The sequence below is a fragment of the Hemicordylus capensis genome, chromosome 2 (genome assembly GCF_027244095.1).
Source record: "Hemicordylus capensis ecotype Gifberg chromosome 2, rHemCap1.1.pri, whole genome shotgun sequence".
Lineage (NCBI taxonomy): Eukaryota > Metazoa > Chordata > Lepidosauria > Squamata > Cordylidae > Hemicordylus > Hemicordylus capensis.
This window is the reverse complement of record NC_069658.1, coordinates 428,215,687-428,286,957: the sequence shown is the minus strand read 5'-3', so window position 1 is coordinate 428,286,957 and position 71,271 is coordinate 428,215,687. Positions and strand designations below refer to the sequence as shown.

The following is a 71,271-nucleotide window of genomic DNA, read 5'->3' as shown; positions in this document are numbered from 1 at the left end:
GTGCTATATGTTGCTGGACAACTGAGGTGTGGACTTCATGGTTCAATAGGGTTTTGTGAATAAATAGACTAAACTTAGTTAAGGATTTTTTAAAAATATATAAATTAGTTGAAAAGTGGCCCTGCTAGTTTTAGTCAATGGGATCTTCTTATCACAGAAGTCAAGTGAAGTTTTCCTGTCAGCATTCTGAGAATGGGGGATGGGCAGGAGGACACTGAGGTAATTTTGAGAGCTGAGGTTGTTACCCGCTGCCTGACAGAAGAGAGAGGATGGGTGGCGGAGGGGAAGAAAAGGGTGCTGCAGTCCTGTGCAGGCTTACTCAGAAATGAGCCCTTGTGAACAGAGATGGACGTGTGTGTGTGTGTGTCTTTGCATTGTGCACGCTTCTTGTTTGTATATTGTGTTCTTATGTGTGTGCGTGCACATGTGAGTATATGTCTGTGTTGTATAAGTGTATGTTTGCTTATGTGTGTGTATGCTTGTGTCTGGGTTGCCTGTATGAATGTGTTTGTGTGTGTGTGTGTGTGTGTGTAAATTTGGTTTGTTTGCATGTGTGTGTGCTTGTGCATGGGTGCATGTGTTTGGGTTGTGTACTTGTGCATGGGTTTTCTATTATGGTGTTTTTGGATAATCTATTCCTTCATCCAGGCCAGCTTTATTCCAATCCGGGAGTAAAGGCAGGGCTAAAAAACCAGCCAGCAGCAAGAGGACTGAAAGCAGACTATTTGTCTCTCTGTAAATGGCATCTTTTTCATTAAATCATTAACATCCATGGTTCTACTCCACTGTCTTGTCCTTACATAACACAACACTCTCCTCTGGATTCTACAGGTATGTGTGTGTTCATGCATTTGTATTATATATGTGTGTTGGTGTGTGCATGTTTCTGTGGTGTTTGTGGTTCATGTGTGTTTCTCTTTGTGTGTGTTTGCAAGCAGATTTGTGTGTGCTGCATGCATGTTGTGTTATCCAAGCCTGAACATTATACATCAGTCATTTTCACCAAATTTGTAGAGAGAGACAACAAAAAACACCAGATAAAGTTTGAGCAAAAACAGATGAATTTGTCAATTTTCAGCACTTTAAAACTTTCTGTACCTGTGGCAATTTTCACTGAATCACTTTTAAATCATCAGATCTGTAGACTTGTTTAGTAGATCAGGCATGCCAAGTTTCAAGTTACTAACTACTTCGTTATATTTATAAGCAATACAAACTTTGAGGCTTATAATGGCAGATTTTTATTTTATTTTATTTATTTTTTTATTTTTTGCTGCTGGCCTTATCTGATGGGGCATTCTTCTGCCCCTCTGGAATCTGGTCTGGAATCTGGTCTGGAATCTGGTTTGTGGAAACCAGAACTTATGCATACTAGGAATTCTAAGAAAAGAGGCATAGGATTTAGTGCTGTAAGTAATGGAGGAGAGAAAACAGTTCTGTAAGTTTCTAATTCTGTCCTTGACAGCAGTCACTTTTCCACTACCTGTTATTCAGCCCAGTTACTCTGTCTTTAGCTGGAGGACCACCCTCATGCCACTTAATCAAGCAAAAGAGGAAAGCTGCAGAGCTGCTATGGTACCTCAGACTGTCTGAGAAGGATTCTATGCCATACTTGGATGGAGTATAACCTCCAGAGAAGTTTGCCAATCTTCCCGCCACACTGCTGATGTTGACTATCCTCCCTCTGGCTCTTCTCACCAGGGCCAGCATGTGCAGCGTCACATTGATCGTCCCAAGCAGGTTGACATTTATTACCTTTGCAAAGTCATCCTTTGTCAGCCATTCAGTGGGGGCCCATGGAAAACCTATACCTGCATTGTTTACCAAGCCCCAGAGCCTTGTGTGAGGAGAGAATATACATATTAAAAACTATCCATATCATTTCAACACTTTAACTATCTTAAAAATGGGATATAATCATCTATTGTAGATTTCATGTGGTTGTTGCACTTTATATAAATGTTGATACATCTTCTAGAATTTTTTAAAAAACCAACCTTTTTATTCAGCTCAAAGTTGAGTCACACATTCACTGATGTACCAAAAAGCATGGAGATTGTAAGGTACCCAACCTTAACCTCTATACTGTATAAGCAGTAAACAAGTTCCTCTACATTCTCATATATTGTTCTCACCTAATGCACCCACTCCTTAATTTCCTTAATGACCTTAACTTCAAATGCTAGCAAAATAATACTCAGGATAATCCAACACAGTTTAGAGGCCTACGTGAAAAGGGAAATGCCAGATGTTCAAGATGGTTTCAGAAAAGGCCAAGGAACAAGAGACGTCATTGCTGATGAATGCTGGATAATGGAGAAAGCCAAAGAATACCAGAAAGAAGTCAATATGTGCTGTATTGACTACAGAAAGGCCTTCGATTGTGTCGACCATGTCAAGTTGTGGAATATCCTTAGGGAAATGGGCATCTCAGAAAATCTCATTGTTCTCATGAGAAACCTATACACAGGAAAGCCCCAGGCTAGATGGAACATGATGAAACAGACTGGTTCCAGATTGGCAAAGGATTGAGACAAGGCTGCATACTTTCTCCTTGTTTAGTCAGCTTATATGGTGTAGGGATGTGCACAAAACCGGTTTGCCCGGTTTGGTTCAAATTCAAACCAGGTTTGAACCAGGAGGGGGTTGTTTGGTTTTGAACCGGTTCAAACCAGTTTAAACCGGTTCAGACACCCAAAAATTGGTAGGATGGTAGCTGGCACCCAGGGGTACCTGCCACCCAAACCCCAAAGCAATTGGACACTCGTACGATTTTTTATGAAGTGAAATTTTTTATGAATTTTTTGAAAATTATTTCTATTTTTTCTCATAGGATATAATTGGACTCCAAACAGCCCATTATTCCTTATTGTGGAGCACCCATGGGTGCCAACAACCATGCAAACCCCAAAGCAATCAGACACCCCTATGGCTTTTTATGAATATTTTAAATATTTTTAATTATTTTTCTCATAGGGTATAATAGGATCCGAACCAGTCCATATCCCCTATTGTGGAGCACCAAGGGGTACAAAAGTGGGGTAGGTGGTAGACAACCGGGGTGCCTACTATCCACAAGGCAATCGGACACTCCCCTGATTATTGGTGAATTTTAAAATTATTTTGGAATTCCTCATAGAGAATAATGAGGATTGCAGCAAATGTATAGCTTCACATCGGGGAGAAAGGGGTGTCCTAGAGTGGAGTGTGGTGGGTGGTAGTTCCCAAGGTGGGCAAGGAAGCTATCAGAATTATTTGAAAGGAATTGGGCAAAAGCCTGGTTTTTAAGTGATTTTTGAAGTTTACGCGACTTTAAGGTTTTTCTCCATAAAGAAGCATGGAGGTGTCAACAAATGCATAGCTTCACGTCGGGGGGGAAAGGGGTGTCCAAGAGCAGAGTGTGGTGGGTGGTAGTGCCCAAGGGGGGGGGCAGGTAGAATTATTTGAAAGGAATTGGGCGTGAGGTCTGGTTTTTAAGTGATTTTTGAAGTTTACATGTCTTTAAGGTTAGCAATGAGAGTGGATTCATGGTTTGTCATTGAAAATCTTATATGCTACCAAAGAATCTACACTCAGAATACTTCAGAAACAACAAAGCCCAGTACCCATGGGTTAGCAACCCATGGAGGTGGTTGGCACCCTTGCTCTGGTCCACCCCAGCACCCCCCAAGTGCAGTTATGGGGCTGCTGAAACCTCCATTCTTCCCTATCGACAAAAACCTTAAAGCCACTTGTGGGGTGCTGGGGTGGCCCAGAGCGAGGGGTTGTGTAGTGCACATAGGGTGCCAACCACCCCCATACCCACAAGCCCGTGAGGTACTGGGTTTTGTTGTTTCTGAGGTTTTCAGTGTAAATTATCTGGTAGCATATGCGATTTTCAGTGAAAAACAAGAATCCACTCTCATATGCTACCAGAGAATCTACACTCAGAAAACCACAGAAACAACAGAACCCAGCACCCCATAGGTTAGCAACCCTTCCCCTGGCCAATGTGGGGTCAGTAAAGAGTGGCAAGAAGCAAAAGAGCCAATGGGTAACAATTGTCAGCAGGTCACCCCATGCTTTAGGTCACCGATCAGAAGGCAGGAAGGGCGGGAAATTCAAAGAGATGTCAAACACAAAATGGAGACTGACTCAGAGATCACCACAAAATGGAGGTCCGAAACAACAAAATGTTTTGTAGCCGAAACAGGGATGTTTTGTTTTGTATACAAAACTTTTGGATCTGGAAAAAGGATGTTTTGTTTTGTCTACAAAACACCCAAAACGGGCTGTTTTGGGTACAAAACATTTTGTATCCGAAACGTTTCGCACATCCCTAATAATAACTCCCTTTTGAGTAGATTTCATTGTCATTTTGAGGACGATTTTGTTCCTTTTCCACTGCTGTCTAGACTCTCTAGAGATGCTAGATTAAATTTGAGAGTGTTTAGACTACTAACGATATGCTACCAGCTTGATCTTCATATTCTAAATGGTGCTATAGAGTTGGATCATCCGGCCCATTTTACTCATTGGACCGGCAATAATCCTTCGTTGATTAACTATATGGCCATTTCTCGTAATACGAGAAATGGCTTTTTTCGGCTTTTTTCAGGGTGATTCCTCGCCCTGAAAGTGATCATCTTCCCCTTGAGTGTTGTTTTTGGGTAACTGACCGGACACCCGTGCTAGACTGTGTAAATGCCAGTGGAAAAACTGAAAATTTTGTTCCAGGTAGAAAGTGGACAAAAAGCAGTGCTTTGCAAGTTTCTGCTTTGCTGCACTCTGCGGAGATGTCTGAAAGGCGGGACTGGATTTTAAAATTATCCCCCATTTATCAGATGGAAGACATCCTTGGTTACTATGAAAATATTGTGAATCGTATTCTCCTGGCCATGTCAAAATCTAATATGGAGTCTATGCACCCAAACCGACTCCCATCCAAGCGATGGTATGACAAAGAATGTCGGGCAGCAAAAAAGGAATTGGTGGGAGCTTTCAAAAGCTTTACTATTGACCCTGGTAGCTTTCCTAGAGTGGAGTTTGCAAAAAAGAAAGCACAGTATAAACAACTAATTAAGAGGAAGAAGCAGGTATCAATCAAAGAGGGTTGGAAACTTTTGATAGAGGCAGCTAAGGAGAAAAATCAGATTAGGTTTTGGAAATTGGTGACCCCTGCATTAAATAAATCAACACCTTGTCTCCCGCCACGTATTTCTGTTGAAATCTGGGAAGCCCACTTTCATACGTTGTATCAAAAACCAGCCATCAAAGTCAGTGGTAACACTGACTTTGAACAGCAACTCCAGACTTTGGATACTCCGGTGTGGGCCCCTGTAACACATGCAGAGGCTGAGAGGCTGATTAGTTCAATCCTTCGGGGAAAGCCCCTGGAATTGACAGTATCACTTTAGAGACTCTTAAAGCAAATATCTCCTGGTGGGTCCCACTCCTCTGCTATCTCTTCACGGCTATAGATGTAACAGCGTTAATACCAAATGAGTGGAAAGTAGCTATAGTGGTCCCAATTTATTAAAAAGGACTTAGGAGTGATCCAAAAAACTATCGTCCAATCAGCTTGCTAAGCATAATTAGCAAAATATATGCTAAACATCTGAAAAAGCTAAAAGATTGGCTTGAGGAAAGGGATATCCTGGCTCTAGAGCTGGCGGGCTTTAGAGAGGGAAGATCCACTTTGGATCATGCCCTGGTTCTTCAATTTCTGTAGGCTAAGTATTCAACGAAGCCACATAGAGGACTTTTTGCAGCCTTTGTTGATTTAAAATCAGCGTTCGACCTTATCCCTCGAGAAAGACTCTGGAAAAGACTCTGGGATTTGGGCATCGAGAAAAGACTGCTTTTGTTAATTTTTACTTTATATTCTGGTTCCACTCTAAAGGTACGTTACAACCTCCAAGGGACTTTGACTGCTGCAATCCCCTCAGATAGAGGGGTCCGCCAAGGATGTATACTAGCCCCTATGCTATTTAACCTGTATATCAATTCTATAGTTTCTTTTATTTCCTCCCCTTCCACACATCCTCCCAAGATCGCGAATAGGCATATCTCCATTCTATTATATGTGGATGATATGGCGATTCTTTTGCTAACACCAATTGGCCTAAAGCGTGCTCTCCTTCTGTTAGATAAATAGTGTACACAGGAGAACTTGGAGATCAATTATCAAAAGACAAAAGTCATGGTCTCTGCTAACTGGCCCAGAGGGCATCAGTGGTCAATAAGCTCACACAGGATAGAGCAGGTTAAGTCCTTTAGGTATTTAGGAGTTCTATTTCATTCTTCCTGTTCACGTAAACCTCACCTCAATTCGGCAATTTTAAAGGCCAAACCAGTAGTTAAATCAATACTCTCTTACTATTACACTAAGGGTGCAGAGGGCTGATTTTTAGTGAATTGTTGAAGTTTACACGTCTTTAAGGTTTTTCCTCATAATGGAGCTTTCAGCAGCCCCATAAGTGCACTTGGGGGGTGCTGGGGTGGCCCAGAGCGAGTGGTGGTGTAGTGCACATCGGGTGCCAACCACCCCCATGGGTTGCGAACCCATGGGGTACAGGGTTCTGTTGTTTCTGAGGTGTTCTGAGTGTAGTTTCTATGATAGCAAATTAGAGTGGATTCATGGTGTCTCATTGAAAATCTCATTTGCTATCATAGAATCCACACTCAGAATACCTCAGAAACAAGATAACCCTGTACCCCATGGGTTCGCAACCCATGGGGGTGGTTGGCACCCTATGTGCACTACACCACCACTCACTCTGGGCCACCCCAGCACCCCCCAAGTGCACTTATGGGGCTGCTGAAAGCTCCATTATAACTTCTTATGAGGAAAAACCTTAAAGACACGTAAACTTCAACAATTCCCCCAAAATCAGCCCTCTGCCCAAATCCTTTGAAAAAATTCAGGTAGCTTCCTTGCCCCGACCTGGCACTACCACCAACCCCACACCACTCTAGGCCACCCCTTTCCCCCCCAACGTGAAGCGATACGCCCTCCATTTTACCTAATGGGGGAAAACCTTAAAGACAGTTAAACTTCAGAAATTCACCAAAAATCAGCCCTCTGCCCAATCACTCTGCAATTGGGGTGGTAGCCTACACCCATTAGGAACTACCACCCCACCCCACTCTTTTGGCCCAGATCACACTTTCTGCCCCGATCTTCCCCAAAGACACTAAAACTTCAAAAATTCACCAAAAATTAGCCCTTTGCCCAATCCCCCTGAAATTTGGGTGGTAGCCTCCACCCATTGAGCACTACCACCCCACCCCACTATTTTGTCCCTGGGACCCATTTTTAACCTGAATCAACTCAGATTCAGATTCAGATTAATTCGGATCCGAATCGAATCAGGGGTGATTCGGATGGGCCATATTCGGATACAGAACAGAACAGGGGTGTTTCGGTTCAGATCTGAATCGAAACACCGAAAATCCAAATTGCACACCCATAGTCATTGTGATAAGGGCTGTGTTGAAACAATAGCACATGCCTTTTTTACATTGTAGCTTCTATGATGAAGCCAGAGGAAAGCTACTTTCTCCCCTTCTGATAAATTTTAATAGAAGAGCAGATGATATTTTGAGGTTTTTATTTTCTCTATGTGATGAAGATAAAATTAGAACTGTGGCTAAATACTGCTATATTCTTTGTAAAATACGTGCAAATGTTTAGTTTATGTTTGTATGTCTGTATTTGTAATACTGCTGGTCAAGGACCGAATAAATATTATGTCTGTATGATTCAGACTCTTGTTCTTCAGCTATTCTTTATCGGTTTGATCTGCAGCGATATGCAGATTTTCTTTTCATGCCATGTGAAGCTCCAGTTTCCAGTTTCTTCTGTCAAGCAGTTGTTCAGATCACCAGAAGAACCAGGGTAATATCATCTGGTCAGCTGGTAATCCTGACTGCTACCCAGAACATTGGAAGCTGCATGTCTTGCCTCATCCAGGTACAACATAGATACCTGATGAGAGAAGAAGAGAGAGTCAGTCGCCTTTGTTCCCCACGCATCCTTTCACCCACTCGGTTGCTGCAGCCACACTCTCCATGCTGGTGATATCCAGGATGGTGGTTCTCAGTCGCTCCGAGGTGGCCTTCTGCAGCTGCTCTGCTCCCTTCTCAGTAAAACAAGCTGCCAATACCCTCATGCCCTTCGCATCCAGCTGCCTGGCAAGCAGGTTTCCAAAGCCAGAGTCACAACCAGTGATGAAAATGTGTTTCTCTGTCAGGGTGTCCACAGTCTGTCTCTGCCGGTACCATCGGTGAAGGACGTAAATCCCCATCAGGGCAGCCAGGTACAGCCACATGGCTAAAAGCTTCAAAGAAGGAAGGAACCAAGTGGAATCTCTGGAGTGGTTATGATTTCCTCAAGTCCCCGTTTCTTGTAAGCTGAGCAGAGCAGGATCCAATGACTAAGAACAGTAGCAGATGAAGTCAAGGTAACAGGACCTTTATCGCAGCCTCCTCCCTACTCTCCAAAGCTGCTTGAGAGGCAAAAGAGATGTTGTTTGAAGAACAGCTGACAGACTGGTGAGTCTTGCCTCTGGGGAACTAAGACTCCTAGTGCTGGTTGCTGTGAACATCAGCAACCATGTTCCAGAAGGGATGTTGCCTAAGGCCCAGGGTGTAGCAGCAGGGCAATTGAAGGGTGGAAACAAAGGACGCTAGCAGCCCTGCCCTTACTTTCCACAGCTGCTTTATTAGTTAGTTTACTTTGCCTGGGATACAGTTGACAGCCAGCTTCCTGCCCCTGGGCACTAGGACACCTGGTGCTCATTTTGGTCAACAGGGTACATATGGGACGTCACCTGTGGTCCATGGTATTGAAGCAGGAGCAGCTGGGATAGTTGAAGGGAGGGAAGAACTCCCTTGAAGCTCTGGAGCCATTTTAAAAAGCTCTGCTAGACAAGATTGAATGGAACTGAATGGTGTTGGTGAAGTCAGATCTCTTTGCCACCATCGCTGCCCCAATAGCTTGCATTTAGTCTTATTCACTCCGAGGTTTCTGCCAACAACGCTCAAGCTGCCTGCTTGTCTGTGTCATCTCTTGCAATTCTCCTGTATACCAGGAGGAGAATGATAGGGTTTGGAAGTCAGGCAAGGATGCTTCAGTGCAATCATAACCCAGAGGTGCACCAGTTAATTTTGGAGCCTGGACCTAAAGGCCTTTGGAGCAGTGTTCCCTCTATGGTGTGCATACATGCATGCACTCACAAGTTTTTTAATCCCGCTCAGGTTGAATCAGGAATGCCCCATTCTGAATGTATGTGCACACACACTGCATTGATACTGCCACCCAGGACACAATTCATTCTGCACACAGATGAAAAAATTCACTCTCATATCCTACCAGAGAATCAACTCTCAGAAGAACAACACCTCAGAAACAACAAAACCCAGTGCCCCATGGGCCCCATGGGCTTGTCATTTTGGGGGTCATTGGCACCCTATGTGCACAACACCACAACTCGCTCTGGGCCACTGTGGCTGAAATCCCCATTATTCCCTATGGGGAGAAAGCTTAAAGATGCAAAAACTTCAGGGGGAAAAATTTCACCCCTTTCACTAATTTATTTTAAATCTGGGTGGTAGCAGGCACCCCTTGGGGCTCCACCACCTGACCCACTCGTCTGTCCCCGGAACCCCTCTTCTGCCCATAATTTGCCCCAAAGACATGCCAACTTCAAAAAAAATTGCTGGAAATCACTCCTTTGCCCAATCACTCTGAAATTGGGAAACTACCACCCAACTCACTATGGCACTCCTGTGTCTGTTGCTCCTAGGAGGCACCCACCACAGACAGAAATGGCCACTGTCTGTCACCATTGTCCCATAGGGTGGGTGCAACATACATCAACAAAAGCAACAGAGCTTTGCATAGAGAAAGGTTTCGAAAGGTCACACACACCACATCCACTGTGTCACTCAATACATCCACGTTTTCCCACCACCACCCCCAACAGAAATGCAATTGATCTACACAACAATGCAAAGCAAAAATGAAATGCACTGCTCCACGCATCCCCCACCCAATGCAGGATAACAGCAACAGCCAGCAACAAATGAGTGTGATATTGCAGATGCAGACTAGGGCCAACAGCAACATCAAATGTCCTCCCTCTCCCAAGCATTTCATCAACAAGCAACAGACACAGCTACATCTGTGGCACCCGGCCGTAAGCGGGTTAAGTGAGTTCAGAATGATGCAAAACAGGGCTGGCAGTGGAATAGCAAGGTTGCCCCCCCACCACCACCTACACAAGGTGAAGGGTGATGATGACAACAATGGCACACATTCATTCTTGGGTAGCAGATGCATGCAAGGACATGCCATGCAGATGCACCCAAGGGTGTCATGAGCTGAAGTGCTTAGGGTCTTTGGCCCTGCAAACCAGTGCCTTGTAGTGGGTGCAGGCAGCATGGTTGGGATCACCAGGGCAAAGATCAAAGTGATCCCACACCACACTGTTGGACTGTCCTGTGGCATTGTTGTTGTTGTTTGTTGTTAATTCGATTTCTATACTGCCCTTCTGGCTCCCTGTCCCCAAAGGGCTCACAATCTAAAAAGAAACATAAGATAGACACCAGCAATGGTCACTGGAGGTACTGTGCAGAGGGTGGATAGAGCCAGTTACTCCCCCTCTGCTAAATAAAGAGAATCGCCACATTAGCAAAGAGGTCACATGCCTCTTTGCTAAGCATGTGACCCAGGGGTCAGCATGTGATTCCAGGGGTTAGCATGTGACTGCTTTGGTGGTGGCAAAACTGCTGGATCCTACTGGGGCATTCCACCACCACTCTCAGAGCTGGCCTGGAAGTCCCAGGGACAGGGAAGTCCCAGCACAGGGCCCTGGGCCTCCTCAGATGCAAACTTCGGGGGCCCCACCCCCCACAGGGACCAGTGGGGAGGGTGGTAAGGTGGATCTGCTGGACTGGCAGCCAGCTCCACCTGTACCAGCTCCACATCTGCTACGGGAGCAAGAGGGAGCCATCCACAGCCTGGCAAGGCGTAGTGGTTTGGATGTGTGCAACCTGTCCATTGTGGACTGGAAGCTCATTTTCCAAGCTGGTCTTAGTACTTGAGCCATTCTATGCTGCCACGAACAGCTTGTGTGCCGAGGCAGCTAGGCTGAACCAGGCTTTGGCCACTGGTCTTCTCCTCAAGAAAATCTCTCTCTCTTCTCCCACGAGGCAGAAAGGCAGAATGGTGGCTGCTGCCTCCTTAAGTACATTCAAAAATCCCTCCTTGAACTCCCCTACCCTTGCCCTGTTCTTTGACCTTTACCCTAGCCAATGATGTGTCAGTCAGCAGCGGTAAGACAAGCTATGAGTGAAAAGAGCCGATCGGGAAACGGGGGGGTGGGATTGCCAGTAAATCAGTCCATGTTGTTGTTCACCAATCTGAAGCTTGGGAAGGTGAGAAATTGAAAACAACGTCAAAGAACAAAATGGTGACAGCACAGAGATCGCCACAAAACGGAGGTCTGAATCAACAAAACATTCAGCTCCGAAATTTGGGTGATTTGTTTTGGACCCGAATCTGGTCAGTCTAGCAAAGGGGCAATTTGTTTTGTATACAAATTGCCTGAAACAGGGAGATTTGGGTACAAATAGTTTTGTACCCGAATTGTTTTGCACAACCCTACTATATGATTTTTATGTCTTTTCTGTATATGTTTTTTCAAATATGCATTCCTTTTATCCTGCCATTTGTATCTTAATTTTATTAAAACAATTTTAAAAATTAAAAGAGAATAAATAATAATATAAACTAGCTTAACCCACGCAGAGCATCTACGTGCTAGTACTTGATTGCCCCTCCCCCTTCACCCCCTGCCACAGCCCCCCCCCCACCTCAGAGATCTCTCTACCCTCACCTGAGCCACACTCCTGCTCCTCCTCCTCCATCCAGTTGTTTCCACCCCCCTCACCCCTCTTGGTCACTCCTCCATCCTTTTACTCCACCCCCCTCACCCCTCTTGGTTGTGGATGCAGCATTGCTGGTGCCTATTGTCCAAGCTGCAGCCCCCTATCCCCAGGGGCAGTAGCGGTTGACTGGGCCATTCCTCGCTGCCACCACCACCATGGTTGATCGTTCCCCTCAGGCCACTGACAGGCCTTGGCCCGTTCCTTGCCTGCCTGTCTCCCTCCACCAATGGCCTCAGTAGCCCCAAACAGCAGCAGTGGTTGACTGGGCCCTTCCTTGCTGCTAATAGGCACCGCCATGACCGCTCATTCCTCTCAGGCTGCTGACAGACTTGGGCCCACCCCTCACCCTTCCTCCTTTCTCTCTTCCCCTCCCTTATTTTCCTCTCTTTCTCTTGCCTCCACTCACTCTTCCCCTCTGTCTTCCTTCCCCTCCCTTCTTCTTTTCTTTCTCTCTTTCTCCCCTTCCTGAGTTAACAGATCTTGGTCGTCTTGTTTCCTCATCTAATTCACACAATGGCAGCCTCCTTCTCCTGAAGGGGCTCTTTCCTCCCTCACATTCCCTCTCTTCGCAGACCCCTGTCCACTATCCTTTTATCTATATAGATTCCTCTCCTCTACAGTCAAGAACATCTTGACCAGTAACAGTTGCATTCCAACTGTCAACCATCACAGGCTCCTCCTCTCTATCTGCATATGGAATCTCCACTGCCCAATCACCACGGTGTTTCTGCTTGCAAACTCTCACGAGAGCTGCTACACACAGAATTAGCCACTGGTATGCCTTAAATTTTATATATGGATAATAAAATAAATCCATTAGGATTGGTCAGGATGCCATGTTACCTGATTGCTCGTGTGGCCCTGTGGAGTCTGGAAAAGGGCATGGCATCCCTCCTGTGGGGCTTTCATTCCCTTCAGGGGGTGGTGGGGTAGAGAAGGGTCCAGGCTGGTCAAATCCCAGTGGGGTTGAGAGGGCAAGGCTGGGAGAGCTGCAGGAAACAGCTCCAGGGAGACAGCTAGGTAGGGTAGGGCAGGAAACAGGAAGCAAGGTCAAGAAGGGGACGGGGCTGGAAGTAGGCTTTAAGCCCTGTCAGCTCTGCACTGGAACATTTAAAGACAAGGCAGCTGATGATGAGGTGCTGCTTCTGAATATGGGAGCCAGGAGTTCTCCAGGAGAGGGAATTGGCTGAATGCAGCAAGCCAGGAGGAGGTCTCAGGTGACAAACTAACCTCCTAGGAGCCCACTTCATCCCCTGGGAGTCTGACAGGATCCATAAGCCTCCAGGGCAAACCAACCATAAACCTCCAGGTCAAACCTAATTGGGCCCCTACTATTGCAGAGGTATATTGGATCCACCCTTAGTCTAGTCTTCACAATATAATGATCCATCCCTGAAGGGGAATGTTAAGACCCTCCAAGACTAACAGCTTTGGGGTTCTCAGCACCAATGTGGCCAGATTTGCAGATGATACCAAACTCTTCCGGGTAGTGAAATCTGAAATGGATTGTGAGCAGCTCCAAAAGGATCTCTCCAAACTGGGGGAGTGGGCGACAAAATGGCCAATGCGGTTCAATGTTAGCAAGCGTAAAGTGATGCACATTGGGACAAAAAAACCCAACTTCAAGTATATGCTGATGGGATCCGAGCTGTCGGTGACGGACCAGGAGAGGGATCTTGGGGTTGTGGTGGACAGCTCATTGAAAGTGTTGACTCAATGTGTGGCAGCTGTGAAAAAGGCCAATTCAATGACTTCATGGAGGAGACGTCTATCAATGACTACTAGTTGGAGGGCTGTGGGCCACCTCCAGCCTCAAGGGCAGGGTGCCTCTGAGTACCAGTTGCAGGGGAGTAATGGCAGGAGAGAGGGCATGCCCTCAACTCCTGTCTGTGGCTTCCAGCAGCATCTGGTGGGCCTCTGTGCGAAACAGGATGCTGGACTAGATGGGCCTTGGGCCTGATCCAGCAGGGCTGTTCTTATGTAAGGAACTCAGCAATCCCTTTCCCATATAAAGCACAAGATTTGAGGGTTGTAAAAGCAAATGTAAAAGCCACCTAATGGCGCAGTGGGGAAATGACTCACCTAGCGAGCAAGGGGTTGCCAGTTCGAATCCCTGCTGGTATCTTTCCCAGAATATGGGAAACTGTCACACTTATTCTGGGAAACATATTCCCAAAAACATATTCCCAGAATATGGGAAACACCTATATCGGACAGCAGTGATACAGGAAGGTGCTGAAAGGCATAATCTTACACTATGCAGGAGTAGGCAATGGTAAACATCTCCAGTATTCTACCAAAGAAAACCACATGGTGTGGTCACCAGGAGTCGACACCAACTCAAGGGTACAACTTTAAAAGCAAATAGGAGCACTAAAGCATAGTAGTTCTGAGGTAAAATGAAACGAAATGAAGGAGGAGGCTGCTGTCAGATGCCAGTGGAAGTGTGACTGTTTCTAAGGAACCAAGATCCATGTGTTATAGGAACAGGCCCAATCTGTCTGAAAGACATGAGTTAAACCATTCCAGTGCCATGGTTGCCCTTTGTTTTCAAAGTGTTTTTCCTTCTCTGGAGGGGTGGCAGATTTGACCAGCCCTGGCAGATGTAATTTTCAGTGTTTCCAGGGCAGAAGACAAAAGGAGCAGGGGACACCGAACAGCCACTGTTTGCTCCCTCTCCCTTCTCTGCACAGTTGCTTGCTTTTTTAAAAGGGGAGGGGACCATTACTGTTACTGGGACATCTGTTGGTGTACCAATCACTCCACTGCCCAACAGAATCCCTCACTGAACTGTTGGATTTGGTTGTGGAGTTGGCATTGGAGACACCCAGGCTTATGGTGTGTGTGTTGGGGGGGGGGCATGATTTCACTGTCCACTTTGGGACTGAGTTGTCAGGTGCAGTTCTGGAGTTCATAGCAGCCATGACAGCTATGGGCCTTCCCCAAGTGGTCTCAGGACCAACACATGATGCAGGTCACACAATCAATTTGGTTTTCTGCTCTGATCAGGGAGGTGTTCTGTGGGTGGGGACCTCTATGATTTCCTCATTGTCATGGACGGACCACCACCTGTTGAAGATTCAACTTGCAGCTGTTAATTACTGCTGTAGGAATGAAGGACCTATTAGGATGGTCCACCCAAAGAGGCCATTGGAATCAATAGGATTCCAAGAAACCTTGGTGAGTTTTAAGATTGGCTCTGCCAGCAACCATGTTGATGCCCTGCTGGAGAACTGGAATAATGAGTTCACCTGGATCACGATCGCTCCTAAGCTTCTTCTTCAAGCTGCTTCTAAATTAGATCCAGGGTATACAGAAGAACTGTGGGAGTTGAAGTGGCTAGGTCAGCAACTACAGCACACAGGGGTATAGCTAGGAGAGAGGGGGGTCATGTTCATCCCTCTCCCTGGTGGCCCCTTGGAGCTAAGGAGATAATGAAGAAAATAGGGAGGGGTGGAGCTGGGGGCCCTCAGGAGCTGGGGGACCCGGGTTCTTTTAACCCATCTGTTCAATCATAGCTACACCCCTGAGAGTGCAAGTTGAGAAGGATTTGACTCTAATCTTACAGCACAGAGCACCATTGAAGACCTATGCTCTGGCAATATATCCAGCAAAGAAGCAATTCTTTGCTGCATATGTTGCATCTGCAGGTTTACATCCAATGGAAATGTGGAGGGTGGTAAGAGAACTTATATGGGACCCTTTCTGCTCTGGCTTTGGAACCCTCAGTTAGCCGTTATGAGGTTTTGAATGAGTTTCTTGATAGAAAACACCTCTATATTCAAGCCAACCTGGATACCTCTGATGGTGCAGAGTTTTTTGTGGCAGCATCCAGTAACTCCTCTAGTGTGGTTATATCGGATCAGTTTCAGTTTGTGACTCCTGAGGATGTGAACAAGCTGCTTGGAACAGTGCGTCCTACCACTTGCTCTCTTGACCCTTGTCCAACATGGCTTATACTATATAGCAAGGATATTATTGGAACTGGTCTGGTTGAAATCATAAATATTTCTCTGAGGGAAGGTAGGATGCCTCCTTGTCTTAAGGAGGCAAGTATTAGACCTCTTTTAAAGAAGCCTACATTAGAGCCCTTGGAGTTAGCAATTTTAGGCCTGAATCCAAGCACCCATGGTTGGACAGGGTGATTGAGATTGTGGTGGCCTCCCAGCTCCAGGCAGTCTTGGAGGAAACCAATTATCTAGACTCATTTTAAACTAGCTTTTTGGCAGGCTATGGGATGGAGACTGTCTTGGCCGGCCTGATGGATGATCTCCAGTTAGGAACTGAGAGAGAGAATGTGACTCCATTGGTCTTTTTCGATCTCGCAGCAGCTTTCGATACTATCTACCATGGTATCCTTCTGGACTGTCTGAGGGGGATGGGTGTAGGAGGCATTGTTTTACAGTGATTCTGCTCATAATTCTTGGGCAGACTTCAGAGGCTGTTTCCTGGAGATTGCTGTTCTTCAAAGAAAGGGCTTTTATATGGTGTTCCTGAGGGCTCAATTTTGTCTCCAATTCATTTTGACATCTACATGAAACCGTTGAGAGAGATCATCAGGGGAATTGGTGCAGAGTGTTATCACTACGCTGGTGACACCCAAATCTACTTCTCCATCTCATCTTCTTCAGGCAATGGCATGGCTTCCCTAAATGCCTGCCTTGAGGCAGTAATGTGCTGGATGAGGGATAACAAACTGAGACTGAATCCAAACAGAACACAAGTGCTCATTGTAGGAAGCTGCAGTTCGGGAAATGGGATAGGTCTGCCTATTCTGGATGGGGTTACACTCCCCGAGAAGGAACAGATTCACGGTTTAGGAGTACTTCTGGACCCAACCCTCTCCCTGATACCTCAGATAGAGCTGGTGGCCAGGAGTGCTTTCTATCAGCTTCGACTGGTTCACCAACTGCACCCTTTCCTGTAAGCGAGTGGTGCACATACTGGTAACCTCCAGGCTTGACTACTGAAATGCACTCTTTGTGGGGCTACCTTTGTATGTAGTCCAGAAGCTGCAACAGGTGCAGAATGCTGCTGCCAAATTGGTCTCCGGGTTGTCCCATAGAGACTAGATTACTCTGATTCTAAAAGATCTACACTTGTTACCAATACGTTTCTGGGCAAAATACGAAGTGCTGGCTATTACCAATAAAGCCCTTAACAGCTTGGGCCCACGGTATTTAAGAGAATGCCTTCTTAGTTATGAATACCACCACCTATTAAGGTCTTCAGGGAGGTTCACCTGAGGGTGCCGCCAGTTCGCCTGGTGGCGACTCAAAGGCATGTCTTCTCTGTAGTTGCTCCAGGGCTGTGGAATGTGTTTCCTGCTGAGATTACAGCTGCTCCATTCCTTGTGGCTTTTAGGAAACAACTGAAGACACATCTCTTCAGCCAAGTTTTTTTTAGTTAGTTGGTGTTTTAATGGATATTTTAATCTGGTTTTTGTATGTTTTACCTGTTAAATTTTTGGTTTGTTTTATTCTTGGTTTTATGCTGTAAATTGCCTAGTGACTTTGGTAGTGGGCAGTATATGAAATCAAATCAATCAATCAATCAAACATCTCTATATTGGGAAACATAGGGTTGAAATTAGGAAAATATTTGCAAGCAGGTTTATATAGTGGGAACATGTGGTGATCAGGCTGATTTCTTAACTCTACAGCCAGATCCTAATTTTTCAGTGTAAGCCCCCATTGTAGAGCACTGCCATTGATCTTCCTTTGCAAGCCATTTTGGTGAGTAGTTCATGTTGCCATAAACCCAGAGAGCCTCCAGTCTTTCTTTTTACAAGGAGTGGGGCAAATCCTGTTCTTGTATACATTTTTTATTTCAAAAGAGTTGCAGTGGTACAACTAATATCTGAGTATTTTACCTCTGGGAAGAATGTAATTGCAACCTCTTACAAAAATAGATAGATGGATGACATAGAGCTGGTTCACAAACAGTGCTGGCACTGATGTTCTAAGCATGGGGGGCATGCACAGAAACCCCCTGAAAATTTTAACATAGAAAGCCTGAAATTATTCAGATTTAGTGTCTTGAGCAGAACCCTTAAAATTCACTTTTGAGTTTTATTTTGTGTGAAATTTTGGTGGCAATCCTAGGGATGTGCAGAAATTCACTGAGATATTTATCTTCCCTTTTAGAAACTTGTTTTGCCTGCCATAAATATTCTCAGATGTTTCTCCTAGGAAAGAAACTGACATTCACTTTGAATTTCTGAGGAAAAGTACCCACAGGAGGCTGGAAACTTAGGCAGTTAAACCAGAGGGGAGGAATTGCATGACCCTTTTGCCACTAGCTCTTTGCCTGCTTAAAACTCTGCCCCATCAAAGCTGCTTTCCTATTCAGGACTCTGTGTCTTTTTTTCCACACACGCACACACACACACACAACTTTGGGAGGTCAATTTTGTGTGGATGAACAGTAGAGAAATGGTTAAGCATTCCCTTTCCTCAGCCTCCTCTGGTGATTCTGTACTAAGATACAAGGCGCTTTTCCTGTGGGCGGGGGAGCCCATCATGAAAAAGAATGCAGTGGGAACTTGAGCCAGTGGCCAAGGTCATGGGGTTTAGGGTCCTGCATCACTGTTTGGTTCCCACTCCTTGGCTAAAATGAATTATGCAAATTAAGTGTGGGTTCACACATGGTGCCAGATCTGAGGTTCAGTGGAGTTGCCAGAGCCCTGGGAACTCATGTGTGCCCTACTGCTGGTCTCTGCAATGATATCTCAAAGTTAGGCATGTCTTGTATCCCACCAGTCTTGGCATAATCTACACTACTTCTGGTATGGAACCTGGCATCTGTCCCTCACTTTAGATCTTCTTTATAGATGTTAAGATTGGTGGGTTCATACAACGCATCCAATCTCAGCATATTCTTCCCCAGATCTGAAGTAGGGCATGCATGTGTTCCTGGGACTCTGGCAGCTCTGTCAAACATCAGGTTCGGTGCTATCTGTGAACCTATACTAAGTAAATGATGTAATCAAACCTGGTCAATGTGCATGGATTATAAAGGCTGCAGAATGCTGCTTGACCTTGTAGAAAATGATTTCTTTTTAGCAATGAGCATACACTGCTCTAAATATAGGACCAGGCACTAAGATTCCAGCAATGGCATACGGAAAACATGCTACTTAGCTATTGCTACAAAAAGGCTGCGGGAGGGGGGTATGATTTAGCTAAAACTGAGAGGAATAACTGGTGGGACTTCTGGATTTCATTAAGATCCCCTCACCTGTCTCCCAATAATTTAAGCATTGTTACAATTTAGTATTTCTCCAAAGCCATTAAAACTGGATTGTTGCACACTAGGGATGTGCACAGAACTTGGTTTGTACACTGGTTTGGTGCCAAACTGGTTCAGACGAGGTCTGGACCGGTTTGGTACTATGGGGAGGGGAGCGGCAAGTGGAATCTTTAAAGAAGAGGAGAGCAAGTCCTTACCAGCTCGCCAGCACACACGGGTGCCCATGCATGCATGGACGCCATATGTGTGCTGGTGCCACTTGCAGGTACTTGGGATGAGCACCGTTGCAGCAGGATGCTGCATGCAGTGGTGGAGAGCTGGCAAGGACCTGCTTTCCTCTTTTTTAAAGATCCCACTCACTGATCCTCTCCCCACAGCACCAAACCAGTTTGGACCTTGTCCAAACTGCTTCAGCATTGAACCTGAGGTTCATACACATCCCTATAGCACACAAAGGGCAGGTTTCTCCACAGCAGGCATTTTGTATTGACAAGCTTCAAGGATGTAGGTAGTCGACTTGCTTCTGTGGGGAAGTATAAATATGGCTCAGCTTCTGGTTGTCCTTTTGCTTGTAGATGTGGTTGATATGATTTTCAGGCCAGAACAGCTGCCTCCACCTCCAGAACTATATCCCACAATGCCCCTGCCACTTCCAAAACTTGAACAACCTCCTCCAATGCTATGCCCTCCTCCTCCACGGCTCAGTCCACTTCCTCCTGCCATGCTGCTGTTGCTGAATATAGCTGCAAAAACAAAACACAGAGTCATAACTGTTTTAATTAGCGCATTAGAAAGCAATACGTATGAGACACTGGTTTTAAGCTGTGTAATCTACAACACACTCATGCGGTATACCTTGGGGACTATTCAAAATTTTAGAGGAGGGATGTTGAAAATGGGGCATCAGCCCCCATTTAAAAAGATAAAATAAGTTACGAATGATAAAGAAGTTCATGGTTCTGAGTATTCTACTTGGGGTGTCTGATCTGTGATGGTTTGTTCCTGTATGCAAGTAACAACTTGCTGCTTCTTGCATTAGGGTGTCCAGGTGCAAAGCCCTTGTACAGCAGAATTAATATGCAAAGGGATCTGGGGAGGGATGGCTGGGGAGGCAGATCCCCAGCAGCCGTTTGCATGACAACTTAAGGGCCACCCAATTGGCTCTGCCTCTGAACTACAGCACAGTTGTGCACTTCTGCAAAGGAGTAGCAAGTTTTGTTTTGTTTTTAAGTAAGGGCTTCACATAGAGCCAAGGGGCCACACAGTGCCCACTTTGATGAAGTCAAATCAGCCACGTTTGGGCCTTTCCTTACTACATGAGTTGAAAGTGATGTTCTATCATCCTTTCCAGTATGGAGCCTTAAGAAGCACACTGGCTGACATCTTGAACTGTGTACCACAGGAGGTTCTGTAGAAAGTGTGTATGTAGAAAGTAGTATTAATGAGTTTATTGTTGGAGCCACTGGTTATAACACAACATTAAAAAAGCAAAGGGGAGGAGGAGGGGGAGGAAGAGGAAGCAGAGGAAGAGGAAGAAGAGGAAGGGGGGTTAAACCAAAATCCAGCATACAATAAAATTACCAAATAATGATACAGAATTAGTTAAGCTGCGGCCGGGGGTCAACTTGTGTGTCACAGCACACCGCGGCGACACTCGAGCAATGAAATGAGGTTAACAGAACACTCGGTCTGTTAACTTCATTTAAGGGGAGGGTGGCTTAGGCAGGCTAGCTGCCTTGGGAGGCGAGCCCGGTGGTTCCCACAACCACTGGAAAGCAGGCTAAGCTCCCTTAGCCCACTTTCCAATGATCGTGGGAATAGCTTCCTAGTGTATAATATCCTCCACTTGGCCAAAGTGTATATCCTCCACTTGGGACAAAGGCACTGTTCCACTTGAAGTTTACGAAATCTCCTTTCGAGATATGCTATGGGCATAGTTTGAAAGTGCAAGGTTGTGAAAGCCTTCCCAGTGATACGTGGGTAAGATCAACCAGGTACCGCAAGATGTAAAACAACACTGGTGCTGTTATGCAAGAGTGCTGTTGCTCTAATATTGAAAACTGCACAGTTGTGCTTGAGCAGTCAGTGCTGCAGCCATTATTTCCAATGACATGCATACACAAATGCTCAGTTTTCTGTATTCACATAAGAGCACTCTTTCACAACAATGCCGGCATTGTTTTGCACACCCTCAGCAGAGCAGGTGGTGCAGAAATGCCCATGCTGTGCTGTGAGGCATGATGGCCACTATTACCTGAAAGAACGACTATGTGAACTGCATTTGATGGTGACATAGAATCTACTGCTGCTTGTATATTGTTTGCAAAAAGCTGAAAAACCCCACAGTTTCTATCAGTTCTGGTTTGGAAGTGGAAGATTAGGAATGTTATGTTGCTGCATAAGTTTGCTTGTTACAAAGAGATGTGGGAAGAAAATATTCAAGGAACTGATATATTTTAGAAAAACTGGCAACCATATGTGAATTATTGAAATCAAACAATGCTAAAGGAAGACACAGTATAGGAGATTTTGGCTTTTAGTTAAGTTTTTCTCTATTTATGAAGTCCTCAAATGAGAAAATGAAAGTGTATTATAATGCTGCCCTTTGTAATTAAGAATGTGATTATACATATTTTACAGTTTTTCGTCTTTTTTTCTGTAATTCTCTGCTTTATTTCTTATAGCTGTATGAACAAAACAGACTTACATATGTTTACAGCACTGCCACATTCTCCAGACATCCTGTAGTAGGAAACAAAAAAATGAGCTGAAGGGTAGTGATTGGAAACTCCTCCTCTACTTTTCATGTTAAGTTGTTATTTGTTATTGCATCATGCAACCTTAGATATGATTTCTTTGGGCGAATATACAAGGCCACCATCACAGATGACACCATCTTGAACAGGAATATTGGTGAAGTTCTGAGGCCATACTGAGCAAATAAACCCAATAGGATATACTCAAGATTAGAGATGGGCAAACTGTTGAGAACTTGCCATGGATTGGCTTGATGAGTCATCTGAGTTCCTCCAGATTTTTTTGAGATGAATTTGTATAGTTTCCGGGCTAATCCAAGGTTAGCTCTTAGCATTTCTGATCTTCATTATGTCCACTGATCTATTGGATTTATTTATTCATGCTCAGTATTGGCTCTGAGCACATTCAATAAAAATACTGAGATATATTCCTGATTATTAGCAAAGCAAATTAATACATTTTGAAGACTGTATCTATCATACAGTGGGTGCTTTCAAGAAATACTTTTTTTTGGCCCAGCATTAGATTATACTAGGGCCTGCATCATCATCTAGTGCCTGCATTACTTAATTACTCACTCACTTAAAAGATGCAGTGGTGAAACTGACAAAACATTTGCCCACCTCATCAGCAAGTCTAAAGGATCCTAATGAAATAAGCCTTAACAGTGTGTGTATGTGCACACGTGCATGTGCAAGCTCCAGAATTGACTGAAATTGACAAGTCTTTCCATTCCCCCGCCCCCCGTCCCGCCACTTCTACTCCAGAAAAGCCTATGGAAGCATACAAACTCATCATCTTTACAATTGGCTCCCCACCTCCCCGACTCTTAAATTATGGTTATGATAGGGGACAAGTGGGTGCTGGAACTAGAGAAGGCCAGATAGGCCAGATTATAAACAGTAGTCACCATCAACATCAAAGATGTCTCCTCTAGACCAGATCAGACGATAGCACTACAGTCAGTTTACACCTGAAATGATTGTGCTGGAACTGGAGTGGAAATTTACTAGCCAACATGATGCCAAGTCTAATAGAGCTGTAAGGCTCCATGTAGGGCTGCAGCAAAGCCACAAGATAAGCCCCAACATTTTAAAAATCTGGCAACCATGCTAAGCAGCATTACTGTATTTATCACCATTGTTACAAATGGGGATAAATGCAATAATGCTGCTGCTGCAGTTGCTGAGTTTTCAAAGTGTTGGGGCCTATCTTGCTCTTTTGCTGCAGCCCTGCATGGAATCTTATGGCTCTGTTAGACTGTGCATCATGGCAGGCACTAAAAAGAGTGATAAATAAGCTTTTGAAGAAAATAGGACCGTAATGGGGAAAACATGGGAAGGCAATAGTTTGGGGTATTGTTTGGCTTCTCAGGAATAAATCATGCACAAGTGATGTCAATACCGGAGGAAGAAACAAACAACCAGCTAGTGTGAAAGCACCCATTGTGGACTGCTTTCATTCCCTGCTGGGTTCTGTCACACCCACCTGTATTCCTCTCCTTCCAGGAGTGTCCTATAGGTGGCAATTTCAATATCCAGTGCTAGCTTGATGTTTAAGAGTTCCTGGTAGTCCCGCAGAAGACGTGCCAGCTCCTCCTTTGCTTTCTGTGCAGCATTCTCCAAGTCCATCAGCTTTTCCTTTGCATCCTTGAGGGCAATCTCTCCACGTTCTTCAGCGTCAGCAATAGATGACTGAAGAAGAGTGCACTACCGTGGAAACGCGAAGAACAGAAAGCAATCAACATGGATTTTACATGACAAGGGTGCTGCATGTGTGAAGAAGATGCACCACTGAAAGTGCCACATGTATCTTAAATGCTTCCATGTACTTCTGCATAGTAAAATCCACTGGGAAGGCTCAAGTTCATGTTTTATGTATTTAACTATCAGGTGCAGTTACAGAATAAGAACATGAAGTCTGAATGCAAGGAATCAGAGCAGCTAAAAGGAATGAAAGTATTGATTGAAAAGGCAGCAATCTTATCCACACTTACTCAAGAGTAAGTCTAATTGAAATAACTGGCTGACATTCTGACTAAAGTGGCACATAGGCAGCCAAAAACAGCACACACACAGCAGCGGAGTTCCTAAAGTGCAAGGGCTCACAAAAGCTGTGGGGGGGGGGGTCACTTTTGCCAACCATCTCTTCCCCAGGAAGTGCTATGTGTAGCACAAAAATATGTCCCTGTGGGTGTACAACCCTCAGGGACATATTTTTGGCAGTCACAGTTGGCTTCAGGTGGAAGAGGAACTTGACAAAAATTGTCCCTCCCCTGTAGTGTATGCACAACATCACTACACCAGCACATTGTTAGTTTGGATGTTGGCCACTGCATATATATGCTACTACAAAGTATGACTGCTGTAAGAGTAAATAAAACATTTTAAAAACCTCTATTTAATTCTTAATTAGTTAATGTTCATTTTAAAAAAGATCAGCTCCAAAGGAGTTGTAGTATGAGCTCCTCATAGTAACAAAGCAGTAGAGAATCCATTGAATGTACCCAAAGGATCCTTGTTATTCATCTCTACTAAAGCAATCATGGATATCTTACATGTCTCTTCACATTTTCTGTTTCTGCTCTCAGTCTATGGATCAGCCGGCCCAACTCAGAAATCTCCACTTTGGAGTTTTTCAAGGCATCATTATGCTTCCCAGCTGTGAGCTGAAGTTCCTGAAACTGATAATATATAGAGAAACATAATAAGAGCAAGGAACTGCCAGGTAAAATTAGTGGTGAAATCCAGTTACGTGGATTCACCTGGTCACTGACTGGTCAAAGGTGAAGCAAGCATGTAGAAATTGCTGATGGTACTATCATTTAATCAGGGCTTCTCTCCTGGGAAAAATAGCAGCCACAAAAGAGTGGAGATTCAGACTGAGACCATGACAGCAGCAAAGAGTTAAAGCCCCCCACACACACACAAACACTGGGGTCCTGATCCAGATCATGCTCCTTGTGGCTGCTATTTGGTAAACAAAGGTTACGTTTGTCAGGGCGCATTATTTATTTAACAATAATGTGTCATCTGGACCTTATTAATTAAAACAAACTAGTCTTCAAACAAACTATATGACCATGGTTATATAAACCACTAGAGTTAAAATAAGCCACAGTTCCCCAGGTCCGTATGTAAAAGGAAACTGTGGCTTAGTAAAAAGTGGATGTGAAAGTGTACACTCTTCTTCTCCCACATGCAAAGGGGAGAGGAAGGGGAGAAGCTCGCTGTGGTTTATTCTGTGGCATGAATGTGTAATTTAGCATTATGTCTGAGCTGGTTCATAACGCACCATGGCTTTACATTTAGTCAGGTAACACCATAACCTGAGGCATATTATCAGTGCATATAATGAGAAGCATTAATTTACTTTAACATCTAGTGAGATCCAACACACAAACAAGCTGAAAAAATGTATACAGAACAAAAAGGAATCAGAGGGGAGAGGGATTCTCAGTCAGATTCTCACATGTATAATTTGTATGCTGAAATGCTCAGAGATTTACAGTGGGGGGAGGGGGACCAGATAATTTAAATTGCAAACCCCTAAATTGCAAACTTCTTTTATATTTAAATTCTGAGCATTTCTACTCTTAGAACAGAAAATGCCCCCAGTTGGTAAGTTATATTTTGTAAACTTGTTTTGAACTCTTCTTGATGAGGAAGTACAGTATGTGATTATTTTGACTGCTGAAATGATGTTTAGGAGGAAAATACTCACTCTCATTTGCCACTTTTGAACTTGCTACATTTCAGAGACATTCAAGTGCCACTTTGTTTCAGAGCATTGCTCGAGATTCAGACTCCTAGGCAGGAGCACGCACCTTACTCTGGTACATGGCATCTGCTTCTGCTCTGCTCCTGTTGGCCATATCTTCATACTGGACTTTGACTTCAGCTATGATACTATCTAGGTCCAGGTCCCGATTGTTATCCATTGAGAGGATGATGCTGGTGTCACTTATCTGTCCTTGCAGCTGTTCCAGCTCCTGTGAGTCACAAACAGAATGTCAATGAATGCTTTTTGCTTTATCAGAACCAACTGAGGGCACATCTAATGTCTATCCTTAAACTGAGGTTTTTAACCTTGTAAAACATGACCTGCATGGCTACCTCATTAAGACCAACTTTGGATTGCATTAATGTGAAAGGACCAAGACATGCCAGCACCCTGTTCCTCTGCTTCTCTATCTCATCTGAAATGGACCTCATATATCAGCCCACTTTTGGGTCTTGTGTAAGTTCTGTTTCAGATGGGATGGAGATGTGGAGGAACAGGAACCACAAGGCATGGTGGTGCCAAGAGGCAGGTAGGCTGAAGGAAGAAACAGACCTGGCACTGGACTGAGAAGTAAGACTTTGGGGAACAGTAGATGGAGGAGACAGAAGTCTGGCTTCAAAAATTATTATTATTTTTTTTACATTTATATCCCGCTCTTCCTCCAAGGAGCCCAGAGCGGTGTACTACATACTTGAGTTTCTCTTTCACAACAACCCTGTGAAGTAGGTTAGGCTGAGAGAGAAGTGACTGGCTCAGAGTCACCCAGCTAGTATCATGGCTGAATGGGGATTTGAACTCGGGTCTCCTCGGTCCTAGTCCAGCACTCTAACCACTGCACCATGCTGGCTCTCCAAAAGGATACATGAGGCATGGAACTGAGGAAAGGAGAAGCTATAATGAAAGGGGACTATGAAAAAAAAAATCAGAGGATCCAAGGACAGGAAGTGCAGGCTTGTCTTGGAAGCATGGGTTTCAAATATTCTTGAAATCACATGGTGAAATTTCAAGTGGCCTTTAGGAGAACAAGAAGCACCCTCACCGCCTCATACAGGCATCTCAGGAAGTGGAGTTCATCCGTGAGAGAAGCTACCCTGGCCTCCAGCTCCACCTTGTTCATATAAGCAGCATCCACGTCCTGAAAAAATATTGCAACAGAGACTGTTTATGAAGGTTTAGGAACCTGTTGGATACAATCCAAAGTAAAAGTCTAGCATAGATGTGGAAGGGGAAGAACTTGAAGGGATAGCCATATCATGGCCCATGTGGTGCATCCAGACCATTAAGGCCTTTTCCAGGCCGCAGAATCCTGAACTGGAGTGGGGACAGCATTGGAAACACACCATCCTCTCCTTTCCCAAATGTATGTCCCAGATGGAGTGGCAGGGGGCAGCAAGCAAAATGCACAACTACCTTCCTTCCCAAACCTCGTTCCTACATTCGGGGGAACTGTTTAAATGGTATTGTCATCTGCTAGGTCATAGATTGTGGGTGAAGCACTAGAAACACAATGACCAGAATCCAGGCTATGCTGCTCAAGAGTAGTCCCATTGAAATGAATGGGACAAGTGAGTAATGGCTAATTTGTCCATTAATTTCAACAGGCCTACTCATGAGTAGCTTAGTCTGGATGACAGCCATTGCCCTCTGTCCACTCAAACTAAGTTGAGGTTGAGGATGGAACTGAATTTCTCCAAAATGGAATTTGAAGAGTATATCAGGGAGCTTCCAAGGAGAAACAAAAATTCAAGGAGAATTTCAGATTTCCTCCTAAGGAAAAACTTTGGAAACTTCTCTCAGACTGTTCCACCACATCGTTGTCACATCTTTGGTGCATTGTTCTCCCCATCCTTCAGACTGATTGCCTGCCACTTGTTTGTTTGACACACTGACCATGATAGGAGGAGACAGAATGGTGGGAATTGGCTAGGGATGTGCAAAACGTTTCGGGCACAGATCGATCTGTGCCTGAAACGAGCAATTTCGGGTGATTCGGGGCCAAACCGAATCACCCCCGATGCCCCCTGATATTTTTCGTGCCTGAGCTGAATCACCTCTGATCCGTGCCCAAAAAATTTGGGTGATTCGGGATGACGTCTCTTTGAATTTCCCGCCTTTTTGCCTCCATTGATTTGAATGCAAAAAGGTCTGATGTGACGTCAGCTCGAATTTTGGGTCCCAGGGGCAAAATAGTGGGGTGGGGTAGTAGTGCCTAATGGGTGTAGGCTACCACCCAAATTGCAGGGGAATTGGGCAAAGGGCTGATTTTTGGGGAATTTTTGAAGTTTTCGTGTCTTTGGGGCAGATCGGGGGCATAGCGTGGGATCTGGGCAAAAAGAGTGGGGTGGGGTGGTAGTGCCTAATGGGAGGAGGCTACCAGCCCAATTTCAGAGTGATTGGGTAGAGGGCTGATTTTTGGGGAATTGTTGAAGTTTTTGCGTCTTTAAGGTTTTTCTCCATAAAGAAGCATGGAGGTGTCAGCAAATGTAAAGCTTCACATCAGGGGCAAAGGGCCTAGAGCAGTGTGGGGTTGGTGGTAGTGCCAGGTAGGGGCAAGGAAACTACCTGAATTTTTTCAAAGGATTTGGGCAGAGGGCTGATTTTGGGGGAATTGTTGAAGTTTACGCGTCTTTAAGGTTTTTCTTCATAAGGTATACTAATGGAGCTTTCAGCAGCCCCATAAGTGCACTTGGGGGGTGCTGGGGTGGCCCAGAGCGAGTGGTGGTGTAGTGCACATAGGGTGCCAACCACCCCCATGGGTTGCGAACCCATGGGGTACAGGGTTCTGTTGTTTCTGAGGTATTCTGAGTGTGGATTCTATGATAGCAAATGAGATTTTCAATGAAACACCATGAATCCACTCTAATTTGCTATCATAGAATCCACACTCAGAATACCTCAGAAACAACAGAACCCTGTACCCCATGGGTTAGAAACCCATGGGGGTGGTTGGCACCCTATGTGCACTACACCACCACTCGCTCTGGGCCACCCTAGCACCCTCCAAGTGCACTTATGGGGCTGCTGAAAGCTCCATTATAACTTCTTATGAGGTAAAACCTTAAAAATGTGTAAACTTCAACAATTAGCCAAAAATCAGCCCTCTGCCCAAATCCTTTGAAAAAATTCAGGTAGCTTCCTTGCCCCTACCTGGCACTACCACCAACCCCACACTGCTCTAGGCCACCCCTTTGCCCCTGACGTGAAGCTATACATTTGCTGACACCTCCATGCTTCTTTATGGAGAAAAACCTTAAAGACGCGTAAACTTCAACAATTCCCCCAAAATCAGCCCTCTGCCCAATCACTCTGAAATTGGGGTGGTAGCCTCCACCCATTAGGCACTACCACCCCACCCCACTCTTTTTGCCCAGATCCCACGCTATGCCCCCAAACTGCCCCAAAGACACTAAAACTTCAAAAATTCCCCAAAAATCAGCCCTTTGCCCAATCCCCCTGAAATTTGGGTGGTAGCCTCCACCCATTGGGCACTACCACCCCACCACACTATTCTGCCCCTGGGACCCATTTTTCTAACCCGAATCAATTCGGATTCGGATTTAATCCGAATCTGAACCAAATCAGGGGTGATTCGGGTAGCCCATATTTGGGCACAGAACAGAATGGGGGTGATTCGATTCGGGTCCCAAACCGAATTACTGAAAACCCAAATTGCACACCCCTAGAATTGGCTATTAAATACATAAAGAGGTAATAATACCTCATCTCTCTATTCTTTCACCATTTACATCTATTAGAACTACCACTATGATTTGGAATGCATTTCAGCACTTGCCTTTTTGAGCAGCACAAATTCATTCTCTGCAGCTGTGCGCTTGTTAATTTCATCTTCATATCTTTTGGTCCAAAAAAGGAGAGAAAGGAGTTACAATACTGACCAACATTAGCCAATACTGAGCAGCTACTCCACAGCTACTCATCTCAGAACTCCACTACAATTATATTTAGACATTTTCTAAGACAGACCTAAGATGTCACCCAACTCTATTTTTTCTTCTGCATCAGATTTGGCAGGATCCTACATAAATTACAGCAACAGAGTACATGAAGATGAATAAACTGAAGCTTGATTCAGGCATGACTGGTCTGCTGATGGTTGATGGACTCATTGACCTTGGTATGGGCTATATGTCTTTTCTGGACAGGACTGCACTCCCCATTAAAAGGCAAACACACCGCTTGAGAGTGCTTCTAGACACTCTAATGAATGGGCTCATAACCTTGGATCCCCAGATGCTGTTGGACTACAACTCCCATCATCCTTTTGTTGAGAATCCCTTCTCTAGCAGCAGTCATGATTGGCAGTCCACTTTTCTTTTCTTTTTTAAAGCTTCAACATATATGCCAATTGCATATCTCCCTAGAAACTAAAGATGTGGAATCTCTAATAACCTCTTAAGAGGACTACTGCTGTGATCTGTATGTGGGGCTGTCTTTGGAAACAGTTTGGAAATTTCAGCTGAAGCAGCATGCAGTAGCTTGGCCTTTTTCAGGAGCTGACTGCAGAATTCACATAATACCAATTCTCTTCTAGCTTCACTGTTTGTTTCCTAGCTTAGTTCAAGATGCTGATCTGATGTTTAAAGACCTGAAAAGGTTGAATCCAGCCAGGAAACCATAGTGCCTTCTGACATTTAGCCACCAACTCTCTTGGAAAGCAAACTAAGGTGGACTGGCACAATGTTGCTTCAGGAGCCACCACTATCCGTAGTGTGATTATCTTTTTTTTTTTTAAGGTTGACATCCTAATTAGTGAAGTGGGCATGCCCCAGGAATCAGAAATCCCCCAAAATTGCTTTCCCCCGCTGCATGCACATGTAAGTGCAGAAGCTGTGGGGAAGCCTCAAGCTGTGTTAAGAACAGACTCCCACTGCGAGGATGTATCTCATGTTGTGCCTTCACTCCATGGTTCTGGATACCGGCCATGACTGCTTTTATGCAATTTAATGATTAATATTTCTGAAAGTGGCCCTTTACATCTTCCTGAGAATCTTGCCCCAACCCCACTGAAACGGCATCTCTGACAGAGAGAACTGAGCATTGCCCTTATATTTCCTCCACATACCTATGCCTAAAATCTTCCACTAGATCCTGCATGTTCTTCAGTTCTGATCCCAGCCTTCCCCTTTCACCATGCAGAGAGTCCAGGTGCTTCCTCAAGCTTTGGATGTAGGCCTCAAAGATCGGATCAATTTTGCTTTTCACATGGGAGATAGGCTGCTGTTGCAACAGATTCCATTTGGTCTCCAGGACTTTATTCTGCTGCTCTAGGAATCGAACCTGAGAAGGCAAAATATTTAAAATATTCTTTGCAAGCATCCATTGGAGTACTGGTAAACAGCTTCCATAGGTCAGAGGAATACTCTGAAGGTGCTGCACATAGCAGCCTTGATGAAACTAAGCCGTCTCTGTGACTGGATGGGGGAGTCTGTGTGAGTACCCTACACCCTGTGACTGGTATGTTGCATGAAGCCATGAAGTCACCAAGGGAGTTCTGAATGGCCCACACTGCTGTAGGCATCACACTTCCGTGGCAATACATATACTATTCTTAGTGCTGCAGAAGTGCGACTGAACATTTTAAAGTAGTAGCAGTCCAGTCCAGTTCTGCCACACCATGAGTGTTGCTTTGGACTCCTACAGCAGCAGCACCATGGGTGGTTCAAAACTGCCCACCTTGCCTTGCCCAGCATGTCAGGAGGACTGTCCTTAGGGCACGGCAAGCAGGGCAACTACCCCGGGCCCTGCTCTCTTGACCCCCATTAGAATTAACTGGAAGGGGGCCCTGCACTGGCTGATTTGCCCCAGGCCCCACCCCCCACCAGGCCTTCTCAGCCACTGCCTTGAGGCCCATTACAGGAAGGCAGGATATAATCTAACTTATATAGTTTCCAAGTGTATGTTGTAGGTTCGTTGTTCAGCTACAAAACCCATACTTCCCTTCACCTTCACCTGAAAAACATTTTCATCTCTTTGAGAAGTCAACAGGAAGGAACTTCTCTTGGGGAAATGTTCCATAGCATTAGAACTGTGACAAGAAGGCCCTGCTTCTACAGACAAATTTAGGCTCCTTTGTATTCTGCTGATGGATGTACAGTATGTACATACTGTATATGTGTGAGTATATTTAAAGTCTTTCTGCCTCACTCCTCCAGTACTTTGCTTGCATAATGTTATTGTTTTATCCAACAGGTTAGAAAGGAAAGAAAGAAGGGCAGTTTGTGTTTTGGTTTGGGATGGAAGAGGGTTGCTGGAGGTTGTTTTTCCTATATTGTTTTGTTGTGAAGTAAGTAAGTGACTTACTAAAATGTTTTTTTAAAAATCTTGGGAGAAGCTGCAGTCTCTTGACACTCTATAAGTACTGTGTGAGTCATCTTTAATATATCTGGGCATGATCCAGTGAAAATTAAGTGCTTTAGGTGCCGTGGATTACAAGGGGATATAAATGTGTTTATGTTTGGCCGAATCACACTCTTTGCTTACATTAGGAGTAACTGGACAATTAAGTCATGTAGAAAGCTAGTAGATAATAAGGCTGTTCACACAATCACAAGGGGGTGAACTGGGGGGAAAGCAGGAGCCTACCTGCCTTCCCCCAGATGACCAGAGCCCAATCAAGGCTCTGTTACCTATGCGCCCAAATGAGCAGCATGTTGAGGAGACAAGTGGTGATCGGATGGAAGGAAGCCAGGCCAACAGGGATCCCACAATTCTTTGTGCTCATTCTCCTACCTAAATCCAAGGGAGTTTACTCATGAGTAGGGTGTATACTTAAAATGCCATATTTTGCCACTATCAGTAGCTAGTGAGAGACTACCAAGGGCTATTTACATCCCAGTCCCAGGTAACTGAAATTTAAGTTACTTCATTCATATAGGTGGATGGATGGATGGATGGATAGATATAAATATATATATGATGAAGCTGGATAGATGCAACTAAAGCTAGATAAAAATGCAATCTGTCATTTCAAATATGTAACATAAGATATTTTAATTCAGAACTTTAAAAAATAAAATGATTACTAAATAATTATAGAAAGTGCCAAACCTTCTACTAAATACATCTTCACTTCTAACATTTAACATTTGAATTAGAGTCACATTTAAGGCCTCCTGTTGTGAAGAAGGGGTGTTTATGTATGTGATACATCTAGACAAACAATCACAGATGAGAAATGCAAGTGACTATACTCGGTGCCACATGATAGTAAGAGTGGATTTACATGACCACAACTGTGGTGGAATGTTAACCCAGCCTGACGCTCTCCATTAATTGGCATATGTCCAACTTGTTTCAGTGATTGTTCATCATATACCCTTATTGAGTCCTGAAAATTATTTGAAAAGTACTTTCTTCTCCTATGCGCTGTGCCATGATATTGGTACATATAGTAAAGAGAAGCTCTTTCTCAAAGTGATATGGAGGCCTTGCCCAGAATGCCTTGCTAGAAGTTTCATCAGGAAATTCTTACAAAATAACTACCTGCAGAAGATCACATTTCATAATGGCACCAAATTTCACTAGAAGTTTCTAATTAAATAAATCTGAAAATGATGCATCCTATCCATCTGCCCATCCGTCCATCCATCCATCCTCAGTCTAAGCAGCAAATGAAGGATCAATTTAATGTCTAGTACAACTAAAATGTCCTTGAATTTAGTCTACAAAAAGAGAGAAAGAAAAGAATCCAAGAAATGTAAGCCCCTCTTGACATACTCGGTGCCCAGTTATCATATGATACTAGGCCACATTTAATCCTGGGTTCATCTACTGGTGATACTTAATGAGTCAGAGTGGCACAGCATTTTGTTCACTGAGGGGGGGAAAAGCCAGAGAAATTATACATAATGCAAAATCCACAAGTTAACACACACAAAAAATAAGAATGCACTATAAAGAACATATTTATATGAGCTTTGCTAAATATTTCTTCACAGACCAGTGATTTCCATCATAAAGTAATAGGAGTAGTAGTAGTAGTAGTAGTAATAGTTAGAAGTAGGGGTGTGCATTTTGGAATTTTCTTGTTTTGATTTGTATCCGAATTGAAACATCCCCGTTTTGTTTTGTCCCCAAATTTTCTGAATCCGAATCAGCCCTGTTTTGTTTTGTAGCCAAATTTTCCAAATCCGAATTGATTTGGATTTTTTAAAAGGGCCCCAGGGCAAAAAGAGTGTGTGGTGGTGGTAGTGTCCAATGGGTGGAAGCTAACACCCAAATTTCAAAGGAATTAGGCAAAGGGCTGATTTTTTTTTTTTGGTGATTTTTTTTTAAAGTTTACACATCTTTAAGAATTTTCCCATAGGGAATAATGGGGATTCCAGCAAATGTATCGCTTCAAATCAAGGGGAAAGGGATGACCCAGAGCAGAGTGTGGTGGGTGGTAGTGCCCAATGGGGGCAAGGAAACTTCCAGAATTATTTCAAAGGAATTGGGCAAAGGGCTGATCTTTTGTGATTTGTTGAAGTTTACGTGTCTTTAAGATTTCTCCCATAGGGAATAATGGAGGTTTCAGCAGCCCCATAATTCCACTTGGGGGGGAGGGGTTGTGTAGTGCACATAGGGTGTCAACCACCCACATACCCACAAGCCTGTGGGGTACTGGGTTTTGTTGTTTCTGAGGTGTTCATTGTAGATTCTCTGGTAGCATATGAGATTTTCAGTGAAAAACAAGAATCCACTCTCATATGCTACCAGAGAGTCTACACAGAACACTACAGAAACAGCAGAACCCAGCACCCCATGGGTTAGCAACCCTTCCCCTGGCCAATGTGGGGTCAGTAAAGAGTGGGAAGAAGCAAAAGAGCCAATGGGGAACAAGGAGGGAATTGTCAGCAGGTCAGCCCATTATTTAGGTCACTAATCAGAAGGCTGGAAGGGTGGGAAATTCAAAGAGATGTCAAACACAAAATGGAGACTGACTCAGAGATCACCACAAAATGGAGGTCCGAAACAACAAAACATTTTGTAGCTGAAACAGAGGCGTTTGTATACAAAACTTTTGGTTCTGGAAAATGGGTGTTTTGTCTTGTCTACAAAACACCCGAAACAGGCTGTTTTGGGTACAAAACATTTTGTATCCGAAACGTTTCGCACATCCCTAGTTAGAAGTCCTACCTTGTCAATAAAGGAAGCAAACTTGTTGTTTAGGTTCTTGATCTGCTCTCTTTCTTCTTTGCGCACTTTTTGGATCTCAGGGTCAATTTCTAAGTTAAGTGGTTCCAAGAGGCTCTGATTAATTATCACTTCCTGGATGCTACCCGGTGAACAAGAAAGAAAGCCAGGTCCATTTCTTCCATTGCCAAAGTTGCCGTTGACCCACCCACCACAGCCACCAAATCCACCTCCTCCTCGAACACCTCCAGGAACCACACTCTGGGAAATGCTTTTCGTCCCCCCAAGATTGTAGAGACTTCTACTGCCAAAGCCACAGCTTGCACTTGCTCCTCCCTTGCTCCTCCGGCTTGGTGAATATGTACTGCTCCTGCCCCCTCCAAAAACAACTGCAGAGCCGGCACTAAACCCCCTCCGTCCACCCAAAGCTCTTGCATTCAGCTGCCGACTCATTGTGGTGTGAACAGAAGAGCCAAGCAATGGATGAACAGTGCAAAGTCCCCCCTGGGACGACCTCCTTTATATGACTTTCAGAAGCTGGGCTTGGCTGCATAAGTGAAATGAAAGAAATCTGAACTATTCACAGGCTTGGTTAGTCTGGCACCAGCCCATCCTTTTCATGAAATTTGCTAAATAACTTGCTCACACCTTACAAGACCACATAATAAAAAAGAAATGAATTTCATCGGGATTCTCAAAGGTTCATATTTAGCATCTTGCAAATATTTTACTTCAAGAGTCTACCCCTATATAATTAAGATACTAGTATTTGTGTCTTGAAACTCATATTTCAACATATTTCTCCATTGTTCAGCGCTGACATATGCATTAAATTGTCAACTATATACTTTCAGAAGGCTTTGATTTTTAAAAAAAACAAAAATTAGTTTATTTCTACTATTGTGTGATGTCAAAGAAATCTATTTAAGCCAAACCAGTAATATATGGGAGTGGTTGACGATTCAAGATGCATGTTGCTTTCCCTCCAGAAAGGAAGAAATGTGGATTTCCAAGAAAATGATTTCGATATTTACTAATAGGAAAAGTATCTAACTAGCTACCAAACACCAGGGCCATCCATGCATCCGGGCAGGCAGGCAGTGGGCAGACTGGGGGAAGGCTGAACAAAGCTAACCTCCCCCTGCCCTCGACAATTCATGTACTGTTGCTGGGAGCGCGAACCTCACTCCCAGATTCTCCTCAACTGTGCTAAGCAGTGCAGTGCTTCAGAGGCCAGGACAACGCGTCCTGGCCTCTGGGTATCCCAATGCACTGTGCACAGTGCATTGGGGAACTTCCCCCAGGAGACAGGCGCTCTAAGCACCTGTCTCTATATCTCCACGGGCTAAATGAAGCCCGAGGAGACACACGATCCCAGAGCTTGGGCTAACAGCACTTTTAGCCAGGCTAAAAAGCCAAGGTAGGTGGTGCTGACCTGCCAGGATCTGGTCTGATCCTGGCAGTTCTCACACTCAGTCTAACCCAAGCTGGGCTTTCCTAGCCTGGGTTAGGCTGTACGTGATGTGAGAACAGCCTCACCAAGTTTCTAAAAGTTGCCCATCATAAACAAAAACTAGAAGCAAGGTGGCCCAGATCTTCTGCTTCTTTTTAGTTGTGACATTTTGACCTAAGCATTTCTTCTGCAAAGATACGTTCCAGAGCCCTGCCCTTCATATCCCCAGCAACATACTGGTTTGTTAGGAACCCTAGGCATGGGCCCATCATCACATCTCTTATATGAACTGCCACCACGGCCACTCCTACTTATTCAGATCAGCCAATAGAGTCCTTCTCTAAATAACATCTTTTCAGGGTGTTAAATCACCAAGGACCCTCATAGAAATTGGCTTTTCAGTTATGACACAGTGACCTTAGTAGGGATGTGCAATTTGATTCATGCCAAATTGGAGGTAATTCATGAATTCGACCATGAATCGAATCACCCCTTAAATGAAGTAAGTGATTCGATGTCAAATCAAAATAGCCCCAATTCAGTGTGAATCAATTAATGTGATTGGCATCATGGGTACCATTTTGTCTCCATGTTTTCCCCTTGCTGATTTACTTTCACTGGCTTTTGGTTGACTTGAGAGCTCCTTGCTTCTTGATTGGGTTGTCATTCAGATCAAGTGTTGGCATGGGCAGCTGTGCCCCCATTGGCTAAGGGCAGGGAGCAGGGAGAGGGAAGGCCAAAGGACAGATTTTAAAAATGTATATAAGGGGCTGCTTGAATGCCAACAGAGCCATTGCTTTTTGTGTCTTGGAGAGAGGGATCAGAGATAGACTGCTGCAGCACTGAGAGCAGAGTGCTGGTGGTGGTGGTGGTGGTGGTAACCTGTGCCTGCTTGCCTACCAGGCTCCAAGTGAGTGGAGAGAGAGAGACAGAGAATGTCTGCCTGCTGGGCTTTTATGTCTCTCAGAAATTTTAACCCTTTAATTTGCAGTGCCACACCTGCTCTATTTCTTCTTCTTCTTTTTAATTGTACCAGCAGCATCAGTGGCTTTAACTGGGCAGTGCTTGGAATTTTATTTTCTTATTCTTGTTTGTAGCCAGCCCCACCCCCAGTGGCTTTAATAAGTGAGGTACTGAGCTGATTCCACCACCACCACCACCCCGGTTATTTTAAAATTTACCAGCAGCCCCAATGGCTTAACTGGGTGCTGCTTGGAATTTTATGTTCTTAATTTTGCTTGTAGTCAGTCCCACCCCCAATGTCTTTAATAACTGGGGTTCTGTGCTGGTTTTAAATTCCTTTTGTAGCCTCAAACTGCCTCTCTTCTTTGCTGCTTCACTCTGGACTGAATATTTATTTTATTTACTTATTTTTGCATGCTGGTGTGCGGTAACTTCCCTTTTGTGTGTGGGGGGGTCTTTTTTGTTTTGATTCTTTGGGTGGGTGGGTGATTGACTGGTGCCCACCTTCCCTCCCCCCAGCTGCTGGGCCCTGGTGTCTGCTTGGCCCAAGAGTGATTCCAAGAACAACACCTGGCAGATACCAGCCCAAGATGCTGTTGGAAGTCCCTGCCAAAGATGCCAGAAGGTGAGAGATCCCCCTCTACAGTTCATTAAATAGGGCCCAGTTTGAGGAAGAGAGGGATTAGGTGGCAGGACTGAAAGAGGGGCCTAATCTCTGAGTCATGCCCGCTGATGTGGTTTTGTGCAGGCTTTTCTATCCAGAGGAGCCTGGCCACAAAGAGCAGCTTCCTGTGTCCGTTGAGGTAGAAGTGGGTGGGAGGGGGAGGGAGTTGGTCCTCCCCATCAGGGAAGAAGCTCTTCTTCCCATGGCAGCAGAGGAGGAGGTGTCAACGGCTGCTAGCCCAGCCAGATCTCTCTCTCCATCCTCCCCAATCCCCGTTGGCAGTGCGAGCCCCTCCACTCCCCGGCTGAGACTGAGGAGGAGCAGGCGGAAGTTATTCTGGGTGTTGCTGGACCCTCTCAGCCCTGGACAGAGGGCAGTGGTGGTGGCAGCCTCCAGAATGACCCAGAAACTCCAGTATCACCACCACCAATATGGTCCCAGACCCAGACTGAGAGAAGCATGGTGTGGGACCACTTTGGACTCTTCCATGGGGACCCATACCATGCTGTCATATCATGGTGACCCACACCAGGCATCTGTTGGGCCACTGTGTGAAACAGGATGCTGGACTAGATAGTCCTTGGGCCTTATCCAGCATGGCTGTTCTTATGCTGTCTGCAGGGATAAGGAACCTAAGTGTCTTGGAACGATGTGGGTGCAGCAGCACTTGCAACAGCATTACCCAGGGCTCCTAGCTTCTGCTGGCAGCCATAGGCCTGGTGTGTCCTCAGCTAGTGGCAAGGCACCTGCTCCTGCTCCCAAGCAGATGAAGTGCAGTGCAGTGGGTGTAGTCAGTGGTCAAGCAGTCTGGTCACCCAGAGCCTTATCTCATCACCCAGACCATTATTGCCTGGGTGAGGGGAGATTATAACTTTGGATGGCCAGCCATTCCAGGTGGTGGAGAATGCTAGCTGCTCCAACTATGTGTCCCCAACTACACATCCCCTCATGTACCACCTTCAGCAGGCAGGTGGTGCCCTCCCTGTACCGGGCGTGCAGGGAGGCCATGTTGGGGCTGCTGCACACAACAGCACCTGACACCAGTGTGCATTTTTGGACCACTCCCAGTGGGAGTCATGCTGATTTCCTGTCCCTCACAGTGTACTGCTGGGGGCAGGAGAGTGAGGGGAAATCTGGTGGCATGGCCAGATGCTCAAATGCAGCAAAGCACAGGTGGGCTGTGTGCTTCATGGACACTGACCACATTGTAGGTGAGCTGTCAGTGGCCATGGATTGCCAGGTGTGGGAATGGCTGTCTAGGCAGCCAAACCTTCTCAGAAGGTTCATGGTCATTGACAATGCTGCCAATATCACGAATGTAGCTGAGCAGGGTCAGTTTGTGTCCATCTGTTGTGTGGCGCACACTCTGGACCTGGTGGTGAGGGATGCACTTGGCCCTTCTGGGGCTGCGGCCAGGCAAGACATCCTCGCTGAAGGTGCTGAGTGCCATCTTGCTGCCATTGCTGCTCTTGTGGAGAGGCACCGCGCGATAGCAGCTTTCTTCCACTGGAGCGAAAAGGGTAGGAACAAGCTCAGGAAGAGGCAGCTTGAGCTGGACCTACCTGAACACCTGATCCCACAGGATGTTCTGACCCAGTGGAACTCCACTTTTCTCTTGCTCCGATGCCTGCAGGAGCAAGAGCAGGCCATCCACACCCTGGCAAGGAGCGCATGCCCTGCTGAAAAAAGAGCCTTCCCATCTCTAACAACTTTTAAAAAGTCTTTAAAGATGCATCTCTTCACTCGGCCTTGTTTTGACATTGTTTTAAAATGTTGTTTTAAAATTTAAATTGTAATGTTTTAACTTATACTGTATCATTTATTTTGTTTTAACTAATGTTTTAGGTTTTCTGTTGTCATTTATTTTAACTAATGTTTTAACTTTTTCTGTTTGCTTGTTTGCTTTGTTGTAAACTGCCCAGAAATGTGAGTTTTGGGCAGTATAAAAATATGTTAAATAAATAAATGATAAATAAACAAATAAATAAGGAGTGTGACCAGGCAAGGAGTGCGACTCCACAAGGAGGTGTGCCTTAGAAGTGTGCAACCTCCTGGTTCAAGCAGTTAGGCAAGTTGTGGATAGGAACCTGGGGCACAACCAGGGAGAGGGTACTGGAGTGTCCACTGATAGTGTGCAGTCCACTCCCAGAAGCAGTATTATCACTGCCTCTTCCCGGTCCAGCAGCATTGTGTCCCTGGCAGGCCCAAGTGAGCTGGTGGTTTAGCTTCTGCATTCTACCCAGTGGTTCATGGAGGAGTTCTTTGGCCCCTTGCCAGGGGGATGAGAGGAGCCCACCAAGCCCTGCAGCAGTGCTGAGCCGTGTGTACTGCAATACCCGCAGGAGCTGGTGACACGCCAGGAGACAGAGCTGATCCAGTTTGGGGCAACATGTCACAACATCTGGCCAGATGGTTTCCAACCAGCATCCAGAGTGAGAGGATGGCTAGGGGTGTGGTGACACCCCATCACTCATGCTTGGATGCTGAAACAGTGAAGAAGCTGGTCTTCCTGAAGTCAAATTAGAACACAAGAACAGCCCTGCTGGATCAGGCACAAGGCCCACCTAGTCCAGCATCTTGTTCCACACAGTGACCCACCAGATGCCTCTGGGGAGCCCACAGGCAAGAGCATGCCCTCTCTCCTGCTGTTGCTCCCCCGCAACTAGGGATGAGTCCAAACCGGTTCGGAGGCCATTGTAAAGGCCTTTGAACTGTCCGGACCGGTCTGTCCCCTGGCCGGTTCGGTTCGGGTGGAGGGGGTAGCTTTAAGGGCGGGGAGGGTTTACTTACCCCTCCCGCCGCTTTGCCCCCTCCAGCGCCTGTATTTCTTGTAGAAATTGGGGTGGCAGGATACCTCCCCGCTGCCCCTTCTGCCTCCTCAATGCCGCCCGCCTCCAGGACAGGGTGGGCGCGCGCGCGTCTTCCCTTTTCAAAGATCCAGTTGCAGGGACTCACGGTTTAGTAATGACTGCTGCCCACGGTTTAGTAATGACTGCTACCAATGAAACCGGAACAGAAGCCGGCACAGCACTGAGCCGGCCTCCGCTCCGGCGCCTCTCCTCCCGGTGGCTCCCCCTACCCGAGCCGCCGCCGCCCAGCAGACACTGAAAAGAGCTCAGTCAGGGAGGACGCGCCGTCGCCGATGCGTTGCGGCGCCCAGGCAACCCTCACTTCCAGCTTCCATGCGACTTCCCCCCCACATACAGAGTGGCCTGCCATAGAAGAACAGGCCCTGCTGGGAGTGAACCAGCATGGCTTCCACAAAGGTAAATCTTGCATCACCAACCTTTTGGAGTTCTTTGAGAGTGTCAACAAGTGTGTGGATCAATGTGATCCAGTTGACATAGTATACCTGGACTTCCAAAAAGCTTTTGACAAAGTTCCTCATCATAGATAATAAATTTATTATTATTATTATTATTATTATTATTATTATTATTATTATTATTACATTTTATATCCCGCTCTTCCTCCAAGGAGCCCAGAGCACTACATACTTAGGTTTCTCCTGACAACAACCCAGTGAAGCAGGTTAGGCTGAGAGAGAAGTGACTGGCCCAGAGTCACCCAGCAAGTATCATGGCTGAATGGGGATTTAAACTCGGGTCTCCCCGGCCCTAGTCCAGCATTCTAACCACTACATCATGCTGGCATAATGATCTAGAAGCAGGGGTAAACAGCGAGGTGGCCAGATTTGCAGATGATACCAAATTCTTTCGGGTAGTGAAATCCAAAACTGATTGTGAGGAGCTCCAAAAGGATCTCTCCAAACTGGGTGAGTGGGTGACAAAGTAGCAAATGCGGTTCAGTGTTGGCAAGTGTAAAGTGATGCACACTGGGACGAAAAACCCCAACTTCAAGTATACGCTGATGGGATCTGAGTTGTCAGTGACTGACCACGAGAGGGATCTTGGAGTCGTGGTGGACAGCTCATTGAAAATGTCGACTAAATGTGGGGCAGCTGTGAAAAAGACCAATTCCATGCTAGGGATCATTAGGAAGGGGATTGCAAATAAAATGGCTAATATTATAATGCCCTTATACAAAACTATGGTGCAGCAACACCTGGAGTACTGCGTACAATTCTGGTCACGACATCTAAAAAAGGACATTGTAGAACTGGAAAAGGTGCAGAAGAGGGCAACCAAGATGATCAGGGGCCTACCCTTAGCAGTCAGCAACCATAGCCATAATCTCAACTAGAATAACATCTTCCACCACATTTTAACTGATTATACCTTGCAATTCAGATTGCAGAGTAGACCAGGGCAGTGAGTGAAGAACAAGTTGCTGCTCATCATAGCAATCACCAAGAAATATCAGACTCACAGAGAGCTGCCACTGTCCATGTCTCATCACAACACTATTTAACAAACAAAACAAACCACTACGCAAGGAAGTTAGTCTGGCATGCAAGTTCTGCCTTTGTCAATCTGAGATCCAGCAAAATGAGATAGTTATGGGATAGATCCAGCAATAGCACAACTTATTATACTCAGTGCTGAGAAAAGAAAACCACAAAATCAAATCTTCCTTCTCCTCTCCTGATGTATCCTCTTCAAGAGAGGCACAGCATAAACTCTCTCTCTGCCTCCCAGTCCATTCGAATACATTTTGAATACATTTTAATATATTTTGAAATTCCCTCCTTTTGGGCTCCCCCCTCCTCCCTCCCTTCCCCCAGCCAATGGGGGCACAGTTGTCCATGACAACACTTGGTTTGTATATCAAGCCAGCTAAGAAGCAAGGAGATCACAAGCCAATCGGAAGCCAATGCCAGAAAACCAATCAGCAAAGGGAAAACAGGCCTCCAAAATGGCACTCAGAACATTGAAACGTTATGATTGAAATGGGGTAGTTTTGTTACGAGCTCAAAACAGGCCCTTAATTTAGAGGGAGTTTTGTTTCAAGCTTGAAAGACTTGAAATGGCCTGTTTTGTATTGAGACATTTTGACTTCAAAACGTTTTGCACATCCCTAGTCCTACGCCTTTAGGTCATGTTAATGATCTTTATACTGAGCTAGATGGACCAATGGTCTGACTCAATATAAGGCAACTTCCTATGTTCCTATGAAACCAGCATAAGCATGTTCAATTGCAATTCTTCAACTTCTAAGAGTCAGTTAAAAGCCAGCCTGGACAAATGAGAGGTTTTGTCTGTTTTTGTTTTTTAATACCTAGTCAGGTCTTTGGCTTTGCTGCTGCCGGTTTGTATGAGGGGATTTATTTGTGGGACTTATTTTCTTCTACCCTTCCAAAGTGCTTATCATTGTTGTTATGCCACAGCTTCCCTACGGATGGCAGGTTAAACAATAAAATAAGAGCATCTTACACTGAGAACTCCTGGAAGCTCTTCTCACAATCAGTGAGAAGAGCTTCTGTCGGGTCTGCGGGGAGAGCAGGCTTAGCCCACTTTCCCTGCGGACGATCCTGCCCAGAGCCCTGGGTGGCTGGATCAGCCACTCACACGATTGCTGGCTCCGTCACAGAGCCAGCAGGGGTGGCAAGGATTGGGGGCCGACTGGCCCCCAGAAGTTCCAGGATGCCCTGCGCAAGCGCGCAAGGCATCTTGGAGAGACCCCTGAGGCCAGGAGGCTGCTTGCAACCTCCTGGCCAGGGCTCTACTCATGTGTCACCATGTGCTGCAGAGACACACAAGCAACAAAATGAAATTAATGGAGTGTTTGCTGCCTTGGAAGCACGAGCCCAGTGGTTCCTACGATCAACGTAAAGTGGGCTAAGGGAGCTTAGCCAGCTCTCCGTTGTGGGAATAGCCTCCTTTTCTTCTTGCTCAGAGAAAATTGATAGGTTAATGCCCAGCTTATTTTGTGAGAGCATCCTTTTCCCCACAGTAGCCTACAATTTGCCTCTGGGAAGCCAACAGGCAAGAGGTAAGGGCATGACCTTTCACTTGCTGTTGCTCCCCTGCAACTGGTATTTAGAGGCATTTCACCTCCAAGGCTGGAGGTGGCCTATAACCAGGGGCGTAACGATAGGGGGGGCAGGCAGGGCACGTGCCCTGGGTGCCACCCCGGCGGGTCACGGGGGGCGCCAAAAAGTGGCTCCCCCCCACCCCTGGATTTCATTTCATTTCCTGAAACTCCCTTTTTTGCATCACACATTTGCTTGAGCAAATTCGGACCAGGCCTTGTTTATAATGAGTGAAGATAGATAGGTGCAAGAGTTGTTTTTTCACTAATTGCTTCTTGACCGGTGCTTGTAAACAGAAAGGGCTTCAGGACCTCAAGGCTTTGATGGGCACTTTTTAATTAGAACATAAATTACAGGTAATAGAGATGGTGGTTAATTAATTGCATATATATAATCCCCCCTCCCACTGAGTGCATCCCTGAAGGCAAATTATACAATAAAGAATCCCCTACTTTCTGAGTACCAAGCATTTGACTCACCAAATCCCAAATCAGTACAGTGGTTTTCAAACTAGGAATTCTGAGGCTGCTTTTGACTGCTTATTGGGGGTTCTTCAGTAAGAACAGCGGCTTACATGTCCCAACACATCACTGCCCGCACCACTGCGGGGCTCTAACACATGCAGTGACTGAGGGTGTTGTGCAAGAGGGCCGCACCAGAAATACTGACCTCTTGTGCAACTGCACATTGTGCTCTACTTCCACTATTCCCAATGTAAGTAGTCCACAACATGTGATCACACAAGTCAGTAGTTCCGGTACTGCCCTCTTGTGTTAGAGCCTGTGACCGCATGGCAGTTCTGAAATGCCTGTGTTATGCCACGAGACATGAAAGGCAGTAATGGTGGAGAAGCTGAGTGTTTTCGCTTTTACATGCTTACCAATGAGTGCGTACTGAGATGGAAATGAAAACTGGGTCCTGAGTCCAATACTAACTCCCACTAAGAGGTTGCCAATACAGGGGAGGGGGTGGGGGGCGGGGGGTTGGACAGAGTTTAATGGCATGCAAACTCCCACCAGCTGACCTTGAACACCATTTGGGCTTTCCAAGAATTTGAAAGGGATGCTTGAAATGCCCCCAAAATGGTGCCAACAAATTCCCCTGTTCCAAACTTAATAGCTTTGGGAGGTGGAGTGTTAAGCTGGGGAAGCAGGGCCGCAAAGGGTCAACCCACCCTTTCCGTGAGCTTTAGCTCCCGTGCAAACTGATTGCTGTTTCAAAAGTTAAAAAGAGGCCAGGAATTTGCATCATAGAAGTCCCACGTCTTATTTGGCCCTCAGTGAATGGCACAGCATAGCTCTTGGCATTTCGCTTGAGCCAGTCCTCTGAAAATAACAAACATGTTTACTCATATCTTGTAAAGAAAGGAAGGAAGGAAGGGTCTATATGTATGAAGCCAAATTGTATCTCTTTTCACTTCCTAACAAGAAAATTCATCCTTTTTCAGTCCATGCAGAAGTTGAAAAAGTATACAGTCAGTGTTCCCAGAAGAGTGCAGAGACTGGTCCATTTTCCATTGGGATTGGAAAGGTTTCACATCGGAAAGGCTCCAAAGTGCCTTCGTCTCTTCAGAGATGCAAATGGAAGTGTAGCAGCCTCTTGTGTTTCCAAAACCAGGCTCAAATCCAGCTCCTATTTCTCCTCCACAGACCCTACCTCAGGAGATGTTTAGAGTCAGGCCGGTCACAGCTGCAAGGTAAAGATGGGGCTTCATTATTTGAACTGCAACTTTTACTGATGCTCATACCTTTTCTCCCCTGGGAGGAAAAGCAGCATGGTGGTAGTGGCTTTCAGCAGGAAACTGGCATGAGGGGAAAAGAGGACCAAGAAGCCCTTCTTATTGTGCACCAGTCTCTCCATTCATATTGCAGCTTTCATGGCAGCAATGAAAACAAAAACTGGCCTTAAAAATAATTTTGGAATTACATACACAAGGGTGGGATGGGGGCACAGGGAACAAACTGCTCCAGAGTCCATAAGGCAGTGGGGCCCCAATATATTGGTTCATCTTGATAGCCTCAGGTGTGTGTGTGTGTGTGTGTGTGTGTGTGTGTGTGTGTGTGTGTGTGTGTGTGTTTTGCCCCTCTCTGCTGCCCTGAGCACACAACATGTAATTCCACCCATATATTCCAGACAAAGTTTGTGGGGTAAATATTAAAGCTACTTACATTTACAAGAGCACCGAGGAACTCTCATTCAGCCTATTGAAGAGAGAAAACTTTCATGACATTCATGCAGGGTATATAAATTGCTAAATATGCCCACACACTTCCCCTCCTCCAATAAAAATACTCCTTAGCATCATGTGGGCAGTTCCAGAGCTGTCTACATTGCTGCAGGGCTCTATCACACGTGGCACCACTCTATCGCACATGCAAGAGGGCAGCATTGCTACTGCTGACTCCTGCTCAGTTGCACATTGTACAGTACTCCCATTGGGAATAATGGAAGTACTGCGTGATTTGTGATATTTCAGGAGTCAGGACTGGTATTTCCCTCTTGCACAGCAGCAGCATTTCATGTGTTAGAGATAAGCACACAAGAACAGCCCTGCTGGATCAAGCCCAAGTCCAGCATCCTGTTTCACACAGTGGCCCTCCAGATGCCTCTGGCAGCACAAGCTGGGCATCCCATCACAAGCACCAGGAGGGGGAAGCCAAAAGGCAGACCCAGGCAGGGAAGCTGGAGCAGCCAAGTTCTATTTTTCACACAGAAAGTGGGGGAGGAAATTTTCTCCCATATTCTTCCTCATGAGAAGAACCATCTGTGGGTCATGAAGGCCAAATGAATGAGATGGTACTCATGTTGTACGAGGTGATGCTCTCAATGTATGAGAGCTTTCTCATGAGAGTGGAAGACGGAAGGAGGATGCTCCATGCAGGAAAGCTGAGGGCATGGGCACTTGGGCAAGTGCTTTCCTAGTCTCAGCGACTGCCACCAAGTCATTGTCAAACCCTGCACCCTGCCAACCCACCCATCAATGTGGAGATGTGCACGGCTACTCACAGCCCCCAATGGTGGCAGGGTGGCTGGAAACCGGTAATCAATGAGCCGCTTCAAGATCTACATACATATGCCGCAACACCAGCCCTGGCCCAGGAGTTTTGAATGGCTGGAAGGGTTCACTCCACAGCCCACTGCCCGCACCATCCATGCAAATGGTTGGTGTGGGGGGTGCTATTCACAGGGTCTGAAAGGCAGACCCCCCCAGAAGGGATTCGGAAGCAGTCAAGTTCTATTTTCAACAAAGAAGGGTTAGGAAAGGAGGACCCGGCCCCTTCCCCTTTGGGGGGGTTTGTGCCCACAAAGTTTAGCTCATGAGCAGCACAGGTCACTGAGATTGGGATCTGTGTGGATCTCGGCACTCCACACAAGCAGCCTAGCCCAGGATGTCCTAGCCTGGGCTAGGCTGCTCACGAGAACAGCCCCTTTTTCTGATATAAATAAAACAAAGCTGCATACCATACCAAAAGGATACCATACCCAAGCAGCACACCATTCTGTTTTACAATAATGCTGATTAACCAGAATGACTCATTTTAATATTTCACAAATATTTATATTTAAATATTTATATAAATATTTATATTTATATTTCACAAATATTATTTATGATCCACTGGTGCTATTCTCATGATTGATCAAAAATGGGCTGATGGAGCCGAGCCCAGTTTTGATCAGTCATGGGAAGCACCAGGCTCACAGGTGAGCTCGGTGGTTCTCTGGCGGCTAGCCCACCTCCCCTTACAGGAGGTTAATGGAGTGAGCACTCCATTCACCTTGTTTTTTGGATGGTGTGTCATCCATGGCTGCTTGCAGCCATGGCTGGAACTCTCGGAGTGGGGGACCCTAGGAAGGCACCACATACTCGCATGGTGCCTTTCTGGAGTTCAGAAGGGCCAGGGCACCACACGGTGGTGCTCCCCTTCCCCCGACCCCACAGGAGTGCTCGAGTGGAGCAGCCGCTCATCTGGGCAGCCAATCCGGCCTCCCAGCAATGAGCAACTGCTCGTCTGCAGGGAGAGCGGGCTAAGCCCGCTCTCCCCACCGAACTCCATCTGGTGCTTCACACAGATCATGTGAAGCGCCTCACTGAAGCTCTTCTCACGATCCGTGAAAAGAGCTTCTCTCGGGTCTGTGGGGAGAGCGGGCTTAGACCACTCTCCCCACAGACGATTGAGCCTGTAGCCTTGGGTGGCTGGATTAGCTGTCCACACGACTGCTGGCTCCATCACAGAGTTGGCGGGGCCGCAGGGATTGGGGGCCACGCGGCCCCCAGAAGTCCCAGCTTGCCCCGTGCGGGTGTGCGGGACATCCTGGAGAGACACCCAATCCTGGGAAGCTGCTTGCAGCCTCCTGGCCAGGGGTCTACTCATGTGTCGATATGTGTCGCTAACACATGAGCAACAAAATGAGGTTAACAGAGCACTCGCTCCGTTAACCACATTTAAGAGGAGGGCGTTTTAGGCAGGCTAGCTGCCTTGAGAGCTTGGCCTGAATTTCATTGATCGTGGGAATAGCCTCACTGTCTTCTCTAGTCAAAGTAGACCTTGCCTGTTTTTGAAACACTACAAACTGTTTATCAGAGACAATAGCAGGATAGCTGTATGCACTGGAGCGACTCTATCATAGCAACTTCAGCACTCTGAAAAACACCAGTGTCCATCTGCAACAGTAGACAAGTATGTGGGGCTATTCTGACAATTGGCAAAAATCGGGCTAGGAGAGCCTAGCCTGATTTTTGCCAAAAGTAAGAACCACCGGGCTTGGCTGCGAGCCCGGTGTTTCTCAAGCGGTTAACCCGCTCAAGTACCCCTGCCCTTAGCCAGAGTTTGCGGAGCGAGCAAAAAGCCACCTCCCGGCTCCAGGTGTCTCCCCAGTATGCCCTGTGCGCTCGCGCAAGGCATACTGGGGCTTCCGGGGGCTGTGCGGCCTCCGAGCTCCCCAGCCCCCACCGGCTCCATCACGGAGCTGGCAATCCTGTGGGCGGCCGATCCGGCCACCCAGGGCTCCCTCCACACTCGTGTGCAGGGAGAGCGGGCTTAGCCCTCTCTCCCCGCTCACTGGAAGAAACCGGGTCTCACTGATCATGAGACCCGGTCCTGTGTCTCTAACATAAGATAGCCAGAGCTGAAGAACCTTCTGGGAATCGAGCATCCAGGCTAGCCCCTTTTTGGAATAAGTCTGGGTAGAGTGTAGGGAAGAGAAGTCAAGTTCTGGAAGCCATCATTTTGTCTCAATTGTCTCTGGAGATAAGCTGAGACAATTGCCACCCTGATGGGTGGTGTAAGCAGCATGGATTCCAGTTCCTTTCAAAGCTGTCATTGGCATCCCTCTCCATCCTTTGCCTGGTGTGACACCGCTTGCCTCCAAAGCTAACAATAGCTGCAACCAGAAACTCATACCTCCTTTCTTCTCCCTCTAGCAGCCCACGGTACATGTTGATCTCGATATCCAGAGCCAGCTTTTCATTCAGTAGTTGATGGTAACCCTTCACAAGGCTGGCCAGCTCTTCTTTATTTGTCTGCAAGGCTGTGGAGAATTGGTTCAATTGGCTCACTGTATCGTTAACAACCGAGTCTCCTTTCTCCTCAGCTTTCTCAATATCTGATTCCAGCTTAGCCACCTGCAATGGAAAGCAACCGACTCACCATTAAGAACAAACCGCAACATATCAGGCACTTTCTGCCTGCATCCCTAGCACAATCCCATCCATGTTATTTGATTTAGTACCATCTGTACAAGTTCCTTTGCCCCACCATTTGCTTTCATTTGAAAGACTTGTCTTACCATAAGAATCTCCATGTTGGATCAAAGGTCTACTTATTTTACTGATCTATGGCCTGCATTTCCCTGTGAAAAACAGGCACAAAGTGGCGTGGCCATTAACAGTGGTAGAACAAAATATTAATTGGTCCACATGTTCCACAGTGGTAGGAGGGCGGAAAAAAGGCTGTGCTCCTCTGCTCTCCCTCCAAAAGTCCTTTAGGCTTCCAGAAATATGTCTCTGAGAGTTGTGCTTGGCTACAGAAGAAGCCTTTTCCGCAGATACTCTACAGCCTCCTTGCAAAGGCACTGGCCTTCTTCCATCCTCCAACAGTTGCAGAACAAGTGGACCAATACAAATTTTAAAAATAAAAATAAAACCAATATAAAGCAACATTTTAAAAACACACACAGTACACATGAAACAAATACAAGTTTTGCTGATTTAATAAGCTACCTATGAAAAGTCTGGCAAAAGTAAACAGTCATTAAAGGCAATGAAAGAGGGAATCTGACTTACCTTCCCAGGGAGAGAGTTCCTCACATGAGGTGATGTTATTGAAAAGGCCCTGTCTCAGTACCCACCAAGTGTATTCAAGTTAGAGGTGGGCCTCTGAGGCTGATTTAAGGCGTGGGCAGATTCACAGGGGAGTCTATAATAATAGTATTTGTATAGCCGCAAAGGGTTGAAAGCCCTACATAGTAGAGGGGGGAAGTGCAGGAGGAGGGCCCCAAGATTATGTTTTGCCCTACACGTCAGCCAACCTCTCAGCAGCCCTGGGGATGGTGGTGTATGATTGTAGTTCATCATGTGCAGGAGCTGGTGACTCCAAAGCAGAAAATATTTTATTGATCTATTATAGGGGTTCCCAGCTTTGGGTCTCCAGATGATCAGCCATTTTGATGGGGTGATAGGAGTTGTAATCCAATAACATTGGGGGCCCACGGTTGGGACCCCCTGATCTCCTACCCACTTAATCTTGTTTCCATAGTAGGGAGAATTACATGCCTTATCATTCATTCATCCATCCATCCATCCATCCATTTAATTTATATACTGCCCTTCCAAAAATGGCTCAAGGCAGTTTGCATCAAAATAAAAACAAGCTCAATTGTTAAAATTAAAACTATAAAAACAGTACAAAACCAATTAACAGTTAAAACATTTAAACAGTTAAAAACTCTGGGAGTTATTCGCACATGGCTTCATGCTTCGGGGCAAATGTTGAGTGAAGCCACTTTGAACTACACTGACAGCATTGAGGGACGCAGCCCCTCCCCTCTGCTCTTGGATTTTGTTTTGATGTAAGTTCATATGGCATGCCTTCTAGCCAATGTGGAGGAGGAGAGAGTGAGAGCTTCCTTAAGAGTGATATCTGCATTTCTAAAATCACTCTTATCATGCTAATGAGTCTACATCTGTGCCTCTCCCTATTTGCTCCGGTGTTTCCAGAAAAAGTAGCTTAAAACCAGCATTTTAAAAAATCCAGAAATACATCAAGATAAGCGAGAATTCGCTTCACAAAGCCCAATTTGTGTGTGGAGTGGGTCCTAGAACCTCGAAGGGTCTTCAGGGTAAGTTTGGCTGGTTTGTGAATGCACACACTCTCCTCTGAAGAAGAGTCAGGGCAGACGCCCTGTGTGTAAAGCCTCCAGGAGAAACAGGCCGAACATTTACAGCAGTTTAAAAACCTTGGAAGGCCAGCCCAAACAGGTAGGTTTTAAAGGCTCTCCTGAAGGCCAATAATGAGCTCAGAAGTGCATTCCACAACCCAGGAGCAGCTACAGAGAAGACCCGCCTCTGAATCGCCGGTGGTAACCGGAGGCGGACCTCCTCAGATGACCTTAAGGTACAGTGGGGATCATGCAGAAGATGGCGCTCACTAAAGTAACCCAGACCTAAGCCCTTCAGTGCTTTAAAGGTAATAACCAGCACTTTGTATTTTGCCTTGTAACATATTGGCAGCCAGTGTAACTGTTTCAAAACAGGCATAATATGGTCTCTCCGGGTTGCCCCATTGGGCAATCTGGCTGCCGCATTTTGAACGAAATGAAGTTTCCAAACTACGTACAAAGGTTTATACCTGTCTCTTCAGGTTGTCCACTTCATTCTGTAGCCTCGTCTTCTGATGGGTGAGCTGAGTGAGTTCCCTCTGGGAAACCTGCAGAGTGCTTCCATATTCCCCTGCCTTTGACTGCAGCTCTTCATACTGATTTTTTTTAAAAAAAAAAAAAGCACAGGGGAGCAATCACACACAAGCTATCACTTGTCTGTACTTCCAAGTGCCACATTCTACAAAAACATGTGGCCCCCATCCCAAGCTCAAACAGCCCACCAGCCTAACTAATTGTCCAATCCAGGTCCAGACTGCAGCAGGGGGAACTGCTGAAGCCCCCACTTCCTGCTGATGTAGGGGACCCAATCTGGCTGCTGTTTAACATTTTTAAAATCCAACATGTACTTGCAAAACACACACTTAATGAAACGGGTAGTTTGACCCTATTTTGAATTCAACCATGGAAGAGATGAAACAATTTCATTTTCTCAGCTAGTACAGTACTCACCTTCTTCTGCAGCTCTGACTCGGCCTCAGCACGGCTACGTTGGACAATCAGCTTATACTGCGATTCAATTTCTGGAATGATGTTCTCCATATCCAAGTGTCTGCTATTATCCATAGGGACAACCAGCGAAGTATTTTCCCCAAAAGATTGCAGTTGAGATACCTCCTGCAAATCACATCAATACCAGAGAGAGCAAATGGTGGTCATTTAGAGCAGCAAGTCTTACTTAATGGCAGCCTTTGCACATAACATAAATCTGGAGGCGAACATGCCAGAGGTTCAGTTTCATGGTTGTTCAAATGCATAAAACCGCCATTTTGTCAACCATCGAACCTGAGCTTTTCCATCCCAAACCATAATTTGAACCTTCAATTTGTAGTGAGTTTCTCTGCTTCAGACCTCAGGTTTGAAGCCGGCATCGTGATGTCTGGATTCTGTCGCCGTCGTAACCTGAGTTTTGTGTACTGGCTGCTCCCAATACCATAGAGAAGGAGGCTCAGACCATCCCAGAAATGTGTCAGCTCTATGCCTGCCACGGTTCTCACTGGCTGCCTCTCTTATCAGTTGCCCCACACTCCACAGTCTCCGAACTCCTCCTTTCATTGCCCGGCAATGAAAATGCCAGGCAATGAAAATGCTGGGATGCCATGTTGGCACGTCCCAACCTACAATACATGTAAAGAGAGAGAACCACATTGAGGGAGGGCCGCTTTCCACTGCATCTTATGTCTCCCACTTTGCCAATCTGCACAAAAAGAGATGGAATGATAAGATGGGCACAATGGTAGAGGTCTACACAAAACAAGAGCTGCAGAAATATTTGCACAAGCACATGGAGTCCTGGTGACACAAGGAACTGGCCAACTCAATTGTTGTTTCCCAAAGAAGATCACACATGACAGGGGAGTGATACCCGAAGTTTGGGTAAAGGAGAGCGTAAGAGGTTCTGTTCTATTTTTTGTACAAGTTTGTAGGGGAAGGGAGGGACAGCCCCTTCCACTTGGGTGCAAGCATGCAGTCTAGACCATACCTCATGAGAAGAACCATCCTGGTTTACAGCTAGGTATTGGTTACATTAAATGGGCTCGAAAGCCCAATGTGGGATGATCATCTCATCCTGCCAAGGACCGCTTTCTCATGAGTGTAAGAAGCCATAGAGGCACACATGCAGGCCGGAGAGCTGTTGCCACCCAGCCCAGTTGCTAGATCCCTGCAAGCCCCAGGGAAGGATATCCCGGCCACTACTGCGAAGCAGGAGTCCAAGCACTCCCTCTTGCAGTCTGGAGTCTCCCTGCAACACATGCCCATGTTTTTTATGCCCCACATGGCCACCTGGCTTGCCAGGGGTCACTGTAATTCACAGGTGACTTTCCCCAGGATGCCCCACTGCAGCCGGTTTACATATGCCGCAACACTGGTCCAAGCCCAGGACATTTGAATATGGAGTAGGCTCTATCCCCGGTGTTTCCCTACTCTGCCCACCCAAGACTGTCTGGATACAAGGCGTGGCCAGGACTCTTCTGGAGCATGTCGGAACTCAGTGGACAGGGGAAGGTACAGAGTATGACCTCTACTACTAACTAGAGATTCTGGGGGCCCCACATTAGTGGGGCCTCCTAGATTTGGATGGCTTACCTCTTGAGAGTGCAGTCCAATGGAGGCCCCAAGCTCATGGAGCTCTGGTCCTCCCCAATGGACTAGCCCTGTCATGAGAGGGATAATCCCCGACTGGCCAGCTGACATGGGGGCAGGAGTGTGTTGGGGCTTCCTGGAGCATTCGGACCAGGTCTGCTGTTCCAAGAACATCCTTTGTCACATTGGATCAAAGCCCAGGATCATTTGCCCACCATCATATACGTGTTCCCTCCTAGGATGTCATCATGACCCCTTCCAGGAGTAACAGGAAACTGGTGCCCCTCTGCATCCCAATATCAGTAGTTCTGCATCTGCATGGGAGGAGAGGGTTTAAATCCCTTTCCCTGCTGAGGGGAATTGATCGAGGCTAAAAAGGTACAATTGCACTGGGCATGCCCCCTCTAAGATTGTGGCCAATGGTTGCCACTCTCCTGATGTGCTGATGTCTTACTATATTTATTTATTTATTTATTTATTTGATTTTTATACTGCCCTTCTGTAATGGCTTAGGGTGGTTTACAATTAAAAACAGAAACCATTAAAACCAATAACAATTAAAACAGAAATATAAATATGAACACCAGTTAAAAACATCTTTAAAAACAATTAAACTATCAGAACAATTAAAACCCTGAAAACAAGGTTAACATTAAAACAATTTGTGCTGGTCAACGACCGTAATAAAGATTATTATTATTATTATTATTATTATTATTATTAAAACAATTAAAACTAATTAAAAACCCTAAAACACCAGGCCAAACAGATGGGTTTTAAGGGCTCTCTTGAAGTTCAGTAAGGAATTAAGATTACGAATTTCTGATGGGAGTGTATTCCACAGCCCGGGAGCAGCTACAGAGAAGGCCCACCTCTGAGTCGTCACCAAACGAACCGGTGGTAACTGGAGGCGGACCTCCTCAGATGAGCTTAAGGTGCGGTGGGGATCATGTAAAAGAAGGCGCTCTCTGAGATATCTCGGACCCAAGCCGTTCAAGGCTTTAAAGGTAATAACCAGCACTTTGTATTTTGCCCAGAAACATATCGGCAGCCAGTGTAACTGTTTCAAAACAGGTATAATATGGTCTCTCTGGGTTGCCCCAGAGACCAATCTGGCTGCCGCATTCTGAACTAACTGAAGTTTCCGGACTGTGTACAAAGGCAGCCCCACGTAGAGTGCATTGCAACCACAGCCCCTAATGGCACTGCCAGCAGCTCTAGTGAGTACTTTACTTGAAAGTTCTATCTTTTTGGAAAGATTTTTAGAAGCCACCTGCTCCTGTTACCCCATAATTCTTGCCGGATTCCACTTTTCCAGTTGGCTCTGAACTGGGCCCGAACTGGTTCAAATTCAAACCTAACCAGGTCCCGATCTGGGGCGGGGACAAAACTGGTCTGGCCCAGTTCAGATTCAAATGGAGCCGGGGAAACTGGTTTTGTGCACACCCCTAGTGTGTAGTTGAGCCTATGGAGCTAAATAAGGAAATCGATTTATTAAAAAGAATGGAGGGGAGGAAAGGCAAAGGGAACAGAAAAGAAAGATGAATATTGTTTTCCTTCAATTTTCATTATCTTATTAAAAATGTATTGGAGCCTTCCCTAAATTTCTCACATTCTTTGCAAAACCCCTTTTGCTTCCCTTCTATCTTTGTTTTCCTCCATTCCTTCTCTTCTTATTTCTCCTCTCTTTCTATCTTTTCCTTTTTCTATCCATTTTCATTTCCCCTTCCACCTCATTTTCTTTCTTCCTGTTAGAAAATCCAGGGATAAGGGGATGTTTGTGAATGGACACCATTTGTGCAGTAGGAAACAAAGTGCACCCTCCCCCACCCTTAAAGTCTGACCCCCCTCACACACACTGCCTTCGAACCTCCCCCGCCCAGTTCTGTGCACATCCCCACTCCTATTGTCTCCGACCAGAAATGGTTCTCTCCATGTGGTGCCAGGGAGTCTGTGCAGCATGTTCAGTTTTGGCCAAAGCTTCACACAGGCCCAAGAAACAATCAGGGAAGCACACTTAGGGTTGATGGGGGCCACCACTGGAGTGAAGAACACGGTGAAGAACACTGCTCTGCGTGCTATGGGCATGCGTTGTCATCTGACCCAAGGCTAGAGTTGCCATACTAAGTTTAAGATTGGTGGTATGGCAACCCTAGCCTTGGCTCAGATGACAACGCATGCCCATAGCATTCAGAGCAGTGTTCTGTGGCGTTTTACACAAGTGGCATTTTACACAAATTCCAAACAGTTGGAGGATTTAGAGGAAAGTAAAAGATGTTGATGGCATCAGCAGAATTTCCTAGGAGGTGTTTGCACATCTCAAGATTGCCCTTTGAGTCTGCCTAAAGACACAAAAGAAGTCTGCTGTGAACTGGAAGCTTCCTCCTGCAACAGCAGAGGGAAGCTGTTCTTACCTCCTGGAATATTTTGCTTAGGAAGTCAATCTCACCAGTCAAATTTTCCACCTCAGAACGCAATTTGCCAGTCTCCAGATAGACACTGTCAACTTCCTGGGGGTGGGCGTGGGAGCAAAGAAAATCAGAAAGAATGCTAGATTAGATAGTCCTTGGCCTCATTCAGCAAAGCACTTTGCTTCATAATAGGTCTGTGTTATCTGCCACATACTTTACACCTTCCCTGTACTTCATAAATCTTGTTAGATTCTGTTGGAGATGGAGTTCCAGTGCATCAACATTTTGCACCAACTATCCTAATGACCACTAGGGGCATTGGGAGTAGAGATAGTAAGTAAGGGTCTACCTAACTGTTCTACCTGTCTCTACTCTATGACCCCTGGTCTGACTCTTCCACATTTCCTGTGATGAGTCACAATCCTTCCTTTCCTCCTAGAGAGAAGATGGAAATATCTCTCTCCCTCCTTACCTATTCATTGAGGTGATTCTTACGAGCAACAAAAAGCGAGCTAAGGGAGCCTAGTCCACTTTTGGTTGATCGTCTGTTGCCAACAGGAGTCGTGCAGCTCCCAGCAGCAAACCCCACTATTTCCCCTTCCCCTTAGCCGAGGTTAGCGGAGCGAGCACTCCGCTAACCCGGGTTTTTTTTATCGTGAGTTGCCGCGGCGTGGCTCTATGCCGCAGCAACTCATGAGGAAACCCCTGGTGGGGAGGCTAAATGCAGCCTCCTAGCTCAGGGGGTCTCTCCAGCATGTCATCCAAGCTCATACAGGGCATGGTGGAGCTTCCGGGGGCTGCACAGCCCCTGAACTCCACAGCCCCTGCTGGCTTGGTAACGGAGCCGGCAGTCATGTGGGTGGCCGGTTTGGCTGCCCACAGCTGACTGACGGGCTGTCTGCGAGGACAGCAGGCTAAGCCCACTCGCCTCGCAAACCCCATCTCAGCAGTTCCCACTGATCATGGGAACCGCCTCATTATGTAGCTCTTTAGATTAGGTTTACGTCTTTCCTATCCAAGTGTACTTAACGAGTAAACACTTAGTATTTAGTTCCACAAGGATCTCCATGTGTTTTCTCTAAAAGTTGCAACAACTCAACCATCCTCTGTTACCTACTGAGCCAGGTCTCACAATCAGTGAGACCCGGTTTAGCAGGGTGCGTGCTCTTAGCCCGCTCTCCCCGCACACGAGCAAGGAGGGAGCCCTGGGCGGTCAAATCGGCTGCCCACATGATTGCCGGCTCTGTGACGGAGCTGACAGGGGCTGGGGAGCTCAGGGGCCGCGCGGCCCCCAGAAGCTCCAGTATGCCCTGTGCGAGTGCGCAGGGCATACTGGGGAGACCCTCAGAGCTGGGAGGCAGTTTTTCGCATCCCCTCCGGGGGTCTCCTCATGAGTAGGCACGGCACAGCGTGGAGCTGCACTGTGGCTACTCACAAACTTGAAAACCAGGTTTGCAGAGCACTTGATCTGCAAACCTGGTTTTAGGGGAGGGGTATTTGAGCGTGCTACCCTCCCTAGAACCACCGGGCTCGCAGCCGAGCCCGGTGGTTCTCACGATTACAGAAAATCGGGCTAGTAAAGGATAGCCCGATTTTCTGCAGTCGTGAGAATAGCCTCACTCTGTAAATGGAGTGTGTGCTCATTCCTTAATGTTCTGCTGATTTACCTACTGGGGGTAAAAATTAACAACCTCAAATAGATTATTTCGGACACCTGACACCTTCCTCCATCAATAACAGTAGAAGTATGCCTAACTTGTTTTAATTTCAGTGGGACTTGCTCAGTAAATTTAATCAGGATACCAGCCAGTTATTTCTGTAGACTCCATCCTACATTTTTTCCCCTTTAAGATTTCAATTTAAAAACTTGACTAAGGGACACTTAAAATTGATAAATATTTTGAGGCAATTATGCTGAGTGCTGATTTACTAGATTCAATGTTATATATCTTCAATATGACCATGATAATTTTAGGAAGCAAATTCATGAGAAGGCTTTGCTTGATCATTTTGGCTTCCCGGGTTCACTTCAGAGATATGGGTTACTCTTACTGCCCACCACCATGGGATTCTGTAAAGAGCTAAAGCTCTTACCTCCTTGAGCACCACAAACTCATTCTCAGCTGCCATACGTCTGCCAATTTCCTCCTCGTACCTGTATGCAGTGAAAGAAGACAATTTTAGTTTATAGCTTTTAGTTTATAGTTGTATAGTTTCAGTTGTAGAGGTTTTTATTGTATTTCAAAATGTTTTAATTATGTCAATGTTTCAATGGCTTTATATTGTGAACCGCCCAGGGACTTTTTTTGTATGGGGTGGGATATAAATGTAGTAAGTAAGTAAGTAAGTAAGTAAAATTTCACTCCCCATCCTGCCTCATGTGTGTGTGTCTGTGTGTGGGGGTCATCCCCCCCGCCCCACCAGGAAGAACGGCACACAATGAGGCTATTCCCACAATTGCCCAAAAGCGGGCTAAGGGAGCCTATTCCCTGGCCACTGCTTTTATTCTCTCTCTCCTCCCCTTTTCACAGAAGGAGCCCTCTTGGTGGCTGCAGCTCCCACTTTAAAAATAGTTAAGATCACTTATAGACAGGGCACCACACTAATGACAGGGGGCAACTCTGAGGAAGGATGCCTCTGGTGCCAATAATGAGTATAAAGAGCCTTTCAGCCTTTCAGCCATGGAAATAGGTGAGGATCTGAAGCAATGGTGTATTATTAATAAACAGGAATACACAGCTTACATTCTCTTTGAGTGTTCAGTATGCTGTTGCACTTTATACAGTTCTGTCTCCAGAGCATTTTTCTCACTAGTGGCTGTGTCTAGTTCCCACTTTAGCTCTCTGATGTGACTTTCATAATCAGCACCCAAATTTTTGGTGAGTCCTTTCTGGCTTTGCTGTTGCAAGAGCATCCACTTGGTGGAAAGAACCTTGTTCTGTTGTTCTAAGCACTGGACCTGAAAACCACAAGGCACACAGATGGTGAATACCACACTGGAGAGAAGTTCATCACACCTATCAGTCACAGCGACAAGGAACCCTTTCCCAGAGCCTCCTTTGAGATTCGGTTTAGGGATGTGTGAGCTGTTGCAGCACAGCTCCACCCTGTGTCTCCTGGTAGCATCTGAAGTCCATGCTCACATACAAGGCGTCTATATCACAGCTCCTCCCCAGGCCAGAAACAGAGCAACATAGTAATGGGAAAGAGCTGCTTCTATCAAGCAACTGAGTCACAAATAAAGTCAACAAAGGGTATATTTTAATAAGCAAGGCATGCACAAGATCTGCTGCATCACTCAGCAACTCCTTCTGGGCCCGGGCCAAATCCTCTCCTCTTTACTTCCTGTTCTCTGTGTTACAGGAAACAGACTGCAGGTGGACCTCGTTCTCTGTTCCCAGCTACAGCCGTGGATACCTGAACTGCGGATAACGAGACTGTGAGGCTATTCACACACGCATGCAAAACTGGGTTAAGGGAGCCCAGCCTGGTTTTGCACACGTGTGTGAGTTGCCGGGATTGGGCCGATCCCGGTGGCAACATGACAGCAAACCCGCCTAAGTAGCCACCCTTTAAAACAAGGCTGAGGAAACGAGCGCTCCCTAAACCTCTTTTTTTTGCTTGTATGTCAGCCGCGGCTGGCACATCAGGGAGGGGAGGGGGGATCCCCATAATGCACCACACACTTGCATGGTGCATTATCAGAAATCCATGTGCAGAGCAATGTGCAACGGCATGTCCTGGCACCCGACCCTCGGAGCTGCTGGAGGAAGCTACTGCTCATCTGGGCCGGTGATTCGCCCACCCAGGGAAGGGGAGACAACTGTCTGCAGGGAAGGTAGATTTAACCCGCCTTCCCCGCAGCCCACCCATGAGCCCTTCCCAGTGCTTGTGAGAAGAGGCTCACTGAGTGAATGAGAATTGGGGGGTTAGGTTCCTGGGGGTTTAAAATGGGTTAAAAGAGCTAAAAAGGGAATAAATAATAGAAATAGAGTGCCATACCATGCTCCAGCTGTCCAGCAATCCCCCCCCCAAACCCCCCAATTTTGGCCATTTACCACAAGAAACTGCAGGGGGAGGAGGAGGAGGATTTTACAAACGAACCACAAAATATCTCCTTTACTTAACATTTTTTATGTACGCCTCTACAGCGGCTAGAATTATATATGCACAGAAATGGAAGAGTAATGAACTGCCTTCAAAAGAAGATTGGCTGATAAAAATTTTGGAACATGCGGAGATGGCAAAACTTACAACACTGATAAGAGACCAAAATTTGGAAGGCTTCAAAGAAGATTGGAAACCATTCTTGTATCTAAAGAACTATTTTCCTACTATGGACTTTACAGCAGGGTTTGAAATTTAGTAAAAAGCTGCAGGTTGGGTAGATTAACTGTGTTTGTAAGGGTTCAAATTTAGGTTTTGAATTATTATTATAGCAAGGGTAAACTCTATAGCCGATGATTCATGAAGAGAAGCGTGCGGGAAATCCACTTTTGTGTATATTGTAATGAATGACAATACTACTATTGTTAAAATCAATAAAAATTGAATTTCGGGGGGGGGAACTAACCACAAAATATCTCCTTTCAACAAAATGTTGGCGGGAAACCACCTTCGAGGTCATTTCCAGCCAACTAGGAACCCCAGATACATGGATTTTAACCATTTAAAACCCACATATCCAAGGTTGGGTCTCCATTGCCCAGCCGTGGGTCCCATTGCATCAAAAGTCCTATTCAAGAAAGGTTCTGTAGTTTAACACACTACAGTCTAATGCGGGCAAACGTGCTCTGAATTCTTGACTGAAAATAGGCCAGGCCTACAAAATATGTTGGATGGTAAGTCACTCACATTGTTTGATTGATGCTGTCATGAATGGGGCAGGAGCTCAGCTACAGTTCAGGGACATGTTGCTTTCGTTTTGCTTCTTTGAGCATCAGAATATATAAATGCTTCTAGTCACAACGGGCCAGGGCAGATGGTCCAGCTACAAAGTATGCGTCGAATATCTCACCAGAATTAACTTCAAATCTGGTTAAGCACAAATGTTAACCCATCAGACCGTGCTTCAGAACATCAAAAGGCCTAATCATGTGTTGCACACCGTCTGTTTGGAGATGCACAGAGGTGGGAGTTTTCTGCTGATGCTGATAAGGAACAAATCAACAGAAGCAATGCTTCTCACCTCACCTTGTCAATGAATGAGGCAAATTCATCGTTGAGGATCTTGAGTTGCTCTTTCTCCTGTGTCTTCACATAGGGAATCTCCGGGTCCAGTTGTATATAGGCTGGCTTCAAGAGAGGCACATGCACATTTTGGATACCACCTCCTGACCTAGTGATGGCACCACTTCTACCACCCCCATAGCCACCATTTCGATAATATTGCCTTCCTGCACTTAGGTCAGAAATAGTCCTGCTGCCCAGACTTTCATCTATCTCAAGACTCTTCAGCAATGGATAGGAGCTGTAGCTGCATTTACTTTCAGGTTTCCCAAAGCCACCCAGAGACCTTGAGCTGAAACCCCTCCTACTGCCTCCATAGCATTTGCTGCCAACTTGGCGGGACATGTCAGCCCTGCTTTTAGGATGGCAACAAAATGTAAGCACCCAAGATGAGAGCAAATATGTCTGGATGTTGGACTGATGCTTTTTATCTGCTTCAGAAGAGGGGCTTGGTCACTGGAGGCTGAGGATGGATAATTATCTTAATGAGTGTATACATGTTGGGGACACATTGATATTTAGCTCATCATAGAAATGGCCTACTAACTCATCTCTACTTACCAGAAAAAGCACTGTTCCTGCTGCTGGGTATTTGCAGAGGCTTAAGTGAACCTTCAAATGAACTGCTTATTCAGCCAGTTGTTAACACTGGAATGATACTGAATTTGAAAGGGAGAAAAAAATGCTTTGATGTTTTATCAAAATCTAATACTAATTATATGGCTACAAAATTGCAGGGCAATTCCCCCAAATCAACACTGCAGGAAGAGCTTGTATTTAGGTTTATCTGCTTTCCAACGTTTGTATAATAGATACATAAAAGTAAGGTCGAGAGAACCTCCCATAACAGGGTCTTCTCTGTTTTAGCCCATGCACTGTGGAATTCATTATTATAGATGAAAGTCAGGCTTTGGCTACTTCTATAACTAGGTTTCGCTGCAAGGTAAACATTTGAACTGGACTGGTTAGATTTGAACCGGCCTGGTTAGAGCTCAAACTGACCCTGACCCTGACAAAGTGGGGCAGGTCTGAGTTCAAGCCAAACCAGGCCTGGTTCAGATCAAACTGGTTTGGCCCAGTTTGGCCAGTTCAGGATCTGATAAGGATTCCCCTTAACAAGCATTGGGAATCCCTAGAAAGTGAAATGGGGTTGAAAGGGGGGGTCACCTTGCCCACGGCGGCAGTTCTGCATGGTGGCGGGCTGGGAGTGGCTCCTCTAGGCCCCACTGGAGTTCCCCGCACTTCAGCACATGCGAGCTGGGGCCCGGTTCAAGCCTCCACATATGAGCAGAAGCCACTGACTTCCACACATGGTTGGAGGCCCAAACCAGGTCCCAGCTGGCATGCACTGAAGGGGGAGTGCTGGCACGGGAGCTCCCACCAGCCCACCACTACCATGGAGCTGCCCCTGCTTTTCACCCCCATTTTTTCACCCCCACTTTTCAACCCCATTTCACCTCCTAGGGATCCCCAATGCTTGTAAAATGGAATCCTTATTGGGTTTCCTTTTCCAAGCATCCTGAACTGGCCAAACCAGGCTGAACCAGTTTGATCTGAACCAGTCATTTAGCAATAGCACTTACATTTATATACCGCTTTATAGCCGGAGCTCTCTAAGCGGTTTACAATGATTTTAGCATATTGCCCCCAACATTCTGGGTACTCATTTTACCGACCTCGGAAGGATGGAAGGCTGAGTCAACCTTGAGCCCCTGGTGAGGATCGAACTTGTAACCTTCTGGTCACAGGGCAGCAGTTTTACCACTGCGCCACCAGGGGCTCAGCTTTAGCTGGTGTTGAGGCTCAGAGAGCATTTTCCTTATTGCTGTTCCTAGTTTGATTCCTATAGGACATATGGGGGAAAGGACTGTCTCCTAGAAAAATTTTTACAGGTTCCCCAGACACTCTCATGACCTTCAGACATAACACCAAACCATAGGTTCAATGGGCTCACAGGTCCATACACCCCTCCCCCCCCTGTCCACAGTCAGACAAAATGGAGAGCAATATAAATGCAGTCATGCTGACTGCAGAGAGGAGGGGGAACTGGTTGCTGGGTCGTCCTTCTTTAATGAAGGACAGCCTCAGCAGTCAATGGCAACTGGAGTGAAGGAGGAGCTTCCTCCTTCAACTCCAGGTCCATGAGGTTAAAACTGAGATGCCAGCATTTAAATATAATGTTGATGCCAGCATTTGAATAAAATGTTGGAGTTTATGATGGCAAAACCCTACCAAAGGTTCAGATTGGAATTTGGGGAGGAAAACCGTGGGTCCCTTTTTGCCCTTTACTGCTATTGCCCGCTTTCGGATGTACAGCTACAGAAACCAGAGGTGAAGGGACCTCCGGTTTCCTGTTACATCTGTATTTGGCCAAAGCTTCTTCACACAAGCATCTAAACCTGGGTTGTCTGCTTCTAACCCAGGGTTGTATGCACATGTGAATCAGAGCAAATGCCCCAAGCCCTGCTAGTCCGAATCTGGGTAACCCTGCTTCTAACCCTCAGTCCTAACCCAGATGAAGAGCAGGAGCCCACATACATGATTTGTCAATTGTGTGTCTGCTTTTTGCTGTTTCATGTTTCTGAAGCCAGCCACCATATCTGTGAGAGGACATTGCAGTTCGATGGGCTGCTATCTGTGAATGAGCTGTTCTGTACAGGCTACTTTATAGTCCATGCTAGCAATTGCTGGCATAGGGTTTGCCCCTCCTCTTTCCCCCTTGTGGCCTCAGAGCATGGCTATGGAGGTTTCCTGCCCCCTGGCTGCACAGAGCATTGTGGGAAGATGCTTCCCATTCTTGACAGCTTTCTTGGCTCTGAGCTCACCAGCTCCAGCTCTCCTGAGCCCAATGGAGGCTCTGCTCATCTGCACATTGTGGGGTAAGGGACCTTCCAAGTCCCAAACTGCTCCTTCTGATTGTCTGCAAGAGCCCACTCTCTGTTGCCTTCCCCTGTCTCTCAGCTTTCATAAGTAACTCCCTACTTGGTGAAGCAATTCAGGCGTAGGAAATAGATGCAAAACGGTGCATTAGAACCGGCCAGCGGTTTGGTTCATGCAGTTGAACCAGGCTGAACCAGTTCTGCTCCATTCAGCCCAGTTCGGGTGGTTATGCTGGTAAGAGGGAAGCCGGTAGGGTGTGGCAGTGGCCTGCCAGCAGCTCCTCAGCAGTAACAGCTGCTGAGGCTAGAACCGGGCCCTCACAGGCCCGCACTGCTGAGGGGGGTGCCAGTGGGACCTGGGGGAGCCACTGCCAGCGCCGGCAAGGAACCACTGCTGTCACTATGCCAGCCCCAAGCTCCCAGCACCAGTAAGGTGCCCTTTCACCTGCCCCACCGCCTACCCCATCAACTCCTTTAGAGTTAGGGATCCCCTTTGCATGTAAAGGGGAATCCTTACTGGATTCCCCTTGACAAGCATAGCCACCAGAACCAGGTTGAACTGGGCCAAACCAGTTTGATCTGAACCAGCCCCAGTTCAGTTTGAATTTGGACTGGCCCCCTTGCAGGGAGGGGCTGGTCTGATTCGAGGTCAAACCAACTCAAATCGAACCAGGTTGAGGAGTTCTGCACACCCCTCAATAGTGCTCTCTCTAACAAGGATTCTCAGATGCTCTGCAGCAGGTGTTACTGCAATGGCCTTTGGCTTGGGGAGGGAGTTGTAATCAACAAGATCTGGGAATGCCTGTTAGAGGGAACACTGCCCCTAACCTAGAACGCAGTCACACAGACGTTATTTCCACCCTAGTTAGAGCAGGTAGAAGACATGTGAGAGAAATTACACAGTCTCTGACATGCAATCTGACTGTACGGCGTGTCTATCCATATATTCAATGATCCTGTTTGCATGCTGAGCCACTGAAAGCTCGTTCACACAAAAGTGCAAAAAATGAAATAAAATTCATGCATGTCTATCCTTTCTTCGGATCCTGGAGCTCTTTATGAGAAGTTCCTGAAAATTGCTTTTCTTTTTTCAATTTAGAGAAGGCCTTTGAGTCTTCTGGGGAATGATGTGCTCTGAATGTAATATGAACATTGTGCCTCCACCTGCAGAATGAGCAAATGAAGGCACAGTGAGCCTGCCAGCCCAGAAGCCTATTAACTTCTATGAAAAGGGAAGTTGAGGGAACACAGCCACTCCTAAGAAGCAAATTATTCTGCACAGACCAGGCCATATAACAAGAGAGTCCACATATTTGCTCTCTCGATTTCTCTTCCTTCCTTGATAATTCTAGCTGCCTTACCTTTCTTATTGTTGCCCTCAACTCTTTCAGCAATAGTAACTTCCCATTCCCTCACCGTGAGGAAGATGACGTAAATCCAGAAAGGCATCTGCTGGGAAAGGCTTCCGCACTTGAATTTCTGCTTCCCACGCAGTTGTTAAAAGCACAGGAATCCAGTCAAAAAGACCCCCCCCCAACCTTGCAGCCAACTGAGGACAAAGATCCCATACCGATAGGAGGCTTCATTTGGGCAAGTTGGAGGAGAAAACCAAATCCCCTCTTCAGTGAAAGTGTGGGGAGGAAGCAGGATCACAACTTCTGGCCCTAATCCTGCCATACCCAGAGGCCATGTCCCAAAGCACAGACCAGGGGTGTAGCTATAATTGAGCAGAAGGGTTAAAAGGACTCAGGCCCCTGGCTCCTGAGGGCTCCCCAGCTCCACCTCTCTTTCTTTTCTTCATTATCTCCCTCACTCCGAGGAGTTGCCAGGGAGAGGGGAGAACACGGGCCCCCTATACCCTAGCTACGCCCCTGGCACAGACACATTCAGTGTTTGTGGGAAAGGGGTCCTACATATGATGCGCAGTTGCATATGAGTAGGGCTCCTCCGTGTGATTAGGAACCCTGATCAGCCAGGATCCCAAACTGCATGCTATACATGCAGGCTCCTTTCTCTTTCTGCAGGCTCCTTTCACACCAATGCTGAATACTAATGCCAAACTTTCTCCTCCAGGTGGCAACTAAATAAATCTTAGCTATCCGAGAGAGACAGAGGAGGGCTCCCTTGCTGATCTTAACAGGTTGCAGGATCATATGAGGAAGCAGGCCTTCAAGTGTCTTGGCCCAAGCCTCTTAGAGCTTTAAAGGTCAAAAACAACACCTCCAGATCCCAGTTATCTATCCCGGTTAAATGTGATTTAACTGCAGCGGTTTGACTGAGATTGCCTGGAAATACCAGGTTCTCACAGAATGGGGCTTAAATGCACGGGGGTTAGTGATAGCACGGGGCTTAGTGATCACAGCCAATTTTAACTGAGTTTGCCATGACTGTGAGAATTTGGCCGGTATATTTAATCACACATTCTTGCTTTGACCCTTATTTATTTTTAGTTAAGTCAGTGGTCACAATTATTAATTTAGGATAGGTTTTGGTGAGTACAGACCTGATGGCCAAGCAGAGCAAATAGACAATGAGCCCTTTCTCATGATCCATGAGAAAGGGCTTGAAGGGGCAGGGGAGGTTACTTTGAGGTTAAATCTGTTGGCCTTTCTTAAGGCATGTAAGACTGAAATGTTCCGCCGGGTGTCTGGTTGCTTAGATAGCTAGGCGTAGAGTGATCCTGTAATCCATGGTTATTATGTCATGTGGAATGAGTATTGTATGGGGTTGTGGTTTATGAGGTTATGTAAGATATATTTTTATGGAATTGTGTTGCTGCATATGTTATTGCTTGGAAGCCACCCTGAGTCCTATGGGAGTAGGGCGACATATAAATCTAACTAACTAACTAACTTACCTCCCCTGCAGGCAATCCCAGATCTGTTGGTCTGAGTGCGGAGATCACGTGTCCAGATGTGCAGCTGCCTTCTCTGGCAGCATGGAGGGTCAAGGTGCCAGGAGGCATTGCCTTGCTGCCCCAGCTGCAAGCAGCTGGGGCTGGCAGATTATCTAAAAAATGGGGCTAAGGGAGAGCTTGCTCCCTTAACCATGTTTAAGTTGCAGGCTCTGCAAGCAGGTGTGCTGCGGTGGTGGAACCCACCACTGCTTTCCTCCCATGGCTTCTCACAAGCTGTGAAGAGTGGGCTTGGCTGCCTTGGCCCATTCTTGGCTACTCATGAGAACACTATATTAAGACTCACAGTCTTAATATGGTTTACTAGTTGACACCTGAGGGCCAGAGCCTCATGTAAGACCTTAGGTATATCACCGGCACTCTGAGGTTAAATAGTTGCTAGGAGAGCATTTTTCAATGAGAAAACAGCCAGGAAGTAAAGGGTTAAATATCTCTTACCTCTGTGCTAAGGTCAAGATCTGAATTTCAGCCCTATGCAGCTGCTACTCACAAGTAAACCTAAATCTGTAACTACATACTGTAATAGGCCCCTGGGGCTATTCTCACGAGCAGCAGAAATCGGGCTAGGAGAGCCTAGCCCGGTTTTTGCTGCTCGTGTAAACCACCGGGCTCGCAGGCGAGCCTGGTGGCTTACAAGCAGCTATCCCACTTTTGTAGCCCTCCCCTAAACCCGGGCTTCCTGATCGTGAGTAGCCATGGCTACTGACTAGTAGACCACTGGAGGGGAGGCAAAAAGCCGCCTCCCAGCTCCAGGGATCTCCCCAGTATGCCCTGAGTGCTCACGCAGGGCATACTGGAGCTTCTGGGGGCCAAACGGCCCCTGAGCTCCCAGGCCTAAGCCAGTTCCGTCAAGAGCTGGCAATCATGTGGGCGGCTGATCCGGCCACCCAGGGCTCCCACTGTGCTGCAGAAACCGGGTCTCACTGATCGTGAGACCCGGCTCTCTGTGTTTCCATTGCTTCTCTCATCTCTGAATCTAGTCTCGTGCTGGCAGACAAAGGAGTAAGGGACCTACAGATTACAGAATCACCTGACAAAGTTTCCTTGCTCCAGCCTCCTCAAAACTGGTAGGGGCAAAATGCCTTCTCTTGTCTTAGGCCCCTCTTGGCAAGAAAAATTGCATGGAAATTGATGAGTTGGCAAATGATCAGTCAATATGAATTTTCAACAAACAGGAATTTCAACCAATAACTTCAAGACATCCTAAAGCACAATGGCATAAGTAATCTTGGTAGGGCTGGCCCCTCAGATATTCCTTCAGATACAACTTATCTATGAATGGTCAACTTTCAATTGTGCGGGCTGAGCCATTCACATAGAGACCAATTGCCATTTTGGGAAGTAAAGGCACAATTCTAAAGAACAGATCATCCCCTCCCCTTTTGCTTTGCTGTTTTGAGATAAGGCAGAAGGCCTGGCTCCTGTAACAGGAAGCCCAGTGGATGGAATTCAAGGTAAGCAGGCCTAGTAGTCTTTTATTTTCAAATTTGTATCTCAGGTAGGGCTGTGTCCAGCTCCTACTGAATCTATTCCTATAGGATTCCCCCTCCCCCAATATTTTGCACAATATTAATGGAAGGACCATTACATTACATTCACAATGGAAGGGCCTGCCTGGCACCTGTAACAGGAAGCCTAGTGGCTGGAATTCAAGGTCAGCTTAGCCTAGTCCACTTAGGACTTTATTTTCAAATTTGCCCCCCAGAATTTTAAAAAAAATATTTTTCACAATATTAAGTTATTCAAATCTCCAAGATTGTTTTCAACAGTCAGCTGGAGATGGATGCAGATTCCTGGAAGCTCTGGGCCAATCCTGGAGGGTTGTTTTAGTGTTGTTTAATGTTTAGCAGAGGAGCTCTTACTCCTGGACATCTGGGCTGAAGTCCAGGGCCTCCACAGTCCCCGAGGGCCCCCAAATCTTCTTTAGTTTGTCCTGGGTGGTGTGGTTGCCTGGCCGAGCATGATGATGCTTAATTTGCAGGGGAGGGGGATCTCCAAAGGGCTTTAGGTCCAGGCTTCAAAATTTCCTAGATGCACCTCTGGTGTTTAGTACTGAAAATTTCTTGAGACAAAAAAAATTGTGAATGCTCTTAGATGATAAATTTGTACAGTCCTGCACAAGAGATACCATTCCTCCAGGTCTTGCCTAGACTCATCTCCAGAAAACTGCATCAAATTTCAGCTGGCTCTGGAAAACACTATTGAAGATCTCAGGGGCTTTATATTGTGAAAAATATTGGGGAAACTATTTCCAGGATGGTGTAGCTAAAGTTTCAGTGTTGGAAATCCTATTTTACATTGGTGTCCTGGGATCATTCTTTATGTGTCTTTGTACTCTTGCTTCACACCGCCCTCAATATGGAGAACATTTATGGTACTGTGTTCATGCTGAAGGATTTTGAGCATGAGCCAAGAGCAGTGATTTCCATAACATGCCCCTCTAGAAGGAATACATTTCCTCCACAGATGCCGGCCTATCTTCTGAAATGGCACAGAGAGTGAGACCTATCTGATGAGATACTTCTCAAGTCTTTGCTTCTCCTCCTCAGCTTCTTCTGTAGCCTTCTTCCACTATTCTCCTTATTAGCTCTTTTCTATCTTTCTTCTACTACTACTTCAGATTTTTATATACCACTTTCCCACAAAGGTTCCCAAAGCAGTTTACATAGATGTAAATAAATAAATAAAGATGGATCCCGGTCCCCAAGGGGCTCACAATCATAAACATAAACAGAAAGCAGACACCAGCAACAGTCACTGGAGAGATGCTGTGCTGGAGTAGGACAAGGCCAGCTGTTTGCATGCTAGGCTACAATTTTAGCATCATATATACTCTGGCCTTCAGGGCATGAAGCCTCTCAGGGCCTGGCAAAAGTGCAGGCTTCACCAGGAAGAGGACAATCTGGGCAGATTGGTCATTCAATGAATGTGACCAGAGTCTGATCTTCTACAGTATAACTAAGTTCTGGATTACATAACATGGCCTCCAAGGAGGCTGGGATCTTGTGGCAGGGTGATTAATTAGAATTGGCAGGTCTCATGGGGCTCAGATTTTGAAACTCGGTGGCAGGGAGGAGAGAATTTGGGAGATCATAAGAACAGCCCTGCTGGATCAGGCCCAAGGCCCATCTAGTCCAGCCTTCTGTTTCCCACAGTGGCCCACCAGATACCTCTGGGAAGCCCACAGGCAGTGGCAGATTAACGGAGAGGCGGAGTAGACATTTGCCTGCAGTGGCAAAATCTGAGGAGCGCCTCAAATTTTTCTGCCCTTCTCTGGGGGCGGGGGCGGCTGCAGTGCGGGTGGGTGTGTGGAGAAAGTCTCCCCCTTTTATCTTTTAAAAAACAACAGCGCTGCACGGCAGCAGCCGTAGCTGCAGGGAGGGGGGCGAGGGGAAGGTTTCCCCTTTTGCCCTGTAAAGAATCCACTGCTGGCAGTGGGATTGGGTGCCACTGCGGTGGTGGCTGCAGGGAGGAGAGGTGGGGGCAAGGAGGGGAGAGTTCCCCCTGTTACCTTTGAAAAGGACATTTGGCGGTGGGGTCGGGAGGGTGGCAAGCTCCTTCCAGCTCTCCTCCTCCCAAGGAACCACACAGGCCTCTCTGCCATGCAGCCCATTTTCAGTCCTCCTCCGCAGCCACACCCCATCTCACCAGCAGCCGCGGAAAAGGGTAAAGAGTACATACAGGGCAAAAGGGAAAACCTTCCCCTCCCCTCACCCGCTCCCCACAGCTACTGCCACCACTGCACAGCAGCACTATTATTTTTTTTTAAAGGCAAGAGGATGGGGTTTGCCTATGGGTGACAAAAAGCTTAATCCGCCCCTGCCCACAGGCAAGAGGTGGGCATGCCTTCTCTCGTGCTGATACTGCCCTGCAACAGGTATTCAGAGAAGCATCCTGCCTCTGAGCCTTGAGGTAGTCTATAGGAATCAAGACTAGTAGCCATTGATAGACTAGTCTTCCATGAATTTGTCTTAGCCCCTTGTAAAGCCATCAAGCTGGTGGC

General features: G+C 46.2%; 2 protein-coding genes and 1 pseudogene across 2 annotated transcripts; all 3 read right to left on the bottom strand.

Moving 5' to 3' along the window:
- The window catches only part of LOC128344046 (17-beta-hydroxysteroid dehydrogenase type 6-like), a 15,017-nt pseudogene extending 6,705 nt beyond the window's left edge, over positions 1–8,312 (bottom strand).
- An 11,233-nt stretch (positions 8,313–19,545) lies between these two features.
- Positions 19,546–35,313, bottom strand: LOC128346364 (keratin, type II cytoskeletal 4-like). The gene is made up of 9 exons (XM_053299574.1): positions 34,864–35,313; positions 30,809–31,023; positions 29,519–29,579; positions 26,765–26,860; positions 25,769–25,933; positions 24,500–24,625; positions 23,431–23,651; positions 21,893–21,927; positions 19,546–19,928 (listed from the first exon to the last, which is right to left on the bottom strand). Exons 1-9 carry the CDS (start codon positions 35,311–35,313, stop codon positions 19,732–19,734), a joined length of 1,566 nt encoding a protein of 521 aa, XP_053155549.1. The 3' UTR covers positions 19,546–19,731.
- A 9,688-nt stretch (positions 35,314–45,001) lies between these two features.
- LOC128344045 (keratin, type II cytoskeletal 79-like) lies at positions 45,002–65,803 on the bottom strand. Its single transcript, XM_053293478.1, has 11 exons — positions 65,716–65,803; positions 62,037–62,098; positions 61,440–61,541; positions 58,991–59,205; positions 58,341–58,401; positions 56,250–56,345; positions 52,204–52,368; positions 51,723–51,848; positions 49,278–49,498; positions 46,041–46,073; positions 45,002–45,561 (listed from the first exon to the last, which is right to left on the bottom strand). Exons 1-10 carry the CDS (start codon positions 65,801–65,803, stop codon positions 46,043–46,045), a joined length of 1,167 nt encoding a protein of 388 aa, XP_053149453.1. The 3' UTR covers positions 45,002–45,561; positions 46,041–46,042.
- Between the last annotated feature and the right edge of the window lie 5,468 nt (positions 65,804–71,271).

Coding starts and splice junctions, on each gene's coding strand:
- LOC128344045 (XM_053293478.1), bottom strand. CDS start 65,803: ATGCCTTTCTGGATTTACGTCATCTTCCTCACGGTGAGGGAATGGGAA. Junction 61,542..62,036: donor CAGGAACAGTGCTTTTTCTG/GTAAGTAGAGAT, acceptor CCTCTCTTGAAG/CCAGCCTATATACAACTGGA. Junction 46,074..49,277: donor CTAGAGGGAGAAGAAAGGAG/GTATGAGTTTCT, acceptor TCTCTTCAATAG/GCTGAATGAGAGTTCCTCGG.
- LOC128346364 (XM_053299574.1), bottom strand. CDS start 35,313: ATGAGTCGGCAGCTGAATGCAAGAGCTTTGGGTGGACGGAGGGGGTTT. Junction 31,024..34,863: donor TTGCTTCCTTTATTGACAAG/GTAGGACTTCTA, acceptor TTGCCTTCTCAG/GTTCGATTCCTAGAGCAGCA. Junction 26,861..29,518: donor AATTTGTGCTGCTCAAAAAG/GCAAGTGCTGAA, acceptor ATATTTTTTCAG/GACGTGGATGCTGCTTATAT.